The sequence below is a fragment of the Ipomoea triloba genome, chromosome 15 (assembly GCF_003576645.1).
Source record: "Ipomoea triloba cultivar NCNSP0323 chromosome 15, ASM357664v1".
In the NCBI taxonomy this organism is placed as follows: domain Eukaryota; kingdom Viridiplantae; phylum Streptophyta; class Magnoliopsida; order Solanales; family Convolvulaceae; genus Ipomoea; species Ipomoea triloba.
Window position 1 is genome coordinate 9,524,246 of NC_044930.1, and position 63,235 is coordinate 9,587,480.

The window sequence follows — 63,235 nt, forward strand, 5'->3', positions numbered from 1 at the left end:
CTCAAAGGTGAGAGGGAAATGTGTTAGGCTAGGCTAAGGAGTAACTCTACTCTCGTAGATGAGACTCCTTCTCCAAACACATCTCATATAGGTTGATCACCCCTACACAAGAGTCAAAGTGGATCACCACTCACACAATTAAACTCATAATCAAGCAATTGCAAAACCTAATTGATCAATTCAAAGCTCAAGAATATCCATACAACATTGCTCAATCCAAATCCACAAAGATCTACCTAATCATACTTGGAATTGAAATAGCAAAAGGCAAAAGTAATGACAAGAAATTAAAAGGAAGACTTAGCTAGGAATTGAACTTTGAACTTGAACTTGAATGTTGATCTCAATCTTGCAACAATGGAATCCTTCTCTAATTCTAATCTAAACCTAAGAATTGCAATGTGGAGTGAATTGGGAGAGATCTCTCTAGGCTAATCCTAGAGAGAGAAATATTCTAAACTGATCTAAAATTGAAATGTGATCGATCCCCTGCAAAAATGGCTCAATTCCCCTTTTAAACCTCGCCCAATCACTAAACTTTCCGCGATGGACGCACGGCTGGACGCGCTTCCACTGCGCGTCCAGCGTGCCTTCTGCTGCACAGACTCGAAAACTTCTGCGGGTTGAAATTTAGACGCGGGCGTTCGCTGCGCGTCCACAGCAGACCTCTATTCTGCTGTCAAACTTCTGCAAGCATAATTTCGGACGCAGGCCTGGACGCGCGTCCACTGCCTATTTTTGCTCCAACTTTGGTTCGTTCTTCACTTCTCTGAAATATTGTCATTTTCTACCCTTTTTGCACATCTTTTACCTACAAAACAATTAGCCAAGCGTGGAACGGGGTCCAATGGGGGCGTTCTTCACTTCTCTGAAATATTGTCATTTTCTACCCTTTTTGCACATCTTTTACCTACAAAACAATTAGCCAAGCGTGGAACGGGGTCCAATGACAATAACAAGCATTCTAACGCAATAAAGGGCCAAATCAATCATAAAAGCCTTCAATTGTGCGCAAGATGATCCTAAAACGACCTTATAAAGGTGGCGTCTTTTGCACTTATCAACCCTGTTACATGTAGTATCTGTCCATATACTTTCTCAACCTACTGAAACCCAACAAAGTCAACATTGCCCCCACTGAGGCTCGAACCCATGACCTCCTACTTGGGAGAATCACTTCATGCCGCTTGACCACAAGGCCTTTGGCCACTAAAAATACTATTAAGCACAAAAAATCAAATTTAAAAATAAGTAAAAAAATACTAAAGAATAAAGAGTTTGTTTGATCAATGAATAATAAGTAGGGCATATAAAATGGCTTCCTGTGCGGTTAACACAAAATTGCTCACCTTAAGCGTTAAAATGACGCACCTTAAGTACAAAAATCACGCACCTTTAGCATTAAAATGACGCACCTCAAGTACACAAACCACACATCTTAAGCATTAAAATGACGCACCTTAAGCACAAACTACGCACCTTAAGGTTTTAAAATGGCACACCTTACGTTTCAACAACTCACACACCTTAAGCACAAAAACCACGCACCTTAAGAAGAAAAACCACCCACCTTAAATTTGACCTAGATGCAAAAATAACCAAATTGTCACCGCATTTTTTTTTTAATTTTGTTAATCATGGACGTTGATTTAATTAAGATCAATGGCTCAAATTTAACCGCACAACCACACGAGACACACTCAACCGCATGGGAGGCAGAGCCCTTGGCTATCGCAGGGGAGGCGGAGCCCTCAGCTATTGCAGGGGAGGCAGAGCCCTCGTCGTCGGTCGTTGTCGGTAGTAGCTTCATCGCCTGTTGGATTCTTCAGCAGATAGACATAGCAAAAAATTAGAAAATAAGATAATAAGAAATACTACCGGCAGTAGGCGTACTGGTCGGCGGCTATCGCAAGGGAGGCAGAGCCCTCGTTGGATTTGTCAGAGTCGTCGACTTTGCTTTGGAATCGATTGGACTATGGAGTAAGCGAGAAGCAGACTTAAACTTGGAGACTTTAGGGTTTCATATTTCTTTCAGGAGCAGAATAGAATTAGGCGCCCAAAAATAAAGTTTTGGTGGAAATGAAATTTTAGTGAACTAATTTTTAGACATCAATAGTGAGAGTAACAACATCATTCCTATCAATAACGAGAGTATAGTTTTAAAATAAATATATAATTAAAATTCTGTCACTAAATCGTAAACCTTTAGTTAGAGTAATTTTTAACCGTCACAAAAACTATGCAAATAATACATTTAGTGATGTGTTTTTTCTACCCGTCACTAATTTTTTGTCACTAAAAGTTATTTTTCTTGTAGTGATTATTACTAAAATAAATATGGGAAAAATGAGAAATAATTTAATTATAATTATTATAAAAATAAATTCAACTACCAATGTTTAGCTTAATTACTATAATAATTATTAGGCAATTATTATTAGTCAATTACACTAATATATGTGCAATTATACTTTTATACCCTAAGTATATTCATTTTCACCATATCGCATTTAGTTTTTTTCTTCATGCTCCATATTTGAATGAATTAATTGTAATTATTATAAAAAATCTAACAACCCATGATTAATTAACTTTTTAAAGTTTAAATAATTTAAAGTTTTCAAAAGGAAAGTGTAATTAATTTTTTTAAAAAAAATTAAATAATTTTCAGTCAATAGTAATATCCTTTTCCTTTTCCAATTTGCCTAATTTCCGTTTCCTTTTCCATTAGGATCTTTTTATATTTTTAATCAATTAGTAATATCAATTTTTCGTTTCCATTTTATCTTTATTATCGTTTGGGCGGGAATTTCACAAAGGATGATTTTATTTTTATTAATAGTAGTATAGATAAGTCTTTGAATTATTATTATTGGTGTAAATAATAATTAATAAATTATTTTTTCTTATAAAATTACGCAGAATTTGTTTCCATTATTCTCACAATTATAATGGTTTAATTATTCTCATAATTTGGTGAATAAAATTTTGTTACCAATTAAACTTTATTAATTTTTTTATCAATTAATTTATTATATTAATTAGTTTGTGCGGGAAAGTTGAAGGGGGGAGGGGGGGATTTTACTTTTATTAATAGTATTGATAGGTGAATATATAAACTATACTACAATTAATATATATTTGTTAATTTTCATTTTATATTTTCTTACCAAATAAGCTTTATTAATTATTTGACCAATAAAATATTTAATTAATTGACTACAAAAATTTGTGCGGAAAAATGAAATAGGAGGATTTTCATTTTATATATAGTATAGATTTGAAATACAATTAGGAATAAATTAATTTAATTATGTAAATTTTCTCTATAAATTTATCTAAATATGTACATTATTAGAGATTATATTAATCATACAAAATTTTAATTGTAATTTTGTATCCTATCAAAATAGATACTTGACCAAATATATCATATATGAAAGTTCAACTATATTATATATTATGTTTTACATTTTAATACATTTTCATTTTTTCTAATTTTTTATTTAATTTAAATTCATAATAACAATAATTTTTTGTGCATCGCACGGGTTAAACAATAGTATTTCTATAAAAGTTAAGGTTTTAAAAATATTTGAATTTGTATTAGTTTTATTATTATCTAATTTCTTTCTGTTTTTGTAAGGTTATGATTCTTGATACTAAAAGGTACTTAAATGAAGAGAGACAAAATAATTTTATTTTTTTGAAATACTCATGATTTTTTAAATGTATTACATGTTCTATACTTTCACAAACATTTTAATCTAAGCCTCCACTACCGGAGTTTGAACATATGATCACTTATTTGAAATGATAATCGGGATGCCATCACACTACATGGTACTTGGCGGAGACAAAATAATTTATTTCCCTTTCTTATCATCTTCTATCATAAAACAAATTGATTGGATTATGTCTGAATTCTAATAATATAATTATGGTTTTATTTTGTTTAGATAAAACTAAGGCCATAGTTATTTGTTTTTCAAAATAAAAAATTAAAAAAAAAATGTTTACAAGAAGTCGAATTGAATTCTTGACTAATAAGACTTTAGAGATCCAGTAGATAGTATTTGACATGTGACATAATAATTGGTAAAAAAATGTCAGTGTCATAAATTGTTTAGAGTGATTGTATACTTTTCTGCGCTCTTGTTTGATTGCCTCATTTTTGGGAATTATATTTATGTTCGTGTTTTTATTTTTTTCATTTAAATGTTACAAATATTTACATAATATTTACAAATATTTACATAATATTTTTTTATTTCTTCCAAAAAGAATACATCAATTGTTTGTTGAGTAAACCCAATAGGGTAGCTCAAGTGGCAAGTAAACTTTCTTTGTAGGAAAGAATTTCGAAAAAATTCGAGTTCGATTCTCACAAGTGATTATTCCTTAAGAATAGTATAACGACATAAATAAAATGAAGATAAACAAAAATATTAATTTGAACCTAAACCGTTTGAATACTTAATGGTCCACAATGCATTGTGGACCATGGTCACGGCTGATACTGCAGTTGCGCGGAACAGAGGTTCATCCGTACACCGTTCAGACGGATGAAACGGTCTCTGTTGCTTGCAACTGCAGTATCAGCCATGACCATGGTTCATGGTATAACGACTGACAGTTTTATGCCATTGAATTATTTAATTAACGCTGTGTGCCGCGCTATAGCAGTATAACTACCGACCAAAGACTTAATTACTATAGAGACATTTCAGAGAGCTTTGATTGTGATTAGTCAGAAATCAGAATGCAGAAAAGAATCAAAAGATCCATGTGAAGGAAGACTTATGAAGGGTAGGCAGGCTCCAAGTCTCCAACAACCAGTCAACAAGGAAAACATTTTTTGTTGAAACCAACAAGGAAAACATTAAAAGAAGGAAAATTTGTAATTTATACCGTACCCTTCCATAATATGTTAATTATTAATGTGATTTCTAAATTATTAGATGTGTTAATATTGCCTTTCAATTTTTAAAATAGTATATGTATAATGTATTGTCATCACGTCACGGATCTGGGTTTTAAACGGTGTTGTATTAAAACCACTAATACGAGTAATATATGTACCGTTATGAAAATTGAGTAACAACATTTACACCACTAATAATTCAGAAGTCATATTGATAATTGACACATTATGAAGGATCATAAATTACAATTTTCCCATAGAAAAAAATGAGTTGCTAAAAATCAACTGTTTCTGTTTAAAGAATTGAAATAAACTTAGCTTATGAATAGGCATTTAAAAATATTATTTTGAATAAGATTCACTAATAATTTGAATTGTGTGAAAATAAATTTGTATTTTTTTTTGTTGAAAGAGATAGATTTGTATTCTTAAAAAATGGAAATTTTGAAAGACTTTGTAGGAGTCTTTATCTTTGGAAAAGAATGTAGATTAAGTTTTGTATATGTGTGTGTGTGTATATATATATATTCCATCCGTCCTATTTTATGTGTTTAGTTCGGTTAACGAGAGTTGACTGAAATTATTGTTAATTTATTTTTTTAATATATTAAGTTTAATATTAATATACAAAATTTATATATTTAAAAACTACAATAAAAGTACTATTAAATAAACAAAATAAATTTAAAAATATGTAAAAAATACTAAAGAAAATAAACAAAGAAGAAATTGTTAGTTTGACCAATAAATAATAAGTATGTCAGATAAAATAGGATAGAGAGTATATATATATATATATATATATATATATATATATATAACCGCACTCTTGTGAGAATTGCTTTCTAGAAGAGAACTAGGAACTAATCGGAACTGTCTATCTAGAAAGATCATTGGATCATAAACAATTTTTATAAACAAAAATGTGGTGGCATTTTTAAAAATAACTCAAATTTTGAAATGCAAATAACATATGTTAAAAGTGTAAGTAAATGGTGCAAGTAAAGTCACTTAAAAGTCTAACGTTTTACACTATATAGTGTAAATAATTTACATTTCACATTGGTGCAACTAATTATATTGTTAGGTGCACAAAATATTGTTAATTATTCGTGTGTACTTTATATTGTTGTACTATATGAAGCCGTTACTTGCACTTTTAACGCATTTTACTTGCATTATTGTTGCTTTTACATTGGTGCAACTAATGATAACATTATGTGCACTTAATATAGTTCATTGCATCCTATGAAATTGTTAATTACACTTTTAATACATTTTACTTACAACTAAGTACCTTATGGTTATTTAAAAAAAAAAAAAAGTACATTATTATGGTTTGATGGCATCACTCTTTTTACTTTCCAAGTCTCATCCCAATTAGGGAATTAGCATAATTGTTGAATAGACTCTATGAATAGGTTAGAGTGTGCTAAAAAAAACATTTCACTCATACTATTGCTATGAAGATGATACTTGCATTTTTCACTATTGGGCTATTGGCGAATATCCTATCCATTATAATGTTGGTGATGAAAAAAAAATAGAAGTTGTGTATATTTTTATTTGAAAAAATTAGAAAAGTGGATGTGTTTTTCAAATCCTTTCTTAAGTAGGGAAATGGTAAATGTACCATGATATGGTAAATGTACCATGATAAAAATACATGCTTTCCGATTTTCATTTTCTATTTTCTATTTTAAAAAAATAAAAATATAATTCAATATAATTACTAAATGCACCTATCGTTCTCTTATACACAATATTCAGCCGTGAAACATACTCTCCTTATGCACACTTAAATTTTCTTTGCTTTTGGTGTGTTGATTATTAGTCCTTGGCACCCTAAACTTATCATGGCTTTTTTTCTTTATTTTGTTAGAATTTTGGTGATATGGAAGAGAGTGTGGGAGGGAGAGGGTTAAGGAACGTAACTCATCATGCAAATTCAACTTTTTTCATACATTTTCGAGTTCTTTAAAAAAAAAAAAGTGTGTTGTGCTTGTGCATACCAGTGCTGCTCAGCTGGCGCATGCAGTACATGACTACATGTGCTAGCTGTTTTTTTTTGTTTTTTTGTTTTGTTTTTTTGTTTTTTTGTTTTTTGTTTTTGTTTTACTACTGCTGGGTTGCATGTGGCAATTTGAAAGTTTACCTTAGTTGTCATAATACATAATTGCAGTTGCAGAAAAAAGAGGTGTGAAGGAAGACTCAGGAAAGGTAGGCTCCATGCATGTCTCCAACAACCAAAACATTATTGTAGAACTTAAGCAACAAAGTACATACACCATAAAATTAGCTAAGTGATTCAATGAAAACTTTTAAAATAATGGATTTTAAATAATTTTCATGCATAGAATCTTTTTACATTTTTTTAAATTTTGTAGACTTTCATTAACTTTATAAGAGTCTATAAAAGTTGTAAGGCAAACATTTATAAAATTTTAAAAACTTTTTCATATTAAAAACTCTACAAAAGGCACTAATTAAAACTCTGAATTAAATATACTCTTAGAAACATTTCATAACTCTATTAATTAATACATTATTTATAATTTGTTACAAAAAATTTAATAATATATAATATATTTTTATGTATGTATGTATGCATGTATAACACTCAGAATTGTTAGCAACTATATATACACACAAGATAAAATATGTCTGTAGCAAATAGAAGAAAATTCTTCTCTTAATAGCATTGAATTAGATTTTTAGTTGACCTAAACTTTCTATATAGTCAAAAAAATTATTTATTCACCTCTTAAATTCCTAAGAAAATTTGATCTTGATTATCAAGCGCCCTCTCAAATCAAATTGTTAGGTTAGTGCAAGTGATCAAACTAGCACATATACCTATTCTAATTAAAAATATGAACTCAATAAAAATTAGATGAGTCTAATAAGTACGGCAAATCAACAAGTATAAGACCAAAAATGTGCCTACAAGAAATAGTAACAAACCTAGTTGTTGTTTGCAACAATAATAAAATATTTGCTTTGACTTTTATAGATATGTGTAAAAATAAAAAGATAAAAATCAAAAGTATATGAGTATTTATGAAAGGTTTCAAACGTACCCTAAAATATCACAAGAACAGATGAAAAGTTTATCTAATTTAAACAGAGAAAAAAAGTCAAAAGATTGAGGTTGGAGGGTTGAATTTTAACTATTTCTATTTGTAAATAAAAAGTCTACAAAAATCTTATTCTTATATACTCTATAAAAGTTAACGAATAGCGTATACACTAACTAAAAAATAAAATAATACCACCAGAAATAACCCACCACCTACCAGCCAAGACCCCAGACCCAAAATTGTAACAAACAACACATGCCCCAACCAAACCCACCCACAGGCCACAACACAGTACAATGCACATAGTGCAACACATAAATGCACACCAACCACCACTCCTCTTAAAAAATTACACAACCAGGAACCACCCGCCGCCCTCACCTCCATCTTCATCGACCAGGACCGGATTTTATGGCTTGCAAGATGTGCAACGGCACAGGGTTCTAAAATTTTAGGGGCCCCTAATCCAGTCCTGGCCTAATAGTTAGTATATGTATTTGTGATTATATTCAGTGACGAAGCTGCCCTGGGGCAGTGGGGGCACTCACCCCACCCCCATCCCATATATAGCTTTGTATGTATATATGTATATATATACCTGTTTTAGATATAAATATATAAAACAGATGCATTAAACAAAGTGTAAGCTAGATAAGATTGTAGAATCGTATTTTGCTTTAGCAAAGGTCGTGTGTATTCAAATCCTATGGGAAACACAATTGCTTATGCGAATCCTGTAGCTTCTATAGTGATTTTTTTATGGTGTATATATATATATATATATATATATATATATATATATATATATATATATATATATAATAGATTAATATACACAAGAGGTTAGGTTGACTAGTTGGTAGATGTATTCTTGTTCTAAGAAAGATTATGACCTTATGGGGTTCAAATCCCTAATTGCTTCAAAAAAGTTTTATGAATTTTTTAATATATATATATATATATATATATATATATATATATATATATATATATATATATATATAGAATCCTAATCATATGAGAACTATGCACCCAAGTGAGAACGTGAGCACAAATCTAAACCATTGATCTGTAAGATTTGATGGATGAGAAATCAAGTTAAAAATGAGCGGGGTCATTTTCATAAATATTATAAAATTTTAAAATGAGCGGGGTCATTTTCATAAATATTATAAAATTTTGTTTATTTCAACCGTTAGATCTACTAGATAGATGGCTTGGATTTGTCCTTACGTTCTCACCTGGGACATAGTTCTCACCTGATTAAGGACCTATATATATATATATATATAATGAGATATGTAATTTATAATTTGTTTTCTATTTGAAGTAATTTATCAAATTAATTATGTTTCATATTTTGTTATAAATATTTTTATAAAGTTTTGATATGTTTTATTTATCGCCTATATCCAACAATATTTATGATTATATTTCTTTAAGTATTTTTTTCTTTTTTTTTTTTTTAATATTTCGCCCCCGCTGGGGGAACAAATTCCTGGATACGTCCCTGATTATATTGGCTCAAAATTATGTTTTCATGACTGATCTAAATTCTACTACGCATTATTCAAAAAAAAAAAGTGCTACTCCGTAATATTCACGCGAATCACTTTTCTTCACTTCGCAGTTTATTTATACTTTGATAGGGTCTCACTTATTTACCAGCACAGGGCCACGCAAATAAAAAAAAAAAAAAAAAACAACCATGTCGTCGACCACATAACCCCGCAGCAAAACCTAAAAATAAAATTAAAAAAATCAGAGGCATATGTAGAAACAAACAAAGAAACAAGAGAACTATACCCCAAAAAAATGGTGAAAACTATACTCAGTATAGACGAAAAAAAAAAGAAGAGAGAAACTTACTAGCACCCGGAGACTCCATCTGAACAAAGAAGCTAGAGAATGAAGATCGCTGTGGGGAGAAGTCGACGCAGATGAACGCAAGATGGGTGAGATGAAACGAAAGAAAGAATCATGTTCTCATGTTTAGAAAAAATTAGGACCGTACAAAACACCAAGATTAGTCCTCATGTTCTCGTATAAATGGGTGTGTTCTCAAATTAGTTCTTTATCTCATGCGTGCATGTTCTCACCTATGTGGCCCCATATATATATATATATATATATAATCATGTTCTCATGTTTAGAAAAAATTAGGACCGTACGAAACACCAAGATTAGTCCTCATGTTCTCGTATAAATGGGTGTGTTCTCAAATTAGTTTTTTATCTCATACGTGCATGTTCTCACCTATGTGGCCCCATATATATATATATATATATATATAGCATAAAAGACATTTGAAGTGGTTATTTTGTGGTACAAATATATGTGGAGCCCACTTTCGATTTTGGTCGGGTCAAAGTGGATTCGGGTTCTTCGTAGTTAGACGAAGATATTGATATATTGTACGCTCAAAATGGTAATGGTGAATGAGAAATTTTTTCTCAAAGTAGACCCATTGAAGTTGGGAAATGGAGGGAAAAGCTTTAAAGTAAGCTTTTGTCCTACATTGGTTTGGGAAGTGGGTTTGCACCACTATTTATACAAGAGGCTTTCTAAAGCTTGTTGAATTGTATAGCATAGAGGCTCTCTCTTGTGCGCAGGGGTGCAAATGAAATCTCAAACTGAGCTTGAAAAGGCTTGACTCGTGTACGCAGCGCGAATTGCTCAAGGTACTAGTGTGGATCCTTCGTCTCTTCTTCTCCTTTCTTGGTATGTGGGATTATTTGTTAAAATTTAAATCCCTTATATATATGAGAAATAATTTCATTAGCTATATTGTCTTTATTATCAATAAATTAAATATGAGAAATAATTATTCATTATCAATAAATTTCTTTACATTCAAATTCATCCATTGATATTCATTGCATTGTCCATTATCTTCTTTTTACACTATATCTTGTAATTAAATATCAAAGTTATAATACAAAATAATGTTATATATTTATTTACCAAGTATTTTATTAATACCATGAAAAAAAATTTAGTTTCAATCCAATCATATTAACTACTTGAGGGATTTGTTGACAAAGAGAGTATTCAAATAACCCAACAAATTAGAGTAGGAAACTACCTCGTAATATCATTCGACTACGTCATATTTAAAATGTTTAAATTTTTACTAGGGAAAATTGTAATTTATGCCCCTCGATAATATGCCAATTATCAATGTCACCCCTGAATTATTAGTGGTGTAAATGTTACCCCTCAATTTTCAAAAATGGTACATATATTGCCCCTCTTGTGGTGTAAATATTGCCCCTCAGCTCCCATTGGTACGAGAGGGGCAATATATGTACCGGTTTTGAAAATTGAGGGGCAACATTTACACCACTAATAATTCAGGGGTGACGACATTAATAATTGACATATTATGGAGGGGCATAAATTATAATTTCCTTTTTTACTACTTTATCTAATTTTCATCTTACAATAATAACTCATTCAACAATAATGGTTGAACCAAATGAACCCTGAGCAGAACACATAAATGACTGGTATGCTTTTATGTTGATAATAATATGTAAATGTTAATTATATCATTATCTTACGTAGCTACATTTGAAACTAATTATTAAAACTGTCAATTTAGGACAATAGAACATTGTAACAAACTTGATGCATTGAAAAGATACCGAGACTACAACAATGCTGCAATCCATTTGGCAAACCTAGAAAATGAAGAAATTTCAAACTAACCATCGTTGATTCATTCATTTATTCTGTACATAAAATACTTATTGTGCATTCATTAAATATATATTAGAACTAATATAAATTTACAATTCATTTCATCTTCTAGACTCAACCTACTTAGATTACAGGCAAAATCAACATCAACCTTCACAACAAAAATACTTGGTGTATAGGATGTAGTTGTTAGGAACATTTTGTAATAGGTTTTGATGATACCAAATGTATAAGTACAAATCCCCTAAGTCTCGATGGATAGGAAATATGTAAGTTCGACAAGTAAACTAAGAGCGAAAATACAACCGGGTAACTTGAGCTCAACTCGGAAAATATTTAAGCTCAAAGTAAACTTGGATGAACACCTTAGTAGTTTCGTGTTGTAAGCTTTTAGTAGATATATCAGAAGAAGGCACGAAACATCACTGGAGGAATAAGGGTCTGCGAGACATCAACTAAGTCTCGAGACATCAGGAGCGTTCGAGACATGGAAGCTCTCGAGACATCGATCCAGTTCGAGACATGGGTTCGAGACATCAACGACAATCTCGATAGGTTAAATCTTCTCGGATCAGATGAAATATGATCAGAACTTAGATTGAAAGGAATAATCTAAGTTTGGAGAAGAAGAATATCATGGAGATAAAATATTAAGGTGGTACTGGACAAAATGGACAAGAGTGGATGACACGTCAGACTTCCACCTCTAACGGTCTAAAGGTGCATCGAAATAAGGCGTGGTCTTATTCCCTAAAACAAGGAATAGTGGGAATATAAAAAGAGAAGTTTTTGCCAAAAAGAGTAAGTGAAGTATGGACTCAAGATAGTGGAATATGGGATATTCACTACAGGACAAAAGGCACAAGTGACAAGACCACCACTCCATGAAACATGCTGCAAATATGCAAGTCCCATGATCGGCATGGGAACAAGTTTTCAAACGGAATAGTTTTCCCTCCAACGGAACTATTTCTCAACTCTCATATAAAAGGACGTGAAGACACAAGAAGAAAGGGGGTTCGAGAATTCTAAGCTATCATAAGAGGTGTCTGATAAAAACGTTCAAAGTGCAAGTACTAAATCTGGAATATCATTTTGATATTCACAAGTGCGAGAAAACACAACTTAGTGTTTGAGAGAGTCATATAGCTTCAATAATATTCATATCCAGAAGGTGATCAAAGCTGCTCAACAAAGATTATCATCCAACGATAGCTTCTGATCAGATTGGAGAGTGTTACACAACCGTGACAACTAAAGGTCCTTGCTTTGGATAAGGCAAGAAGAGGCGGAGTAACCTGGCAGCTGTCTTGCGAAAAACCTGAGGCTTGAGGCGGGCTTGGTGATCAAAGCTCAAGTGCTCGAGAGGTGGAGTAACTAGAAGCGGGGAGAAAAACCTGAGGAGGCGGAGTAACCTGGGAGCTGTCTTGTGAAGATCCTGAGGCTTGAGGCGGGCTTGGTGATCAAAGCTCAAGTGCTCGAGAGGTGGAGTAACAAGAAGCGGGGCGAAAAACCTGAGGCTTGAGGCGGGCTTCGTGATCAAAGCTCAAGCGCTCGATATTGTACTAAAAAGGGAAGTTTTAGTGCAATCCTTCTAGGGAGTTTCTAGAAGAAGAGTGGACGTAGGCGGGTTGGCCGAACCACTTAAAAATCTCTCTCGCATTTACTTTCTGCTTTATCTCTCGCATATCTATCTAACCTCTCGAACTGCACTGCATACAATTATATCTCTCGAACTAACCTTAAACTCGTGCTTATTTAAAAAGGGGATAACTTTTCCGCTGCGCATAAAACTTTGTCTTCATCTTGTGAGGTATTGAACTTAAACATCCTAAGTCTAATACACACGAGAGGTCGAAAAAGATTTGCAAAATCTTATACAAGTCTATTCCCCCCCCCCCCCTCTAGACTTGTACCCCATCCCCTCGGGACCAACAGTAGTCACTATTTAAAAAAAGTTTATGCACAAAGTGGAAAACAATTTAACTCGAAAAATTAATATCAATTCAATAAAAAATTAAAAAAAAAACACACACACACACACAAAATCAAGTACTCCACTAATTCATACTAATTCTAAAAATATGAACTTGAAAATGAACAGGTGCAAAATGAATGTGGAAATTATTGATGAAATTGGACACAATGCAACATCAGTATTCAGACTACCTGCGGAGTTATTGTTGTTACTATCAAGTAAACAAGTTTTGGAAATAGAACAAAAGGTACTACTCATGAACCTTATACAAATATAATAAATATTAATATTTTATTCAATACTTCCACATGAAACATGTAGGAGAACAAACTACCACTGCAAAATATCAACAGACGCTTGCAAGATCAAGAGTTCATAGTACAACTAAGATCCCAAGCTAGTCATATACAAAACAAGGAAAATTCACAGCTTTCTACACCATAATCTCATTGCATGACACTATCATCTATGCTACCAACAGTACAGTAATCCAATTGCAAATAACACACTACCAACAAAAAAGAAAAGGACAAATAGTGAATATGAAGACAATGTCAATGTTATTTAAAAGAGACTTAAGAATACTTAGAAAAATTTAAACCAAAAGTAGTATTTATTTATATAATCGTTTTTAGACCAAACTAGTATTTTCGCCCGTGCGTTGCACGGAATGGATTTACTATAATACGTTAAGAATATTTAGATTGATATACAATTATGTAAATTATAAAATCGAATATTATATAGTGCAAATGAAGAATTGAGTTTGATCGATTATACTTTCTGATGTTATCATTTGAATTTGAGCAAATAATTGCCCAATTAATAGTCAATGTGTAAATATATGCATCCGGTGCTGAAACTTTAGACATTTTATATATCAATATTTATGATTTGTATTAATTGGGCTAATTATCTCGTTGTCCAGCAACTCAGTTATAGGAATTATTTATACGGATGATATATTTTCTATGTAAATATATATCAATTTTGTCATCTTTGTATAAAAAGAAAACATAATAGTATATCAATGTAACTGTTTTGAATTACACATTATTGAAAACCTTTTTGTATACAACATTGGTAGTATATTATATATTGTTATTGTAAATTTTTATACTTATTTTACATCATTAATGAAGTAAATTATCTAGAATTACAGTTTTTAGTGCTTTATTTCAGAATTACTAGAGTAAAATATCCAGAATCTTAGTACTTCATGGATTATAAGATATTTTTAAAGTAGGTATGTATAGATTAGCTCTGTTTTTGTTAACTATATAAATTAACCTTAATTATTACATGAATGTTTGATTTGTGGGCATGTTTTATTTGTTGTGTATTTTTTCCTAACAGTTGTGCTGTATAATGTGTTAAGAGTTCTAATTCTACCTAAACATGTCAAATTTTGGCTCTTTAGGTTATACTTTATTTATCCTTAGCCTTAGGGTTTTATCTGTGTAATTAATTTGGTTAATTTTTTTAATGTGTTATAGTTAGACTTCTTAGAGTAAAATAATGATGTTTGCAAATAATATGGTAATCAGATGAAAACTGTATAGCTTGGAATAAAAAAAAATCTGACTCAATTAATTATAAGATTAATGCAAAGGTATCACTCAATTAATTGAACAATATATGACTCGTTTGTCTGCAATTATTTAGAAAAAATATATGTGTAATTATACTATTACTAAAATAAATATGGTTAAAAATAGAAATAATTTAATTGTAATTATTATAAAACTAAATACAACAACCATGTTCAACTTAATTACTATAATAATTATTAAGCAATTATTATTAGATAATTATACTTTTATACCGTAAGTAAATTTCTTTTCACCATATCACCTTTACTTTTTTACTCATCCTCCATATCTAAATGAATTAATTTTAATTATTATAAAAATAAATTCAACGATCCATGTTAAATTATAATAATACTAACATTCATTATTTATTAACTTAATTAGCATAATAATTATTAGTCAATTATACTAAAATATATGCAATTAATTCCTTAATTACCATAATAATTATCAAATAATTAAATTAATATTGTACAATTATACTTTTATACCTTAAGTATAAAAAAATATATATAGAGAGAGATTACCATAGTAATTACACAGAAGAATATTGAATGATTGTTTATTTCATTCTCCCTCTCTTTCTCTCTCTCTCTCTCATAAAAAATTAATTTTAATTATAAAATAAAATCCAACACCTCATGTTTAATTGTAATTATAGTAATATCTGTATAATTATTAGCCTAATTACTATAACAATTATTGGTCAATTATACTAATATATGTGCAATTAATATACACACACACACACACACTTATAAAATAAAAATCCAAAAACCCATGTTTAATTATAATTATATTAATATTTGTATAATTATTAGCTTAATTATTATAACAATTATTAGTCAATTATACTAATATATGTGTAATTAAATTTTTAGTTACCATAATAACTATTAGGTAATTATACTAATATTTTACAATTATAATTTTATACTTTAAGTATAAAATATATATAGAGAGATTATCATAGTAATTCGATAAAAGAATAAGAATGATAATTTATTTTTCTTCTCAAAGTATTATACCTTAAGTATAATATATATATATATATAGTTATACTTAAGCTATAATACTATAAGAGCATTCAAAATAAATTATTATTTCTAATTTTCTGTGTAATTACTATGCTAATTTAATACTACTCCAATCTCTATATTTATATACTTAAAGAATAAAAGTATAATTACACAATATTTTTTTGCAAACATAATTACACAAAATTAGTTTAATTATCTAATATTTATTATGGTAATTATATTAATAGTTACCATAATATATATATTATATTACAAAAAAAATTAATTTCTAATAATTGTTGAAATTAATGTACCTAAATATTAATTATCTATTAGTAAAATTGCCTAAAATACTTAAATTATATTTAAGGTATAATATTATTAATACAAAATAAATTATATTATTATTTTTTCATTTAATTATTATGATACTTTTATGGTTTTATATATATATATATATATATATATATATATATATATATATATATATATACACACACACACACACACGCGCGTTTAACTCTATATTTATTAGTATAATTTGTGTATATGTTTTAGGAAAATATTTATAATTAAAAAGATGATATAATTTAAAAAGTAAATTATTAATTAGATTGCCTAATATAATTGTCTTACTAATTGATTACCATGCTACTATAATTTATATATTTNACATTATTTATGATGATATTTATTGTGTCCCTTGTAATATTAAAATTATTATGTAAAATTTTTACAATTAAGATATTATTAAGATAGTACACATAAATTATATTTTCTTTAATAATTAATATAATTATCTAACATAAATTTATATTTATTAATAAGTATTTATGGTAATTATTATTAGGTATTAATAAAAGGGATAAAAAAAAGTTAAGAAGAAGAAGAAGAAAATGAGGAGGAAAGCATATATATATATATATATATATATATATACACATATATACACCATACAATATCGTAAGGTAAATTGATATAAAATTTAATAATTACCTCAAAATCAAATACATAAATGTTCTAAGGAAAAATTGAATTTTACAATTAAAAAGTGTGCTATTCTTTTATTGAATTCAATAAAACATCACCAGTCAAACCCCTCATTTCTTCTAAAAGTCATCGACTCCTTTGCATATCTTCTTCTCCGGCTCTAGATGACCTTCGTTTAGCAACTCCAGCAACACATGTGTTCATACTGCGACAAATATTTCATACACATACATAAATCGGAGTATAAACATTGAGACTAACGTCAAAGTATTAAAACAAAAACAATCTTGTGCTACAACAAATAATATTTATCATAAAATCGATATTATAATGGATGCAACACCAATCCATTCTATTTACAGGGCGGTGGAAGAAGAAAATAAGAGAGCCGCCAAGATATGATTTCACAGAGAACGGGAAGAAGAGACAGACAGGGCAAATTGAATAATTATGATTTTCAAAATCAACAATCCATTGTATTTATAGGTAGAAATTGTGAGAATTATAAATTTGTTAATTTTTCAAAAGGAAAGTATAATTAATTATTTAACATTTTAATAATTAATTCTAAATGAGATTTTTAATCCTCTGTGCATTCTAAATTATTAACCTCCATACTACTCCGTATTATTTAGAATTAATTATTAAAAATGTTAAACCTTTCCACCCGTGAACCTTTTCTTCTCTCAAAAGAGTACTGAATTTTTGAACATATTCTTTTGGAATTTGTAAATGGATGCAAATTCCCTATGAGAATCATTCAGTAATTAAAATTATTATGTAGATATTCAATAAAAGATTAAATTTTGATTATTAAATAATGTAGTAATTTTAATGTAGTACTCAAAAAAATGTATAATGCAATACATACCTTATAGTCATGAAATAAGCACTCTAGATCGAGTTTGGTGGTTCAGTGGTGTGCGTTGATATTCTTTAGAAAAATAATAACGCATTAAACGAAGGCATATGGATGTTTTTCTTGTCCTAAGAGAGAGTTGGGATGCAGAAAGAAGATTTGAATCCATACTTTATTGTTGAATAGAATGACAATACAATGAAAAAATAATATGTATGTAAAATGATCATGAGGTGTAGCATATATATATATGAATAAAATGGAGTAAGATTGACCACTTTAGTAGGATATTACCATTTGAAATTTAGTTATAAATGGTTATAAATTAAATGTGATAAATTATAAAGAAAATATATTAGGAAAGACAATTATGATGATAATAAGAAAACATTCTGTATAGCATAATATAAATATATATATATATATATATATATATATATATATATAAAGAAAATATATTAGGAAAGACAATTATGATGATAATAAGAAAAAATCATGTATAGCATATAATATATATAACTATGTATAAGATTAGGAAATTAACGTAGTTTTTTAGGTACATAAATATATATAAGATTAGGAAAATTATTAATGTACTGGATGAAGAATACATCTTGAAATTATGTATTAAATTTTATTTGATTGAAATAACTTAATCGAAATTACAAATATATCACCAAATCACCAATTATATCATCAATATTCAATCACCAATTAATATTACCATTTTTATATTACCTATTTAACATTTTAATTAATTAATAAATCCAATTATTCAATCACCAACATTTAACCATAATAAATTAATAATTAATAAATTAATTAATTAATTAATTAATTAATAAATAAAATAACTGAGTTTACCAAAATGACCCTAACTTTGTGCGAAAAACTTTAGAAGGAGGATAATGCTTTTATTAATAGATAGATATTTAGACTATCGATTTTATAAAGTTGCAAACAATTATTTTAATGACAATTATAATGAATTTCCTATTTTATCTTGCATTCGTATACTTTGAGTTACATAATTCAATAAACAAATTCCACATTCAATTACCTATGTATGAACTTCTCCTATATGATCTTGCATTGTATATTTTTTAAATATTTATTTAAATATGAACATTAGGCATTAACCCATGCGCGTGTAAAACTAGTATATATATATATATATATATATATATATATATATATATATATATATATATATATATAATCCAAATTCATATATATTTACTACTAAAAAACGATTTTTTTTTTTGCTTAAACACATTACAATGATTAAGTATTTGATTTAAATTACCAATCTCATTCCAACATTTGAACCAAGGGTCACACTTGTGTGAGACCGTCTCACGGATCTTTATTCGTAAGACGGGTCAGGTCGGGTCGAAACAACATGCAAATGTCATACTTATATGGTCAAAAGTAATACTAATCAGAAATACAATTTTTGTTACTTATAAGAGGAAAAGTAATACATTTTTCATAATAAGTAATGTTGACAAGTGCCCTTTACTTATAAGGGAAAATATTATACTTTTGAGAAAAAATGTAATACTTTTAAATCGAAATGTAAAAGTATTGTATTTTCCCTTAAAAGTATTACATTTACCCTTATAAGTAACAAAAATTTTATTCCTAATTAGTATTACATTTGAGCATATAAGTATGACATTTGTACGTATAAGTATTACGTTTGCAGCTTGACCCGACCCGACCCTTCTCACGGTGAGACAGTCTCACACAAGTTTTTGGCTTGAATGAAATGTCTAAAATGTGATGAAACTGTGAGTTGAGAATTAAATTTGAAAATGTTATCATAATTTAATACATTTGGCGTAAAACATGGATATAAATGTGGCCAGACGTCGGTCATGGATGAGGTCATACTGGTGACGCAATTAACTAAAGTTAGCCCGCAAATCTGTGCTATAAAGCAAAAAACTTCAACACCTTGAAATGCAACGATTTCTCATCTGTAATAAGCAACCAAATGCCAAATAAACCTTGGCGAAAAATACCCCACTAAACATCCAATTTTTTGCAGCGCGCGTCAAAGGCAGTGAGGTATGTATGCTTCGTTGCTCTTTTAGTTACATTCATACTCTCAAAGTTTCAAATTAAACACATAATTTCTTATTTGTGAAGTTCCCCTGCAACTGCTCCTCCTCCCCGCTCCCCCAAATTATTGGGGCATGTCTTCAGTGAGTTCATGTGTATTTCATATTGTTAAAATAATCACAACTCTCGAAAAGAGATCATATAAGTTATAGCAGTTACCCAAAGCGGATCTAGAAGGGGACAATGGGAGCAGTTGCTCCTCTCACCCACCCAGCACCATTATATATATACACACACACACTAGTAAAAATAAATAAAATATTTTTATGCATAAAAATTGCTAGTGGTTGAGATAGTTTAGTTTGTAGTTAGTGGTTATCTTTTTATGCAAGGTCTAGGGATCAAACCCTAGTTGAATACATTATTAGTTATACCTAAATTATAGACTCAATCTATGAATTATTATCCTATACAAATTTCCTCTTTAATTATGTTGAAAGTGGTCGTTTCATCCATTATTTATAGATTTTGTTAATATTAACAATTTATTTTGAATTTCTAAATTATTAAAGGACATATTAGTTATTTTGTAAAATTTTCTCCATGAATCTTCATATATACGCTACCTAAATTGTAGACTCAATTCATGAATTATTATTCTATACAAATTGATAACCTGAGCTACATGGTTTAACGGGTAAAAAATAAGCTTGATCTAAATACATAACACATGCTTTCAATTATTTTGCTTCTTAAAATTTAGCATGATGATGCAACTTTTTTGATAGGCTCCTGTTTTTATGTGGTTGACTAATAACAAATGTTAGAGACTGCACTGAATCTTCCTAAGTGTATTGGCTATTAATTGGTGGAGGTTAGATAATTATATGCTTTTATTTTTGAGCAAATACCAATTTTGGTCCCACGACTATTAGCAAAATGACAATTTTGGTACACATGTTTAATTTCTACTAATTTTGGTCTCATGACTATTGTTTTAGTACCAATTTTGGTCCACGACTACTGTTTTAGTGCCAAAATTCATTGCGACGGTCACCCATCCGTTTAAAACGTGTCGAAATCTAAAATTTTAAAGGTATTTTCGTCATTTTCAACTCAATTCTCAATTTGAGCATGAATAAAGAGATTTAAGCCCTAAGATCATATCGATCACAATTCACAATTCTCTTTCTCAAATTAAGGTAAAATGAGGAGGAAAACTGTGAATTTTGATCGATCTTGGGACTTAAATTCATTTATTCATGCTCAAATTGGGATATTAAGTTGAAAATGACAAAAATACCCTTAACAATTTTATATTTTTGCATGCTTTAAATGGATGGGTGACTGACGCGATAAACTTTAGCACTAAAACAATAGTCGTGGGACCAAAATTGGTAGAAATTAAACATGTGGACTAAAATTGTCATTTTGCTAATAGTCGTGTGACCAAAATTGGTATTTGCTCTTTTATTTTTTATTATTTGCTTCATCTAAAGACTAATAAAGATAATTATCCATCCACTCAACTTCCACTAAATCTAAAACCAACGTCATTATTTGGTAAAAAAGAGATTGCACCTCTAATGAAATACAATAACACAAAATAAAATATTGTGTTTAGATTAAAATAGCAATTCACTGCATTCACCTTTGTATAAACTTTTACACACAATCAATTAATATATTAAAATAACTAAATTGCATATATTACTCATTAATTAATAAGGTATGAACTCAATGAGATATAAAAATAGTAATAATTTATTATTTTTTTTATAAAAAAGAGTAATTTACATTCAACAAAAGGAAATATTTTAATAATAAACTAACATATTAAACTTACAATTCGGTGTATTTTCAATCCTAATTAATCTTTTGCTTGTCATTTTTGCTTCTCAAATTTCTCCTCAATCAAAACAAACAAGTATATATTTAGCAAGAGTTTTGTGGTAAGAGTAGTGAATATATGAAGATTCATGGAGGGAATTTGTGAAAATTTTACAAAAGACCAATGTGTCCTTTAATATTTTGGAAATTAAAAATAAATTGTTAATGTTAACAAAATTTGTAAGTAATAGATTGAAAATGCTAATTTCAACATAATTAAAGGGAAAATTTGTATAAGGTAATATTCTACGGACCGAGTCTACAATTTAGTTATAACTTATAAACTAAAACTGCCATTTTTCCTTTTATATTTATCTAACACACTTTGAATATATAATTATATTTTAATTTATCTTCTCATTAGAATTAAAATTGATGTTTTGTAATTCAATTATGAAAAATATTTTAAAAGAAAATTTTCTTTTTATGAACTATCTAGTTTCAAATGTGTGTTTTTTTTTGATAACCAGTTTCAAATGTGTGTTATTGTATGTATTTAAATTATTCTAGAAATACTTATAGTTGATCTAATTAAAATAAAAAGTATTTATGAATATTATATTAATAGAGATGATATAACATTTATTTCAATCATTTCATATTTTACCATAAATATCTTTTTTTTTTTGCCCCCACTAGACGCCATTTCTCAATCCACCCTTGAACAATTAGTTTGTGATTCTATGTTAATTAACATTTAGAGGTCCCTAATCAGGAAAGTCGTCCATACTTTCTTGACAACGTAACAAACTTAAAAGGTGGAAACCTTGCCTTTTACTATGTGAGAAAGTTTAAGTCATTTGAGAATATGATTCATTAAAACTAAGAAAACTCAGAAGGTGTTTCGATGGAATATTGGTATTTAAATTGGAATCAGAATCAACTATTTGTTTGATAGTCAACATGAATTGGAATTAGAATTAATATAAATAAACAGACATTTTGAATATAATGTACCCTAATTTTTTAAAATCTGCATGTCTGCCATGTCAACCATTTTTGTTTATCTAGACAAAGAAGCTAAGGTTAGGTCTCACTCTCACCTTTAGCTGTGTTTTATGTACAATAAACTGATAAATAAGATGGTGAAATTAAATCTGTAATAATATCAATCCAACCTCAATTGAAATAACATATTAGACACTTTTTATTTGTCACCTCTTTAAAGCCTTGTAGTCAAGAAACATGCGTTCATAATTATAAGTTAATGGTCATAAATTTCATTCCCACCCCATAGATGTACCTAAAAATTGAGAACTAAACAACTAAAAATAGCAAGACCAATACCACCTCATAGGATGTTCCATTGCTCATTCTCTTAGCTTCATATTAGTTTCATAGATATACTTGATGAGCAATGCCATGGCGTCTCATATTGGCGACAATCCACAGGAACAAAATTCAACAAATGAGAAGGTTTGTACTCATTCTCTTACTAATATTCAAGACGGTCAAGCAATACTAGCCTTTGATTTTATGTTAAAATGTCAAGATTCGACCTCCAACTCTCTTAATTTTATAGTAAATTTTCAATATAATAAAATCATTTATCATTTGGCAAGATAATAAAACATTTTTTATTCATTGAGTATTGCTGTGAATTGACTAATCTCACCCTACGTTAAAAAAAAATCATATATTATCATATGCTAGATGGTGAAAAAAATGTTGGTCATGAAGCATGATCCATTTTTTTTTTTTGAATACGACTAACTCTATTACAATGCAGTATCCTATTGAAGCACAATAATAAGCATTAACTCCACTGAGGCTCAAACCCACCACTTCCCGTATGAAGGGAAGGGTTTGATGCCACTAGACCACAAGGTCCTTGGCAAGCTTGATCCATATTAAAATGATTAGTTTAGTTTGTATGTAGGAATGCTAAATAAAAGCAATTATGTTTGTCAAGCACTTTGTGCTTAATTGTCACTTCAATTCAATTATTCACTATAGTGATTTTCTCTCAATTTAATCATTGATTCTAACAGCAAATGACTAAATTGGATATTAATAATCAAAAAAACACTTTGAACTCTAATACATACTGACTACAATTAGTACCAGGCAAAAGATACAATGATTGAAGACATGGAGGGAGCAAGGCATCTACAAGATTTAGCAAACTGCGAACCATTAAGAATCCTTTCGGAAAAGCTTAAAAATGTAAAACAATTATCTTCAGAAGCATGTATATTTAAAGTGCACGAGATGCTGCATAAAACAAAGCCAGAGGCTTATACACCTTTGACAATATCCATCGGGCCTTACCATCATGGGAAGCCGGAGTTTAGGAAGATGGAAAGGTTGAAGGAATTGTATACACAGTCCTTTATGGGAAGGTTGGAGCTGGAATTGTATACACATGTACAGTCCCTTTCAGAAGGAGTGGGTGTGGAGGAATTGTATACAGAGTCCCTTTTAAACAGAGCAGGAGCGGGTGTGGAGGAGTGTTGGAAGAAATTAAAGGAGTTAGAAGGCAGAGCTAAGAGGTATTATGGTGATGAGATAGAAGAAAAAGTTAGTGGGGATAAATTCGTGAAGATGTTATTGCTTGATGGTTGCTTTATAGTGGAATATGTTTTTAGATCATATCTTGGAATGAAAGGCAAGGGGCAACAATACGGAAATGATCCCATTTACATGCAAAATATTGTTCGTGACATGTTGCTCCTGGAAAACCAACTCCCCTTCTTTGTTCTGCAAGCACTCTATGACATGATTAGTAATCCTGGCAACCCAGAATTCTTAGAGATGGTGAAATTTGTATTTCGGAGTAAGATAAACACTATCACCCTACCCAATACTAAGGTCAAACCCCAAGAGATAAAGCATTTACTTCAGATAGTGCACATTCTCTGCCAACCCCAACCCCAACTCCAAAATAATAGGCAGATTCAGCAGAAGAAGGCCAAGGCCAAGGCATGTTCTTCTTCTTGCTACTTTTGGAAACAACCACAAGACCAAGGCCAAGGCGGCTCTGATATTGAATCCAATAGTCTTAGTAACGGGCAGGATAGGCGGCAATTCTTCAGATGTTTTCTTTCCAAGTTTTGGGGACGAGGAGTTATTATGCAGTTTTCTTCACAAAGTAAAGATGAGGACAAGGAGTTATTATACAGTATCCGTACTGCTAGTGAGCTTCATGAAGCTGGAGTTCATTTCAAAAAGGTTGGCAACATTATAGGCACCTCTTCTGATCAAACCATAAGTCTATTTGATATAAAGTTCAATCACGGCGTATTGGAGATCCCCTCTTTCGCTCTCTATGATACAACAGAAACATTATTCAGAAATCTCATAGCCTATGAGCAACATTTGCCGCCGGATGTGCATCCCATATATTTCACAGATTATGCTGTGTTCATGGATGATCTTATTAATACGGAGAAGAATGTCAACTTACTTCGTCTTAAGAATGTTTTTATAAATAAATTGGGAGATGACAAAGAAGTGACCTGTCTTTTTAACAACCTTAACAAAGAGGTTTGGTCTTTCCATGATGACTTCTATTACCGAGATGTGTGCAAAGAATTGAATCGGCATTGCAAAAAACCCTGGAATGTGTTGATGGCAAAACTAAGACGCGATTATTTTCACACTCCATGGGCAGGGATTTCTACCTTTGCTGCTATACTGCTTCTTTCGCTCGCTATTGCACAGACTGTCCTATCTGCGCTTCAACTGCATAACTAATTTCATCAATCCAATAAGCTATCTAGTGTGTACGTTGTTAGAATTGAATGTTAGAAGAATGTATGTATGTATGTATATTTTCAAGTGGTTTATGCAATGAATTATTATTATTATATTGCACTCTCGTTGATAGCAATCAAAACTAAGACATGCATGATTATTTTCACTTTACACTCCATAGATTATCACAGCTTTCTTGGCTTTGCTCGCATGACACCCATCTAATAACTGCCCGTGTAATTTTTCACATAATAATCTTATTATAATGATTGATGTGTATTATTTGTAGTTGTGTTTGTACTAGCAAAAGCAAGCAACTCACCATCTCACTTTTCTAACCTTTGGCTCATCATCAAATAAGTTGAGAGGTGCAAGCATTATGTTTAGCAATTCAAACAAATTCTTAATAATCACATCATTCAAGGGAGCTATCAACTAGCTATTTTAGTCGTCTAACAACCCTTATAGTCTATCTGTACGTATGAAAATACTTCGTTGAACCAGCAATTGTTATACTATGGAACATGATTTACCTTGTATTGTAGACTTTAATCCAAAATAGCATTAGATTATGTGCCTATAAATAAACTGCAGACACATAATATAGTAATTGTAATCACATAATATGTTAATTGTAGTAGGTACATAATTTATGTGTTTACAGTTAAAAAATTATGTACTTGCAATTAATATATGTATTTTTAATTTTTTTATAGACACATAATCATATGTTAACTCGTAGTATTTTGAGTTGGAGTCATCATCAATATAAAGTAGAGCCTAATTAAGTCCGTTGGATAATTTACCCGTGAACCCAAGCCACCTAAAGGTTAATCTGAATCCCGATAAAACCATCCAAGCTTCAGAGGACATGCAATAAAACCCATCAAAGGTGGGTTGGTATGCCAAACTGGGCCAACCCACCAACCTACTTTTAATTTTAATATTTAAAAAATGGGTCACACTTGTGTGAGACCGTCTCACGGATCCTTATTCTTGAGACGGGTCGGGTCGGGTCGGGTCAAATCACCAAGCAAATATCATACTTATATGTGCAAATGTCATACTTATATGCTCAAATATAACACTAATCAAGAATACAATTTGTGTTACTTATAAGAGCAAAAGTAATACATTTTTTCATAATAAGTAATGTTGACAAGTGCCCCTTACTTATAAGGGCACATATAATACTTTTGAGGAAAAATGTCCCTTACATATAAGGGCAAATATAATACTTTTGAGGAAAAATGTAATACTTTTAAATCGAAATGTAAAAGTATTGTATTTTCCCTTAAAAGTATTACATTTACCCTTATAAGCAACAAAAATTTTATTCCTGGTTAGTATTACATTTGAGCATAAAAGTATAACATTTGTGCATATAAGTGTTACGGTTACATATTGACCCGACCTGACACGACCCGTCTCATGATGAGACGGTCTCACACAAGTTTTTGCCTTAAAAAATAACTTATGCTTGACGCAAATTTTACTGTAGACCGCAGTCCACAATAGATTATGGACTATGCATGCATCAAAACGACGTCGTTTTGATTAATGAAAACAAACGGCTGAAACGGCATCCGTTCCGCGTCGTTCACTTTCAGTTTATATACATTGCAATTACATTTCAATACAACTGCAGTTACCTTTCAACACAACTGTAGTTCCTTTTCGATATAACTACAGTTTCATTTGACATTATACACTCAAATATGTAAAACTGTTATTCAGTTTCCTTTCAACACAACTATAGTTTCTTTTATAATACATTGCGGTTTCATTTCAACACAACTACAACATCATTTCGATATAACTACAGTTTCATTAGACAATATAAACTCAAAAATGTGAAACTGTTATTCAATATCAGTTTATATACACTGCAGTTTCCTTTCAACACAACAACAATTTCATTTCGATATAACTACAGTTTCATTTGATAATATAAAAACAAAATGTGAGACAGTATCTTTTGAGATGAACTGTAGTATTCTTTACAGAGCTCCGTTACGACTTACGATAACCGTATCATCTACTTAATGAAACGGGCGCGGCGTCGTTTTGTGACCATGGTCCAATATGCTTTGTGGACCATGGTCCACTGTATAACGACTGTATTTTTGAACCTTTAACCTCAAACTTAAGTGGTGGGAGTTTTGATTTTTTGTTTGATTTTTTAAGGTTTGATTAGGGTTCGGTTCTGAAAAAATGAAATCATTTGGTTTTTATTTTTAGTTTGGTTCACTTTGAAAGAGTTTGGTTTCAACTCGGATTTGGTTTGGTTCGGTTCGACTCGGGTAACAGTTTGGTTTAAGAACCCTAAACATTTTGATCTCTAGTTCTCTTGAACACCAAACTATTTATTTATTTTCAATAATTTTTTTTATGTAGCACAAGGTTTCCATCGCCGAACACAGTGACTAATCTCTTCGTTGAATTATATGCACCTCTAAAGCTGCTCCATACCCAAGGCCAAGGATCGAAGCATTGACATTTGGTTAAGGGTGAATGACTCCCTTCACTCAACTATACCCTACAGGTTACAACAAGTCAACAATGCATATTTTAAATTTCTCAATCTAATAACATAAGTCCAAACTAAGAACAAAGAACAATTGTGAAATTTTCCCATGAGCACAAATAGGTGCATGGTTGTGGTTTAAACCAAGGCTCGCCACAAAACTTACAATGTCTCTCATTCATATTAGACTTATAGTACAACATACAACTATTAACACAACAATTAATCCTTTTATGATCAAGCCCAAGCTTTGAATTGAAATCAACTTCTCTAAATCATAATACCTAAATGGTACACGATTATCTAGACCCATTATATGATTATTATGCTCAAATATTTGATCCATTGCTGGCTGCGGAATGTGATGTAGTGTGTAGGGTGATAGTGAAAATGGGTGTAATGTCGTTCCGCAAGGGATTGAGACTATGACGCGTACTTGAGTGGTTACCTATACTCTAGACACCAAGTTAAGGTATTGGAAACCATAAGGATCCAAGCAAATTATTTCGGTTTAAGGTATTGAACAACTAAGATATTTTTGGTGATTTTAGATACAAGGGAAAACAAGCTTAGATTAATTCTAGAGATATCAAAGGGAAAAGTTGGGTTAAATTTGGAGTACTATTGCTCTATTGATGCTTAAACACTTAAGGTTCGGGGAAAAATAATTTACCTAGGGTCTTAAGGCAAGCACAAATAAATTCTAGTCATAACAAAGATTATAATAAGGAATGCCCCACTTCCGTGGTGTATCAACCCAAGTTCTTGAAGAACAAAGCTATTTAAGCCCCAATCAACCCCTATTTCCATAGAAGGGAATATGGGTTTGAGATTGGGAAGGCTCAAGTCTTCCATCCAATTCCCATTGAGATGAAAAACTTTCCAAACACAAACAACAATTACTACGTATCAACTATTGCAAGATAGATTAAATGGCCAACTCAAACTCAAGAACCCTAAGTGGGTTTGTTGATCCCCTTTAAGCAATAATTACATTCTTAGCATCAATAGGAGCAATAACACCCTAATCTAACCCAAATAAGAAACTACTCACTCATTTAGAATATAAACATAGCAAATCTAAGTAAGGAAATCATAAAATGAGCAATAAATGTAAAGAAGAAAGAGATGAAAAATAAACCACTTTGCTATTGAATGAAAGGAAGAAGTTGGTGAAATCCACTTCAAATCTTCAATACAAAGCTCCAACGTATGTAAGTAATTAATGTAATTCTAAGCTAGACTAAGCTATTTTGATCTATGGAAATGAGAGAAAACTATAGTTTAAGCTATCTAGGGTTCGAACTTGGACAAACATTGCAGAAAAAATGCTTTAAATATTGTGCAGAGCATGTTGGCATACGGATATAATTTCATCATATTTCTCACTTAAGGCAATTGTTTCACATGATCCTTTATATATATATATATATATATATATATATATATATATATATATATATATATATATATATATATATATACCGCAATCTTGTGAGAAATGCTATTTGCCATGTGAAAGATGGGTTTAATCTCAGTCATTGATCGAGTCAAAATCAACAGCCCAGATTGAAGAAAACTTTAAAAAAAAAAACGCGGTGGTATTATGATAATTTTGCATAAGTTCAAAACTTAAGGTGCGTAGTTTTATAGTTTAAGGTGCGCATGTTTACTGCTTAAGGTGCGTCACTTTTTAAGTTTAAGATGCATCAGTTTAAACTTAAGGTGCATTATTTTATAGCTTAAGGTGCGTAATTTTATATCTTAAGATGCATCGGTCTGAGCTAGTTGATCATTTGCATGGATGTTGACTAATAGTATTTGACATGTGAAATAAGAATGCAAAAAAGAGGCATGTGTAGTATTTAACTATCATATATGATATATCCTTACTTCCAAATGTGCCGATCGAAGAAGACTTCTACAATTTAAGATATTATGCAAATTGAATAATTTAATTAATGCTATGCGCAGCTTACGCGCTATAGCACTATAACTACCGACTAAAGAAAATTACTATATAGACATTTCAGAGAGCTTCGATGCATGTGAAGGGTAAGCAGGCTCCAAGTCTCCAACAACCGGTTAACAAGGAAAACATTAAAAGAAAAAAAAATGAGTTGCCAAAAATCAATTATTTCTGTTTAAAGAATTGAAATAAAAATAGCTTATGAATAGGCATTTAAAAATATTATTTTGTATAAGATAAATTTGTATTCTTAGAAAATGGAAATTTTGAAAGACTTTGTACCCGTCTTTATCTAGAAAGATCAAAGGATCATAAGCAATTTTTATGTGTTAAAAGTGCAAGTTGCAAGTGCAATTGTGCAAGTAAAATCACTTAAAAGTCTAACATTTTACATTATAGAGTGCAAGTAATTAATTTAATTTACCTTTCATATTGGTGAGCCTAATGATATCGTTAGGTGTACTTAATATTATTATTCGGGTGTACTTTATATTGTTGTACTATGTAAAGTCGTTACTTGCACTTTTAATATATTTTACTTTCATTATTGTTGCTTTTAAATTGGTGCAACTAATGATAAACATTATGTGCACTTAATATAGTTACATCTTATGAAGTTGTTAATTACACTTTTAATATATTTTACTTACAACTGAGTATCTTGTGGTTTGATGGCATCGCTCTTCTTACTTTTCAAGGTTAGAACACTAGTGTGCTAAAAAAACATTGTGAATATCCTATCCATTATAATGGTGGTGATGAAAAAAATAAGTAAATAGAAGTTGTGTATACTTTTTTTTGAAAAATTAGAAAAGTGTGTTTTTCAAATCCTTTCTTAAGTATGGAAATTGTAAATGTACCATGGTAAAAATACAAGCTACTTTCTGATTTTTATTTTCTATTTTCTATTTTTAAGAAAAAAAATAAAATTCAATATAATTATTACTAAATTATGCACCTAACATTTTCTTATACACAACATTCTTTGTCTATTCAGCCTTAAAACATACTCTCCGTATGCACACTTAAATTTTCTTTGCTTTTGATGTGTTGATTAGTCCTTGGCATCCTAAACTTATCATGGGTTTTTTCTTTATTTTTGTTAGAATTTTGGTGATATGGAAGATAGAGTGTAGGAGATTAGGAGGGAGAGGGTTAAGGAACTCATACAAATTCAACTTTTTTCATACATTTTTGAGTTCTTACAAATAAAAAATAAAAATAAAAATAAAAAAATGCATCATGCGAGTTGTGCATACTAGCAATGCTCAGCTGGCGCACGTAGTACATGTGCTAGCTGGCTTTTTTTTTTTTTTTTTTTTGTGGCAATTTGAAAATTTACCTAAGTTGTCATAATACATTATATTATTGCAGTTGCCGAAAAAAGAGCTGTGAAGGAAGACTCATGAGGCATGGACCATGGTCCACATAGGTGTGTGGATCAAAAATAAAAGGTACATTATTTTTATACTGAAGGTACATTATTTTTGTACTGTAGGTACATTATTTGATAGTATGTATTAAATAATGTAACTTCAGTAAAAAAAAATAATATACCCTAAAATAATGTACCTACAGCACAAAAATAATTTACTTTCAGTACAAAAATAATGTACTTTTTATTTTTGGTCTACACAGCTGTGTGGACGATGGTCCATGCAATAATGATTGGACTCATGAAAGGTAGGCTTCATGCATGTCTCTAACAACCAAAATATTATTGTATATTAGCAACAAATTAAAGTACATACACCATAAAATTAGCTAAGTACAGTAGCTGCATGCCAAGGTAGGATGATTTAGGAAAACGTTAAAATGACCAGATAAAAAAATTGAGCAATTTCTATAACTTAAAAATGAATTATTTGAGCTACTACTCTACTGGCGTGTTTGATTCATGGAATAGGTCAGAAATGAAATACTATTCTCGGAAATAGGCTTATTTCATCGTTTGTCTTGTTCTTTAATTTTATTCATGGAAATAGCATTCTCGGGAATGAGCTATTCCCTTGCAAGGGGAAAAGCCATTCCTAAGGGTCCCTGATATTAGCTATTCCGAAATATTTGGGAATGGCTTTTGTACTATAATACCGAAAATACCATTTTAATTATAACCTTATGTATAATATTTATTTAAATATATTTATTTATATATAAAAATGTAATTAATTAAATATATGCATTTATATAATACATTATATTTGTAGAAGTATATGACAAAATGGATCTTGTTTTGGAATTTATTATACATTATTAATAATATTTGTATTGAAATTTATGTTATTCCTCTTTGGAATGTTAATAAATGTTCTTTAATTTTTTTTATTATTTATATGCATATTTTGTTTCATAATAATAATAATAATCTTATTATTATTATTATTATTATTATTATGTCTTTTAAATATATATTCCGTTTCTACTCCATAAATCAACCATACCAAATATGGAACAATATTTTTAAAGTCTATTCCTTCAACCCTGTGCAACTATAAATAGTTTGTGCGTACGTGTATGCCTTTGGTGTTCAAAATAGCAGTAAAGCCTGTACATATACATATTTATAGACAGCGTGTGCAACCATAATTCCTATAAAATTTAAACAAGGACAGCTTTCTCGACAGCATAACACAAGATCCAAATGTGCATTAAACAGAAAGGGACTAAAAGCACACAACCAATAAATTGTAAAAATTTAGTTTAAAAGCAACAACATTGAATAGTACTGAGCACTAAAATTCAACACACAAGAATGTAAGCCAAAAGATTACGAAACCAAAAGCACGATGTAATTAAACAACAGTGGATGCATATTGGGTCGCATCATTCAGAATCATCATGTGGTGGGAGTTAATATGTGTCAATAGAAACTCCATCATGAAATACATCCTAAATGCATGCAAAGACTTCAAATCCCCCTTTTGTATCCCATAATCCCACCTCGGTTGACCAACATACGTCTCCATGTGTCGCATCACAAAGACCTCACAATCAACTTTATTTTTTTGTGTCACACCAAGACATATGAAGCCGGCGTGAAACCATCGCCATTAACGTTAATGTCCAACCACTCACCCCTCACACTCATTGTCTTGCCTACTAGGACCTTCCCATGGGTACTCTCCATGGTTTTATGACTTTGGGGTAGTCAAATGTAGGGCAACTCTACCTGTTAGAATAGCGAGAATATAGGAAAAATGTAGGAAAGATATATGGAGAGAATATAGGTATTGTATTGCTCAGAATTGTTTTTCCCTTCTTCGTGTATGGGGGATCTATTTATACATATATATTTTGGGCTTAGAGCCCGACAAGGAATAAGAATCTTGGGCTGCCTCATATTGGGAGTACTTATCGAACTCTTTGGTAGCTCTATACTGGTCTCCTTCTTGATCCAGTACCTCTCTTGGACCGGTCCTTGTAGCCCAAACCTAATATATTATCCATCAATACAAAACACCAAGATCAAGGGCTAAGATTAGTCCTCATGTTCTCATATAAATGGTTGTGTTCTCAAATTAGTTCTTATTTTTCTCATGCGTGCGGTGCCCCGTCCCGCCTCTCTCTCTCTCATATATGATTCAAATTCATATTTACTAGTAACAAAAAAAAAATTTGCTTAAACACATTACAATAATTAAGTATTGAGTTAATTTCATTTTTTGTCCTATATTTATAGGTGATAGTCCACTTTAAGTCACTTTTTTTATCAGAATATTCACTTTTGGTCCTAGTATTATTGTGACATGATCATTTTTGGTCATTTACCAACAAAACAGTTTAAATATCGTCAAATATAAGGGTATTTCGGTCTTTAATTATGAATTTTTTCAAAAAAAATATACATAAAAAATTGTAGCGGTTCAACCTACTTTGTATAAAAAAAAAAGAAAAAAAAGAGAGATTGAAATGACTTTGTATTTAACTATATTTCAACGATTTTGTTGATGGGGGACTAAAAATTAAATGATCATGACATAATAATACTACGACCCAATAAGTATGTTATAATAAAAAAAAAAAATGAACTGTGACCTATAAATTTAGGAGAAAAAAAGGAATTAAATCTTAAGCATTTGATTTCAATTACCAATCTCATTCCAATATATGAACCAAATGCCCAAAATGTGATGAAACTGTTACTTGAGGATTAAATTTGAAAATGTTATCATAATTTAAAACAGTTGACGTAAAACATGGATGAGGTCATAGTGGTTAGGTCATACTGGTGACGCAATTAACTAAAGTTAGCCTCGCAAATCGGTGCTATAAAGTAAAAAACTTCAACGCCTTGAAATCCATCGATTTCTCATCTATAAATAGCAACCAAATGCCAAATAAACCTAGCTTGGCGAAAAATACCCCACTAAACATCTAATTTTTTGCAGCGTCAAAGGCAGTGAGGTATGTATGCTTCGTTGCTCTTTCAGTTACATTCATACTTTCAAAGTTTCAAATTAAACACATAATTTCTTATTTGTGAAGTTCCCCCGGCCCTGCTCCTCCTCCCCACTCCCCAGCACTCCCCCTAAATATTGTAGCATGTCTTGAGTGAGTTCATGTGTACTTCAAATTGTTAAAATAATCACAACTCTTGAAAAGAGATATTAAGTTATAATAGTTACCGGAAATAGTCTTGAACTCCCAACCCTACTTTGGCTTTACCACTTTTTATTTTCTCTATTATTGTGTTTTCCTCTCGTTACTTTCACGGACTTTTTCCTCTCGTTACTTTCACGAGCTTTTCATTATCATTAGCATAAATCGTTTAGTTTGGTTTCGGCAAGTGTTGATCTTATCATGGGCGAGCAAAAAAGAATGATGATGAAGACCCAGATCTTTGATGAAGCTTTAAGCTCCTTGAAGGAACATAGCTTCCTAAATATGAAACAGTCTGCGATTCAAGTTTTCTATATCATAGTTAGAAAAGTTGTTTCTATGTCTGACTGTAAGGAATGGTTTACCATTTCATTGATCGTTGATGTAAACGTTTTATGTTATGAATTAATGGAATAGTTACGTTTACCTTAAAAAAAAAAAAGTTATCGAAATGGATCTAGGCTCTGTTTGGCAGATCGAGTTTATTTAAGAGCTTATAGTTAAGCTACTAATAAACTATAAGCTCTGTTTGGTAATGTTCCTAAAATAAGCTAGTAGTTTAAAATAAGAACTTATTTTTGAACGTTACCTTAAGTAGCGTTTCAAAATAAGCTAGTAGCTTCGTTCCTAACTTTTTTTTCCATCTTTAACCTTATTATTTTAAAGAAATGACATCATTTACCCTTCCCAATTAAAACCTTTTTAGCTAAACCTTTTTTATTTTTTCTCTTCAATATGTTTGGTTGTAATTTCAATTTGACATTTGTGTTTGAACATTGATTTTTGTATGAACTAATCTTATGAATTATAAAGATTTTGTTTTACTTTATATGATTTCAAATATATGTTCTTACTTTATATTTTATTAAAATATATGAGTTTATTACCAATTTATATTTTAATATATAAACAAACCAATTTAAATTTAAAACTATTTAAATTGTATGAAGATGTTCATTTTAGTCTTTTTACATTTATCAGTTTATTATAAACCTAATTTTACCAAACATTTTTAACCATAACAGCTAGCTTAACAGCTCTTCAAATTTCAGCTTCGAGCTTATAGCTTTTCAGTTTTCAACTACTTTTCAGCTTTCAGCTACCTTTTCAGCTAGATTTGCCAAACATAGCCCTAGAAGGGGACAATGGGAGCAGTTGTCCCCTGTTGAGCATATAACTTGTTGAGCATATAATATATAAACATAAATGTGTAATTCAATTCTCAACTTAAATTAGATTTTTAGTTGAGATGGAGCACATGCTTCAATTTCCTCCTCACCCACCCGGGCACCTATATATATATATATATATATATATATATATATATGGTCATGTTCAGGTGTGGCCGTGCTCTCCCGTGCGGTTCACACCACTCAATGTTACGAAATACACCACTCAATGTTAAGAAACACACCGCACAAATATGCATTGTGGTGTGTTTCTTAACATTGTGGTGTGTTTCATTGTGGTGTGTTTCTTAACATTGAGTGGTGTATTTCGTAACATTGAGTGGTGTGTGACCGCACGGGAGAGCACGGCCGCATTTGAACCAAAATATATATATATATATATATATATATATATATATATATATATATATATATATATATATATATATATATATATATGCTCTAGTAAAAATAAATAAAATATTTTTATGCATAAAGATTGCTAGAGGTTGAGATAGTTTAGTTTATAGTTAGCGGATATCTTTTTATGCAAGTCTAGGGATCAAACCTAGTTCAATACATTATTTGTTGGACACCTTAAATATATGTTTTAACTTTATTTTAGGAAAAATAGCGATTTTAGGGTATTAGTTATACCTAAATTAAAGACTCAGTCTATGAATTATTATCCTTTACAAATTTTCTCTAGTTATATATGTTGAAAGCAATCGTTTCAATCCATTATTTATAGATTTTCTTAATATTAACAGTTTATTTTGAATTTCTAAATTATTAAAGGAAATATTGGTTATTTCATAAAATTTTCTCAAATTTCCTCCATTGATACATAAATTGTAGACTGAATCCATGAATTATTTTCCTATACAAATTGATAATCTAAGCTACATGGTTTAACGGATAAAAAATAACCTTTATCTAAATACATAACACATGATTTCAATTATTTTACTTCTTAAATTTAGCATGATGATGCAACTTTTTTGAAAGGCTCCTTTTTTCTTTTTTTTTTTTAATGTGGTTGACTAATAAAAAATTAAATGTATTGGCTATTAATTGGTGGAGGTTAGATAATTATATGTTTTTTTTTTTCATTATTTGCTTCATCTAGACACTAATAAAAATAATTATTCCATCCACTTAATTTCCACTAAACCTAAAACCAGCGTCATTAAAGAGTGCACCTCTAATGAAATACAATAATACAAAATAAAATATTATGTTTAGATTAAAATAGCAATTCCCTACATTCACCTTTTGTTTAAACTTTTGCACACATTCAATTAATATATTAAAATAACTAAATTGCAAATATATATTACTCATTAAGAAGATTTACTTTTTATGAACTATCTAGTCAATGTAATCTAGAAGTTTCAAATGTGTGTTATCGTATTTAAATTATTCTAGAAATGCTTATAGTTGATCTAATTAAAATAAAAAGTATCTTTCAAAAAAATAATTATGAATATTTATATTAATAGAGATGCTATAAAATTTATTTCAACAATTTTATATTTTACCATAAATATTTGTATTTTTTGCTCAACTAGATGACATTTCTGGATCCGCCCATGAACAGTTAGTTTGTGATTCTATGTATGTTAATTAAGATCTAGAGGTCACTAATTAGGAAAGTTCATAAGTTCATACTTTCTTGACAAACTTAAAAAGGTGGAAAACTTATTACTATATGAAAAAGTTTAGGCATTTGAGAATATGATTCATTAAAACTAAGAAAACTAAGAGAATGTTTTGTTGAAAATTTGGTATTTAAATTGGAATCAGATTCAACTACATACTTTGTTTGATAGTAGACATAAATCAGAATTAGAATCAATATAAATAAACAGACATTTTGAATGTACCTAATTTTTTAAAATCTCCATGGCTGCCATGTGCCCATGTCAACCATATTTGTTCATCTAGACAAAGAAGCTAAGGCAAGGTCTCACTCTCACCTTTAGCTGTGTATGTACAATAAATTGATAAAAGAAGTTGGTGAAATTAAATCTTTAATAATATCAATCCAACTCCAGAATTTTTAAGTAAATGGCCATAAGTTTCATTCCCAGCCCATAGATGTATCTAAAAAATGGAGAACTAAACAACTACAAATAGCCATCCAGACGACTAGGTAACACAAATCAAGGAAATGCATGCTTAAAGTGAAAGAACAAATCACCATTATTTGGCATCAATGTCAATTAACTCGACCAATATATACCTCGTCGGCTGTTTCATTGCTCATTCTCTCAGCTTCATATTTGTTTCATAGATATACTTGATGAGCAGTGCCATGGCGTCTCATATTGGCGACAATCCACAGGAACAAAGTTCAATAAATGAGAAGGTTTGTACGCATTCTCTTACCACAATACTCAAGACTTTGTGGTCAAGCGATAATGACCTTTAATTTTAGGAAAAAGTGTCAAATTAGCCCCCTAAGTATAGTGCATAGTGCAATTGAGCCCCCTAAGTAAAAAAAAAAGCTCCATTAAAGCCACCTAAACCGGTAAAAAAGTGCAATTGAGTCCTAAATGACTTGTTTAGCAGGTTACTACTCCTTGGGTTGAAATTAAATGCAAAATTTTATAATTTGTATCACATTTGGTCATGCTATCAAATTAATTTGTATTTTAAAAATGATTTTAATAATTTCTAAATAAAAAATTAGGAAAAAAAAAAAAGCAAAAGTCTGCAGTGGGGGACTTCCAGCTTTTTGTGTGTGTTTTTTTTTAATTATTTAAAATAATTGTTTTTATATTATTAAAATAGGTTCGTAAAATTATTTTAAATAATTTACAAATAATTATTTTAGTATAACTCAGAGACGAAAAGTGATCATGACCTTTTGTGCTCACTTTTCGTCATTAAGTTATCATTGGCGTTGCACTTTTCGTCTCTAAGTTATACTATAATTGTAAATTTTGTGTCTAATATTTTATTAGTAAATGTACGACGAAGTGCAACATCAATGATAACTTAAGGATGAAAAATGAGTATGACCAACACTTAGGGATGATTTCTACAATTACCCTATAACCTATAAACGAAAAATGCAATTTTTCTTTTTTGTTTTGTTTTTTTAATTATTTAAAATAATTATTTTTAAATTATTTAAAAGAACTTTACAAACCTATTTTAATAATATAAAAATAATTATTTTAAATAATTAAAAGAAAAAAAACACACACACAAAGCCGGCAGTCCCCAGGTTTTGGGTTTTTTTTTCTTAAATTTTTTATATAGAAATTATTAAAATCATTTTTTAAATATAAATTAATTTGATAGCAGGACCAAATGTGATAAAATTTCAACCCAATGAGTAGTAACCTGCTAAACAAGTCATTTAGAACTCAATTGCACTTTTTTACCGGTTTAGGGGCTTTAGTGGAGCTTTTTTTTTTTTTTTTTTTTTTTACTTACTTAAGGGGCTTAATTGCACTATTCACTATACTTAGAGGGTTAATTTGACACTTTTTTCTTAATTTTATGTTAAAATGTTAGAGATTTGACCAACAACTCTCTTTGTTTTATTTTAAATTCTAAATATAATAAAATCATTTACCATTTGACGAGATAATAAAACGTTTTTTATTCATTGAGTATTGTGCATGAATTGTCTAATCTCACCGTACTTTAAACAAAATCATATCATGATTGATGGTGAAAAAGATGTTAGTCATGTAGCCTGATCCATATTAAAATGATTAGTTTACTTGTTTGTATGTAGGAATGCTAAATACAAGCCATATATTATGTTTGCCAAGCACCTTGTGGTCAGTTGGCACTATGATTCTCTTTGAGGGAAGTCACTATAGTGATTTTTCTCAATTTTATCATTAATTTTGAAAGTCAATGACTAAATTGAGTATTAACAAAAAAAAAATACTTCGAACTCTAGTACTGACTACAATTAATCAATGTAACAGGCAAAAGATGCAATGATTATTGTAGACATGGAGGGGGCAATGCATCTACAAGATTCACCAATAAGAATCGTTTCGGAAAAGCTTAAAAATGTAAAACATTTATCTTCAGAAGCATGTATATTTAAAGTATACAAGAGGCTGCGTAGAACAAACCCAGATGCTTATACACCTTTGACAATATCCATCGGGCCTTACCATCATGGGAAGCCGGAGTTGAGGAAGATGGAAAGGTTTAAGGAATTGTATACACAGTCCCTTTTAGAAAGAGCAGAAGGAGTAAGTGTGGAGGAGTGTTGGAAGAAATTAAAGGAGTTGGAAGGCAGAGCTGAGAGCTATTATGGTGATGAGATAGAAGAAGAAGTTAGTGGGGATGAATTCGTGACGATGTTAATGCTTGATGGTTGCTTTATAGTGGAATTTGTTATTAGATCATTTCTTCGAGTGCTTGACGGAGGGCAAGAATACAAGGATGATCCCATTTACAAGATGATGATTAGCGGGATGGAAAGTAAAATTCTTCGTGACATTTTGCTCCTGGAAAACCAACTCCCCTTCTTTGTTTTGAAAGCAATCTATGACATGATTAATCCTGGCAACCTGGAATTCTCAGAGATGGTGAAAATTGCATTTCGGAGTAAGATACCAAAGATGAACATTATCTCCCTACTCAATACTCAGGTCAACCCCCATGAGGTAAAGCATTTACTTCAGATAGTGCACATTCTCTATCAACCCCCACCCAAAAATAATGGGCAGATTCAGCAGCAGAAGACATGTTCTTCTTCTTGCTGCTTTTGGAAACAACCGCAAGGCCAAGGCGGCTCTGATATTGAACCCCAACCCCATAATCTTAGAAACGGACAGGATAGGCGGATGAATTTCGCATGTTTTCTCTGCATGTTTGGGAAACAACCACAAGGCGGCGGCGCCTCTGATATTGAATCCAATAGTCTTAGTAAAGATGAGGACGAGGAGTTATTATGCAGTATCCGTACTGCAAGTGAGCTTCAAGAAGCTGGAGTTGACTTCAAAAAGGTTGGCAAGATTAGAAGCACCTCTTCTGATCAAACCATAAGTCTATTTGATATAAAGTTCAATCACGGCGTATTGGAGATCCCATCTTTCGCTCTCTATGATCCAACAGAAACATTCTTCAGAAATCTCATAGCCTACGAGCAACATTCACCGTATTTGCGTTCCAAGTATTTCACAGAGTATGCCGTGTTCATGGATGATCTTATTAATACGGAGAAGGATGTCAACTTACTTCGTCTTAAGGATGTTTTTATAAACAAATTGGGAAATGACAAAGAAGTGACCCAGCTTTTTAACAACTTAGGCAAAGAGGTTACGTATTCCACTTATGACTATTACTACAATGATGTGTGCAAAGAACTGAATCGACATTGCAAAAAACCCTGGAATGCAGCGATGGCAAAACTAAGACGCAATTATTTTAACAGTCCATGGGCAGGGATTTCTACCTTTGCAGCTATACTGCTTCTTTCGCTAGCTATTGCACAGACTGTCCTATCTGCGCTTCAACTGTGCCCATAAGTAGAGCCGTCAAAACGGGCTTAGCCCGCCGACCCGTCCCGCCCCGCCCCCTACTTAGGTAGGGGCCGGGTTTTGAAAATTGAAGCCCGCCAAAGGGCGGGCTTTTTTGGCATCCCGCCAAGGCCTGTTTATTTTTAATTTTATATATATATACCCGCCTGTTTTTTATATATATATATATACCCGCCTGTTTTTTTTTAATTATATATATATATATATATATATATATATATATATATATATATAGTTTATTGTTTGCAATGTTTTATTATTGTTATGTTACTAATATGATTATGTACTTATGTATAATCAATTATGTAATGTTTAATGTTTGATGAATTATGTTTTATGTGAGTTATGTATAAATTATTTTAATTATTTTTTATGTACAAATAACAAAATTTTTAAAAAGGAGTAATAAACTAAAAATTTACAAAAAAAAAAAAAAAGAAAAAAAAATTGGTGGGGGCCCGCCATGCCCGCGGGCCTTAGGCGGGGCGGGGCGGGCCAACAAAATTCAAGCCCGCCAAGGGCTTTTTTGGCCCACCCCGTTTAGGCCCGCGGCCCACAGGGCTTAGGCCTGCCCCGCGAGCCCGTATTGACAGCTCTATGCATAAGTAATTTCATCCATGTGGGAGTGTTAACTGGGACACCGGATGCCACTAGACCACAAGGTCATTGGCTTATTTATTTTGATTTAATCTTCCTACATTTTTAAAATAACCCGCTTTCCCTCTTTACTTTTTTTTTTATTTACAAACTTTAATAACATAATATTTCGGTTAATCATTTCTATTATTCTTAACTTACTAATTGTAAAATATTTTCTAACATTTTAATAATAATAATAAAATGTCACTTTTTCCCCTTAAGTATATGCTTATAGCACTTTTTTCTCCTGAGTTATTCATTAACCACATTTGTCTCCTCAATTATTTTGAAAATGGCGATTTTTCCCTCTTTTATGTTAAATGAATATTTTACCCTTAAAAATAAGTATTTCATTTATTTTTTTTTTCTCCAATAAATTATTGCTCATATATGAAATCAAAATAATGCAAAAAAGAAGCATAACCCATTTGCAAATATTATCACTATAATTTTAAGTTAATGGTAGTAACAAAATTAATACTTAAACATAAATAATTCATTAATACCAATTAATTATAATTATAATATTTACAAATGGTGTATGCTCTTTTTTGTATTTATTTTGATTTCACATATAAGTATATATGACTGCGGTTCGATTTTGATTCACGATTCTGGGAAATGATAAATCGAAACCAGAACCTTTTAGGGAGGTTCTTGTTCTGGTTCCCATGATTGCAGTAGGCGCTAGGCGCTAGTCGTGCGGTAGACTAGCGCCTAGCGCCTATGCGGTCTAGGCAATGCCTAGGCGGTACCTAGGCGGCGACCTATAAAAACACAAAAATAATGCAGGTGTGTGGGTGTATGTCATATGATATATATATATATATATATATATATATATATATATATCTTACTTCTTTTACTTATATAAATAAATAAATTTAAAATAAATACAATAAAAAAATTAACAAGGCCGACTCGCTCGAGTTAACTCGGCTAACTCTGCGGATGGAGCGTTTTACACTAGACAGCTTTCACTCCGGGCTATTCTAGGGTCTTTTTGAACCGTAGCAAACACCGGGTAGCCCTCTTCTAGGTAATCAAGAAAAGTGTACACCGGTAAGAATGTTAATGTGTTTGAGAGGATGGAGCAATCATATGATTCATACAAACTTCAACTGTAATATGTGTAGCAGGAATAGAGAATCAAGAACATAGAGTTATTGTGATGAGTAGGAAGTTAAGTGAGAAACGAGCAGCAAGCTTTTTAAATCAGTTCAAGAAAATTATCCACAAGCTATCAATAAAATGCTTTAGATGAACTACTTGCAAAAATCAACATTACTACTGAAAGCTAAATGTTACCAGTGAGCTGATCCTCAATAGAACATGGACTATTTGTAAAATCAACTGACTGTGCAAAATTTGAGGAAGTGGCAGCTTGACTTTTTGGATTCGGTTCATCGGGAATAACTTCAGAAACTCCTCGCAACTTGAGAGTCTTATCTTCTTTGATTGGCTCAATTTCTTCCTCAAATAAATTCATCATCATATTTCTAAAAACCCTGTATCGCTAACAAAAAATTTTTGATTCCTACTTTCTTTCCCATGCACCTTCAATCTTTTCTTGTCAATGAAGTTCTCTTCACCTGGCGTACAAGGTATGATTTCTTCTTCTTTTTGTTTTTGTTTTTTTTTTAAACAAGTGTTTAATTGAATCTGCAAAACAAACTAACATATATGATGAAAGTTAAATAATTAAAAAAAAAAAAGAAACAAAAATTAAGTTAAGCATTTTTTTTAATTTTTAATTTTTTTTATACCAGACAAAAAAAATCATTTTGTTGTTAAGTAAGTTTACTTGGTCGCCACACTTGTCGTGGTTTGTTTCGTCTACAACGCCTCCATCCATGTCCTTTCATATTACACCTAAAACATTCTTTGTTAAAAAAATAGTTCACATACCTTTTACCTTCAGTGTTTCTCCGTGATCTCTTTTCTGGCACCCATGAATTTTTCTTATTTCCTTCCCTACTTGTGAATCCTAGACCTCCTTTGTTATGGTTATTCACTCCTGGCTGAAGGATTTCATTTAGACTATTAGTGCCTGTGTTCAACATTCTCACACGTTTTTTGAAATTTTCCAATTCTTTTTGTAGTTTTGTTCATTTGAAACATTCGTGCCTAAATCAATCTTAAGTTCTTCTACGAAGGTTTTTAGGGCTGAATTTTCCAACTCTAAAGACTCAACATTCTTAATTAACATAAGGTTCAGCTTACTTATCTTACATCAGTTCTTGTACAAATCTTCATAAGCTTCTACGAGGTCAACGTCCTCATCGTCAGTCTGTATCTCTTCATTTGCCTCATGTGTAAGGTTAACATCATCACCATCAGTCTGTATCTCTTCAGCTACCTCATGTGCTCCTGTTGTGGTAGGTTGTATCTGATTGGAGTCCCTCATTACCTCACTATCTTCCATAACTTCTTCTGTAATTTTGAAGAACTTCTCATAGTTTGCACGTTTTTCCACATCATCAGGGTGGTGCATGTTGCAATGGAATGCAACAAAATTTCCTGTCTGTTGTTCTGCTTGTTCACCATTGTCTGAATCTTCCGAATCACTCCAGGTAAATGTGTACGATTTCTTATATTTGTTGTTTCCACAGTCCACTGCAATGTGTCCATAACCTCCACATTCATAGCATTGAATGCCTTTGAGCTTGAAATCTTGATTTTGACCTTTTGGCTTTTGAGTATTTTCCAGTTCCACCCCCTTTGCAATTTGTTTTCAGCCTTCCTTGTCCATTAGCTTTCTTTAGTATTTTGCCAAATTTTTTAGACAGCATGGCCATGACGTCGTTCATTTCTGTATCATAGTCAGCTCTTGCAGGTGCCATAGCGCCGAATGCAACTCCTTTGTTGTCCTTGGTCAGGTAGCTATCTTCTTCCTCAATTTCCAACTCAAAAGTCTACAAATTTCTCATTAACGCATCTAAAGTTAGAGTTTTTAGATTTGTTGATTGCTTTATAGCAACAGCTTGCATCTTAAACCTCAGGGGTAAGGATCTCAAAACTTTTCGAACCACTTTTTCTTCCTCAAATGGTTCGCCCAAGTTTTGTGCACCATTTACCAGGTTTTTTACCCTCGCACTGAACTCATATACTGTTTCAATTTCTTCCATTCTCAGACTTTCATACTTGGTCATGAGCAATTGTAATTTTGAGACTTTGACGGATCCTGTAGTATAATATAAAGTAATTTAAGAAGCGTCAAAATAAGTACACAGTTGAATTTGATAACGCAGTTGAAGAACACCTCCTAATCTGCGGGGCCACGCCCAAAAACGTTTTCACTCCTTAAGATCAACCCGCTGGTTTTACAATTACAAGGTTCAACGAATTACAAAACTAGATCTACCACATATTTAAACATTAACCTTATAAAACAACTTTATGAAAAAGTTTGCACGTACAATTTGAACTAATTCTACCAATTAAAAAACTATAAACCAACCTGAATTTTAACACAGCTTGTATTGAAATAATTTAGAGCTGATTTCTTCGGATAGTACACCAATCTTTCCTTGCATTGAAGTTTATTCACAGCACCTTCCTGACTATATATTTGTATATTGAAACTCTGAAACTTCAATTTTTCCATTGTTTGAATTGTCTATTTATAGGTTTAACTTTCCCTTTGATTCTTTCAATTTCGCATGTCCACGCTTCCACGTTTACCGCTTGCATTGTGTTTTAATTTCCCTAAAATGTTGCTTCCACGTTCGCGTGATCACACTATGCATATTCCATTTTCCAATTTGCTTTTTCCATTTTCTATTGCACACGTCCATCCTTTTTCACTTTTAATTTCATGCATTTCATTTCCACTACACACACTTTCACGTACCATTTTCATATTGCATGCATACACGTACTTGTGTATACATTAATACTATGCATTCGCTTTCCATTTCCATTTTCATTTTGTGTTTGATTTTTATGCCAATCCAAGTCTTTATCTCAAATATATATCTTAATCATACGTACTATATATATTAATTATGTAGTATATATATTATATATACTAACAATATATATATATATATATATGTGTGTGTTGTACGTTCCAATCAACCAAATGGCATCAGGCTCCACAAACTCAGTGCGCCAAGGTGGAACCGGTCCATACTGGCTCTTCCTGATGACAACCAAGATTCCATTATCAGCCAAGTCTAGCAACGTGGCCGCCCGAGAATCGCCTAGAATTTGGGTTCTGAAGTCGAAGTTGTTAGAAAAAATGCAAGCCACCAAAAGAATTTGTGGTTCTCATTTATTAAATAACTAGTTTTATATGCGCATTGCACTAATGAGTTAATGTCCAATGTTTATATTTAAATAAATATTTAAAAGTATATTAATGCAAGATTATATAGGAGAAGTTTATACATGGGTAATTGAATGTCGAATTTTTTTATTTAAATATCTAACTCAAAGTATATGAATCCAAGATAATATAGAAAATTCATTATAATTATTACTAAAATAAATGTTTGCAACCTTGTAAAATCGATAGTCTAAATATTTGTCTAAAAATGATAGTCTAAATAAATACTACTTTTTATTTGAATTTTTCTAAGTGTTCTTAATTCTCTTATGAGTAACATTGTCATTGTCTTCATCTTTACTATTTGTTCTCTTCCTTTTTGTTGGTAGTGCGATATTTGCAATTCGGTTATTGTTGGTAGCATAGATGACAACGTCATGCAATGAGATTATGATATAGGAGCTATGGACTTTCCTTTAGGTGTTCTGCTTGGGGTTCATTTGGTTCAACCATTATTGTTGAATGAGTTATTGTGGATAAAGAAATCCCTAGTTTAAGAAAAAAAGATTAAATAAATTAATAAAAATTTGAAAATTTAAAATATTATATATTCCAAAGATATTAAAAGGTAGTTTCTCGCTTCAATTTGCTGGGTAATGAGTTATTTGAGTACTTTCGTTGTCAACAAATCCTCCAAGTAGTTAATATGATTGGTTTCAAACTATTCTTTTTTATTTTTTTTCATGGTATTAAAGAAATACATATTTATCATTTTTTGGTGTAACTATTAATTTATTTAATTCAATAAAAGTAAAATAGAGCGATTCCGCTTCAATTAGTTGGGTTATTTGAGTACTCTCTTTGTCAATCAATCCACAAGTAGTTAATATAATTAGCTTCAAATTTTTTTAAAATTTTTTTTCATAGTATTAATAAAATACTTGGTAAATAAATATATAACATTATTTCGTACTATAACTTCGATATTTAATTACAAGATATTGTAAAAATAAGATAATTGACAATGTAATGAATATCAATTGATAAATTTGAATGTAAAGAATCTTTGCATGAGAGAAAATAAAGACAATATAACTAATGAAATTATTTCTCTTATTTAATATTTTTTGATAATGAATAATTTTTTCAAATAAAAGTATTGTAGACACATAATTCTAAATTAAAGAAATACATATGTATCATTTTTTGTTGTAGCTACTAATTTATTTAATTTAATAAGAGTAAATAGAGTGAGAAACTTAATTATGTCAAATTTGACTGAGATGAGGTTCGAACCTAAGACCTTTCTTATAGAAATTAATGGATAAGTTAAAAGTTAACAGAATATTAACGGAGAAGAGAATATTTAACGGAAAACTTAACGGATAATCATAAAAGTAAGGTTAAATTAGGTAATCTCTATTAATAATATTAATATGAATTATCTTAACCATCTATTTGATTGAATAATTCATCTGAACCATCCATTTGATTAAATAATTTGACCGCCATTTTTTCTACCCATTTTAGGCCTAACTCTCTTTGGCTCTTATTAGTATAGTAGATAATTCTTGGATTTATTTTAACCATAGTGAGCGACTAGGATTTATTGTTATAATCAGTGTTGCAAAAATCCCGCTTAGGCACCGATTAATCAGCGCGCTGACCGGCCGCCTAGCGTATCATCATAATCGGTGGTCTAGGTGGCTTGCTGGCTAGGCAGCCGACTAGGCCGCCTAAGCGCCGCTTAGGTGCTGACCGGCTAGGCCTTCTAGGCCGACTAGGCATCGATTAGGCTTCCTAGACACCGACTAGGTCACCTAGTCTACTGAATAGCTATTGTTCCCTTCTTTTTTAAATGGGTTATTTAACTCAAAAAGACATTGCTTTGAACGAAATAACCTTAAATTGTTCAAACTCTATGTGTTTTTTAGGTTAATATTTAATATTTTTAGTATTAACTATTAAATAGTTTATAATTATCACGTCTTAAGAATTTAAAAAATAAAAAAAATAAATAAATAATAGACGGGCGCCTAAGCGTGCATTCATATTCCGGGGACGTGCATTTATGCTCCAAGGCATATTGTTGTTAACGTCGGGCCATCGAGGCGGGTAGTCTCCACCTCCCCAAATAATTCTACGAGCTAGATCATACAATCTAAAGGTAAGAATTATATATTAACTCTTTAATGTGTGTGATTATTCATTTTGTATTAGTTGCACATTGTTAATGCTCAAAACCTTTCCTATGAATTTGCAGAATGCGATATGATTAATCTCCAGGATATAAATGATTAATCTTGATTTACAAAATCTCATGTTATTATTTTTATCGGTTTGCATGCATTTCTTAGGCTTAGAGCCTTTAAAAGAATGATGTGACTTTCTTTGCTATTTGAGGATAGAAATTGCTTATATATGTGATTAGCCTTTTAAGAGGTGTAAGATAAAATATACATGCATGAATATATTTTTGTGATTTCATAAAATCTATATAAATTTTTTGAGGTGTACTATAGAGGGACTACATGTATGAGTAATTTCCACACATAATAGTGATAGTCCATTAAAAAACCAAAAAAAAAAAACAAAAAAATAGATACTCAGAGATTATTAAGATATAGAAAAGAAAGTCAAAACTTTTTTTTTTGAAAAGAAGAAAGTCAAAACTTGATCTACTGAAATGGCTTGACGACTACAAGAATTGTGGTGGCCATATGACTCGTAATGGTAAGCACCATAGTCATCATGTGCGCCATGTACAATGTATCTACTAAATCACATATTAAAGTTTTATGTGTATCTAAATATTGTAAATTGTTAATAGAACTGAAAAAGTCATATCCTCAATGGAAAGTTTAAAATCATTCTTTAATACACTGTCTAGGAATGTGGTTTGTAAGTAACTTCGGTTTCACCACTTGACTTGGGAGTTTTTAAGATTACCATTTTATATTAAGTACATAATAATAGCAATGATTTAAATTACCATTTTATAAATAAATGGGGACTATTTATTTTTTTTTAGAATAAATTTAAAATTTGTATTATATCAATGCTATATATGAGTTTATGAATTTCCTCAAGTGGAAGGAAAAATAGTGAACTTGAAATAACTTTAAATGTTAAAGTTATACATGTTGAATTCACCTTGTTAAAATTTATGTAGATAAATCATTTTCTAATAAATGTCAGTGTGAATATATTCTTTGAATATGAGATTTATGTCTCTCAAAAAATTATGTGAAATTTGTGATTATGTTGTTCAACTTGAAGTATCATGCAAAAATAACATTATCTTTGTGGTTTACCGGCAATGGGCATTTATATATATGATTTAATTAAAATCTTAGTTGAGTCATTTTGAAGGACCTGTTGATAGGATATATATCCAAGAACTTGGTCGGATATATATCCTGGTCTATGGACCCTTTCATCCAAGAACCTGGTAGGATACGAATCTCCTCAAAGCCTGGGCCATTTCCCGACCTAATCCGAGCTCCTCTTGCGTCTAGAATAGCTTAAACCGAGCCCATTTGATTATTGGTTAGTCAGACATATCGTGACACATGGACGTTATTCCTTCGGTCCGAGCCCACTTCGTGCATGTGAGACATGTGGCAAGCATGCTAGCCCCTCGGCATGTGTCTCTTCCAAATCTCCTATAAATACTTCGCGAGGCACTTGTGTAAAGGACCTTTGGGCAATTCCCACACCATTGCTACTAGCTCGGGAACCTCTGGCCACAACCGTCTCTTTCTCGAGCCCAACATCATACAAAAAGATATATGAGCGTATTCCAATGTACTTACTGACTACATACTAGTACAAATATAGATACTTTGTAGAATTTACAACATCATTTTGGCGTCGTTCGTGGGGATCGGCAGAAGTTGCTGCAAGCTCGTCTCGAGTCCTCAACCATGCAACAATTCATCTATGATACAGAGCAGAATTCTGAGTAAGTGGGATTGGACCTCCGCTCCCAGCTATCGCTTCGGCAAGCGTCAACTACAACAGCGCAACCCGAAATGACCTCTACCGGTATAACCGGTCTCAGCACATTTATGACAGGTGTAATACATCCATTCACCCCGAGCTGGGTAGCGAATCCTTTAATGTGTGGCTATATCCCCGAATGGAATCCCGCCCCGCTCGAATGTAGGTATTCGCTTCCAGGTCCTTCCATGGCGGGTCTTTTTCCTCAACAATTCACATTTCAACCACCCTTGTACACGGTCGTTCCGACCTTTACCAATATGCCATTAGCACCAACAGCAGTAAGCAGCATCATATCGCTTAGCAACAGCTTGATCAACCGATTAAACAAATTAGTAGACCAATTGAAAAAATAACAGTCTCTAGACCGACAAGGAGAAGCGTCCTCGATTATGATCAGAAGATAAAAATAATAATGTTCTCTAGACCGGCGAGGAGAACTCTCATCGGTTACGATAAGAAGATCGGAAAAAACAATGGTCTCTAGACCGACAAGGAGAAGCGTCCTCGGTTACGATAAGAAGATCCAAAAAAATAACGTTCTCTAGGCTGACGAGGAGAAGTGTCATTGGTAACGATTAGAAGATCGAAAAACAACGGTCTCTAGATCGACAAGGAGAATCGTCCTCGGTTACGATCAGAAGATCAGAAAAAAACAGCACTCTCTAGACCGACAAGAAGAAGCATCCTCGGTTACGATCAGATGATCGAAAAAATAACGTTCTCTAGACCGACGAGGAGAAGTGTCATTGGTAACGATTAGAAGATCGAAAAACAACTGTCTCTAGACTGGCGAGGAGAAGTGTCATCGGTTACGATGAGAAGATCGAAAAAGAACGGTCACTAGACAGGAAAAACCCGGAGAGGGTAAAGAGGAGGAGCATCCTAATTCAATCAGAAGATTAACAAAGAACGGTCCCTTGACCAAAAAAAAAAGCCCCGAAGAAGGTAAAAGAGAAGAAGCGTGATCAATCCGATCGAAAGATTAATAAAATATGGTCTCTAGATCGAGAAGCCCGAACACGGGACTTGCAAGGTGAAAAGTCCTTGGTCGAGTATACATCTATGTCATTTCCAGTTTGTTTAAGTCTTGAAATCAGCAAAGATAACATGATGTACTTCGCTTCATACATAACCATGGAGGAAGATTGTAAGCTATTAAAAGAACTGACCAAGTGCTATGTGTAGGGGTGGGCGTCGGTTCGGTTCGGGTGATACCCGAATTTTATTTCGGATATCCGAAAATTTCGGGTGATGTTTTTGACACCCGATATCCGAACCAAATTTAATTCGGATATGTTCGGTTCGGGTGAAATTATTTCGGGTTTATTTCAGGTTAGTTTGGATATACCCAAAATTTTATTTTTATCAATTTTAATTTTTTTTATGTTTTGATTATTTTATTATTTATATTTTTTTCATATACTATCAAACTAAAAATAAGACAAATAGTAATAATTAACCAATAAACTTTTTAAAATTAATATATTATTAATTATGAAATACATTGATAACTAAATATATAATATATATTATTATATTTATAATAAAATTTCGGTTAGTTCGGGTTTCGGGTCGGGTGTGGGTAAATTTTTTAACACCCGATATCCGAACCAAATTTATATTCGGATATACCAAAATTTAAAATATCCGAACCGATAACTATTTGGGTTCACCCAAAATTTAAAATTCGGTTCGGATTTCGGGTGTTAGTTCGGGTAATCCAAATTACGCCCACCCCTAGCTATGTGGACTGCTCATATTGCCGTGAGAATTCATTCCATTTGTACATAGCCCAAGTCTAAGGTTAATTTCTATTTTCACAATCGAATTCAAGAAACATCCTATTAATGTTCCTCTATTGAGGAGAATCGGTTGGGCCGGGTGTCCCAATTTTCCAATCTTCTTTTCTCCCTTTAACATGCTAGTGCAAATTCTTTGCATCATATATGTATGTATAAGTATTTATATGTACATACACACACAGTCACACACACACACACATATATATATATATAATCTATTGCATAGAATTACTCAGAATTATTTAAATCAAAATGATCATATAAGTCCATAGGGTCCTCACCTAAGTATAGGTCCTAATTTGATCCTTAATATCATGGTTGAAAAAATCGCTAGGCGCTCCCTAGCTAGGCGCTCGGGGAGCGCCTAGCGCCTAGGACACCTAGCCGGGGATTAATCGGCGCTAGGCGCCCGTGTATTTTTTTATTTTATTTTTTATTTTTAAAAAATTTGTTTAAGTATTTTTAATTTTTTAAGACTAATAATTATAAAGTATATAATACTTTAATAGTTAATACTAAAATATTAAATATTAACCTAAAAAATATCTAAAGTTTGTACAAGTTAGGATTATTTCGCTCAAAACGATGTTGTTTTGAGTGAAATAACCCATTAAAAAAAAAAAAAGAACAATAGTTAATCGACCGACTAGAAAGCCTAGTCGGTCTAGTCGACGCCTAGGCGGTCAGCGCCTAAGCGGCCTAGGCGGTCGCCTAGCCGGCCAGCCGCCTAGACCACCATTTAATGTGATACGCTAGGCGGTCGACCAGCGCCTAGCGCCTAGGCGGGGGTTAATCGGCGCCTAGGCGGGATTTTTGCAACACTGCTTAATATGTGTGTGTGTGTGTGTGTGTGTGTGTGTGTGTGTGTGTGTGTGTGTGTGTGTGACGAATTGACAGGCAAGTTAAGGAAATTAAAAGATGGAAAACAGTGTATAGCTAGCTAACTAGCTTAATTAATTGCTTGCTCGTGCAGAGCTCCACAGCAACATTATATTGTCAGGTCTGACAAGACGAATAACCGTCTCAACATCAACCGCGGAATCTTGACAAGTATATATATATGTGTTGTTCCAATAAACCAAATGGCATCAGGTTCCACAAACTCAGTGCGCCAAGGTGGAACTGGTCCATACTGGCTCTTCGGCTCTTCCTGATGACAATATAATCAACTGAACCAAGATTCCATTATCACCCAAGTCTAGCAACTCAGGTTGAGTTTCCGCTATGGCGGCCCCAGAATTTGGGTTCTGAAGTCGAAGTCAATCGGTGGAGGGGAATTAACTAAAGCTAGCTTGGCGAATCTGTGCTATAAACCAAAAAAAAATAAAAAAATAAAAAAAAAATAAAATAAAATAAAATAAAATGGAGAAAGCAAAAAACTTCAACACCTTGAAATCCAACCATTTCTTATCTATAAAAAGCATTACTTACGATTTCTTATCTATAAAAAGCAACCAAATGCCAAATAAACCTTGGCAACAAATACTCCTGTGTCAAAGGCTGCAGTGAGGTATGTATGCTTGATGCTTCGTTGATTTTTCAGTTTCATTCATGCTTTCAATCAAAGTTTCAAATTACAGACATATAATTTCTTATTTGTGAAGTTGCTCGCCCCTAATTATTGTGGCATGTCTTGAGTGAGTTCATGTGTATTTCAGATAGTTAAAATAATCACAACTATGATTCCATGTTAATTAACATTCAGAGGTCACTAATTAGGAAAGTCCATACTTTCTTGGCAAACTTAAGAGGTGGAAAACTATAATATATATACTTTGTACCTGTATGCATAGACGTATGCATTCAAGGTATAAATGTATATATATATATAATTCTTACACAAATATTTGCATGCAGTACATAACCTACGGAGATACATTTTTATTACAAAATCTACATACATGGTTTATGTAAGTATATTTTCTCATGTCAGATTAAATTATCACCATGTAACATCCAAGTAACTTTTCCTTAGAGTTTGGATATATATATATATATATATATTGGCTCATATGTGGCCTAAAGCTCTCATGCAGCCGTGTGGCTGCATTTTTGTCGTCGGATGGAAGTAATCTAACGGTGGTAATATAATTTTAGCGTTTAGGAAATTGCAATTCGCATATGTTTAGTGGAGGGTGTTATAGTAATTTTAGTATCTATATTACGTGAATTGAAATTGTGCATTTTAGTACATGGTGTAGTGCGTTTTAATACATGTTGTGGTGCGTTTTATTACGTATGTTGGTACATTTAACTGTGTTGTGGAATGGTGTGTTTTAATCCGTCCTCTAGTGCATTTTAATATACGTAAAATGGTGTGTAATTTAACACATGTTTTCTAATAAGTGTAATAGTGCATGTTTATAATCTGCGATGGAATTTTCAATAAGTGGAATTGTGCATTTTAACACACGTTGTGGTGCATTTTAATACTAGAATGGTGCATATTTTAGGCACATGTTTTCTAATATGTGTAATAGTGCATGTTTATAATCTGACATGAGGCACGTTGTGGTGCATTTTAATACGTAGAATGATGCGTTTTAATTATTACGTATGTTGATACATTTTAAGTGAATAGGTGCATTTGGTTATAGTGTGTAATGGTATGTTTAATATGTCTTCTGGTGCATTTTAATACGTAGAATGGTGTGTATTTTAACACATACATATTGAGCGTGGATTTGCTGACTTGCTGTAATCTAATGGCTGCAAAATAGTATATATATATATATATATATATATATATATATAGATTTTTATTCAAATGTGGCCGTGCTCTTAGGTGTGGCCGTGCGGTTTACACCACTCAATGTTAAGAAATGCACCACTCAATGTTACGGAATGTACCACTCAATAACATTGAGTGGTGTATTTCATATTTAAGAAATACACCACTGAGTGGTGTATTCCGTAACATTGAGTGGTGCATTTCTTAACATTGAGTGGTGTAAACCGCACGGCCACACCTAAGAGCACGGCCACACCTGAACATGACCCTATATATATATATATATATATATAATCAAGTGAGAACCATGCCCTAGATGAGAAACGTGTAGATAAATCCAAACCATTGATCTAATAGATCTAACGGTTGAAAATAAACAAAACTTCATAATATTTATAAAAATGACCCCGTTCATTTTTTACTTGATGTCCCATCCATCAGATCTTGCAGATCAATGATTTGGATTTGTCCACAAGTTCTCACCTGATTATGGATATATATATGGAAGGGTTCAGGTGCGAGTATAGCTTCCCGTGCGGTTGTGCGGTTAACTCAAAAAGGCGCACCTTAAGCGTGAAAATGACGCAACTTAAGTACACAAATCACACACCTTAAGCACATAAACAAAGCACCTTAAGAACACAAATCACGCACCTAAAGTTTTAAAATGGCTCTTCTTAAGTTTCAACAACTGACGCACCTTAAGCATACAAATCACGCACCTTAAGAAAAAAAAAAAAAACAACGCACCTTATGAAGNGCACCTTAAGAAAAAAAAAAAAAACAACGCACCTTATGAAGGAAAATCACGCACATAAAGCTTTAGGCCAACACACCTTAATTTTTAACAACTCACGCATCTTAAGTAGACAAACCACGCCCCTTAAGAAGGAAAGCCACACACCTAAAGCTTTAGATCAATGCACTTAAGTTTTCAACACCTGACGCACCTTAAGCCACACAGTACAAAAATCACTAACCTTAAGCACAAAAACCACGCACCTTAAATTTGACCTAGATGCAAAAAGACCAAATTGTCACCGTGTATTTTTTTAATCACTGTTAATCCTAGACGTTGATTTAGGCAAGATCAATGGCTCAGATTTAACCACACAGCCGCACCTGGGAATGACAATCGCACCTGAACATATATATATATATATATATATATATATATATATATATATATATATATATATATATATATATATATATATATATATATATATATATATATATATATATATATATANATATATATATATATATATATATATATATATATATATATATATATATATATATATATACATCCTTGGAGAACACATGAGATGAGTCTTAGTAATCAGAAAGTGATCTAAGATTGATCTTGAAAAGATCTGAGAAGAGTCAGACAAATGCTCTAAAAGAGGTTTGAGATGAAAGATTTTACACTGATAAAAGTCTAAGAGATGAAAAGTTAATTTCATTGATGTCCTATTTTCTTATGTTATTTGGAGTAAATACTAGAGGATATATCTTTAGATAAAATTCTCAGTTACACAACTTAACAAGGGAATTCTTCGCAGAGCAACCCGAGATTTTCGTATATCTTCTTATATCTCATAGGTCTTAATAAACTTATAGAAAAGTTATTACACACCTGAAGATTTCATATGATCCAGTTTTTATTTCCTTATTTTCATGTATTTTTTGTTGCATCTCAAAATATTATTGAATACAAGCACGCTTTCCAACAAGCTTAGTTTCATAGACATACTTGATGAGCAATGCCATGGCGTCTCATATTGGCGACAATCCACAGGAACAAACTTCAACAAATGAGAAGGTTTGTGCTCATTCTTTTACAAATGTTCGAGACCTTATGGTCAAGCAAATACTAACCTTTGATTTTATGTTCAAATGTCAGAGATTTGACCTCACTCTCTGAATTTTATAGTAAATTTTCAATATAATAAAATCATTTATCATTTGACGAGAAAATAAAACTTTTATTAATTGAGTATTGTGAATTGACTAATCTCACCCTACGTTACAAAAATAAAATTAAAAAAAATCATATATTATCATATTAGATGGTGAAAAAAAATATTGGTCATGTAGCTTGATCCATATTAAAATCATTAGTTTAGTTTGTATGTAGGAGTGGTAAACAAAAGCAATTATGTTTGCTAAGCACCTTGTGCTCAGTCACAAGATTGAACCTCATACTCAATTCAATCATCGACTATAATAGTTATTGATTCTAACAACTAAATTGGGTATATCGACAACATATATATATATATATGAACGGGTTTAGGCGTGGAATAGGTATCAGGTGCGGTTGTGCAGTTAGATCTGAGTCGTTGATCAAATCTAGATCAACGGCTCAAATCAATGAAAATTAAAATAAAAAAAAAACACGCGTCTGGAAGGAATAAGCATAAGTTAAAAATGGCGCACCTTAAGAGATAAAACACACGCACCTTAAGTATTAAAACAATGCACCTTAAGTGTTAAAATAATGGCGCATCATAAGTATTAACATAGCGCACCTTCAGTTTATAACAATGACGCACCTTAAGGGATAGAAACACACACTTTAAGGGTTAGACCAATGCACCTTAAGTATACAAACTACGCACCTTAAGCACACAAATAAATAAGCACTTTAAGAACACAAATCACGCACCTAATGTTTTTAAATGATGCACTTTAAGTACATAAACCACACACCTTAAACATTAAAATCACGCACCTTAAGTACACAAACCACGCACCTTAATTATACAAATCACACAGCTTAAGCACACAAACCACGCACCTTAAGCACAAAACCAGGCGGAAAATCACCAACCTTAAATTTGACATAGATGCAAAATTTAGGAACAAAATTCTATATATATATATACACTTTGAACTCTAATACTGACTACAATTCATCAACGTAACAGGAAGACATGGAGGGAGCAAACTGCGAACCATTAAGAATCGTTTCGGAAAAGCTTAAAAATGTAAAAAAATTATCTCCAGAAGCATGTATATTTAAAGTGCACGAGAGGCTGCGTAAAACAAACCCAGAGGCTTATACACCTTTGACAATATCCATCGGGCCTTACCATCATGGGAAGCCGGAGTTGAGGAAGATGGAAATGTTGAAGGAATTGTATACAGAGTCCCTTTTAAACGAAGCAGAAGGAGTGGGTGTGGAGGAGTGTTGGAAGAAATTAAAGGAGTTGGAAGGCAGAGCTGAGAGGTATTATGGTGATGAGATAGAAAAAGAAGTTAGTGGGGATGAATTCGTAAAGATGTTATTGCTTGATGGTTGCTTTATAGTGGAATTTGTTAGTAGATCATTTCTTCGAGTGCTTGGCGGAGGACAAGAATACAAGGATGATCCCATTTTCATGATTAAAGGGATGGTAGGTAATATTGTTCGTGACATGTTGCTCCTGGAAAACCAACTCCCCTTCTTTGTTCTGCAAGCACTCTATGACATGCTGATTAAACCTGTCAACCTAGAATTCTCAGAGATGGTGAAAATTGCATTTCGGAGTCAGATAACAAAGGGGATGAAAATTATCTCCCTACTCAATACTGAGCTCAACCCCCAAGAGATAAAGCATTTACTTCAGATAGTGCACATTCTCTGCCAACCCCAACCACAACAAAGTACAGAAGATCATGAGGTTGAATTATGCAGTATACGTACTGCAAGTGAGCTTCAAGAAGCTGGAGTTCACTTCAAAAAGGTTGGCAAGATTAGTAACACCTCTTCTGATGAAACCATAAGTCTATTTGATATAAAGTTCAATCACGGAGGCGTATTAGAGATCCCCTCTTTCGCTCTCTATGATTCAACAGAAACATTCTTAAGAAATCTCATTGCTTACGAGCAACATTCGCAGGATGTGTATCCCATGTATTTCACAGATTATGCCAAGTTCATGGATGATCTTATTAATACAGAGAAGGATGTCAACTTACTTCGTCTTAAAGATGTTTTTATAAATGGACTGGGAGATGACAAAGAAGTGACTTGTCTTTTTAATAACCTTTGCAAAGAGGTTACGTATCACAGTGGAGACTTCTATTACAGTGATGTGTACAAAGAATTGGATCGACATTGCAAAAAATCCTGGAATGCGGCGATGGCAAAACTAAGACGCGATTATTTTAACAGTCCATGGGCAGGGATTTCTACCTTTGCTGCTATACTGCTTCTTTCGCTCGCTATTGCACAGACTGTCCTATCTGCGCTTCAACTGCATAAGTAATTTCATCAATCCAATAAGCTATCTAGTGTGTTACGTTGTTAGAATTGAATGTTAGAATAGAATGTATGTATGTATATTTTCAAGTGGTTTATGCAATGAATTATTATTATTATATTGCACTCGCGTTGATAGCAATCAAAACTAAGACATGATTATTTTCACTTCACACTCCATAGATTATCACAACTAACCATGTAATTTTTCACATAATCTTATTATAATGATTGATGTGTATTATTTGTAGTTGTGTTTGTACTAGCAAAAGCAAGCAACTCTCCATCTTACTTTTCTAACCCTGGGCTCATTATCAAATAAGTTGAGAGGTGCAAGCATTATATTTAGCAATTCAAACAAATTCTTAATAATCACTTCATTCAAGGGAGCTATCAACTAGCTATTTTAGTTGTCAAACGACCCTTATAGTCTATCTGCATGTATGCATGAAAATACTTTGTTGCACCAGCAATTGTTATACTATGGAACAGTATTCACCTTGTATTGTAGACTCTGGTTATGTGTCTATAGTTAATGAATTATGTGCAATGGAACAGGATTCACCTAGAAAATACTTTGTTGAACCAGCAATTCTTATACTATGGAACATGATTCACCTTGTGTTGTGGACTCTGGTTATGTGTCTACAGTTAATGAATTATGTGCAATGGAATAGGATTCATCTAGAAAATACTTTGTTGAACCAGCAATTGTTATACTATGGAACAAGATTCACATTGTATTATGGACTCTGGTTATGTGTCTACAATTAATGAATTATGTGCTTGCAATTAACATATGTATCTCCAATTTACTTATAGGTACATAATCTATTAATTAAATGCGCATAATATGTATGTTAACTCGTATTATTTTGCATTAGAGTCAACAAAATAAAATGCACCCCTCATCGAGTCGTCGATATGATAATTTGCCTGTGAACCCGGGCCACCTAAAGGTTAATCTGAATCCCCATAGAACCATCAAAGCTTCAAAGGACAATAGAACCCCATAAAAAATGGGTTGGTATGCCAAACTCGCCAACCCACCAACCTACTTTTAATTTTAATATTTCAAAAATAAACTTATTTTTGAACCTTTAACCTCAACTTAAGTGGGTGGGAAGTTTGATTTTTTCAGGTTGATTTGGGTTTGGTTTTGAGAAAAATGAAATTATTCGGTTTTCATTTTTAGTTTAGTTCAATTTGAAAGAGTTTAGTTTCAACCTAGATCTGGTTTGATTCGGGTTCGATTTTGAAAAAATGAAATCATTGCCGTTTGGTGAAGGGTGAATGAGTCCATTTCACTCAACCATACTCTCCAAGTTACAATAAGTCAACGAACAATGCATATTTTAAATTTCTCAATTTAAAATAAGTCCAAACTAATAACAAAGAACAATTGTGAAATTTTTCCATGAGCACAAGTAGGTTCATGGTTGATAAGTGCAAAAGATGCCATCTTTACAAGGTCATTCTTGGATCATCTAGTGCACATTTGATGGCTTTTATGTTTGATTTGACCCTTAATTGCGTTAGAATGCTTGTTATTGCCATCGGACCCCGTTCCACGCTTTGTTAATTGTTTTGTAGGTAAAAAGATGTGCAAAAAGGTGGAAAATGGCTTTGATTTCGGGGAAGAACTCACAAGCGGAGTTGGAGTGCAAAATAGGCCTTGGACGCGCCCATGGACGCGCGTCCAAGGTGGCGTCCAAAGTTGAGCTCTCTGAAGTTTCAAAGCAGGATGCAGGTCTGCCTTGGACGCGCGTCCAAGGTGGCGTCCATCAGACTCCTCTCTGAAGTTTCAAGTCTGGACGCGATTAACCGCTTGGACGCGCCCATGGACGCGCGTCCAGCCTGGCGTCCATCGCGATTTTTACTCCCTATTTAAGATATTTTGGCGGAAAAGAAAGGGGATATCTCAATTCATCCACCATTCCACACCATAGACTTTCTCTCTCTAGGATTAGCCTAGAGAGATCTCTCCCAATTCACTCCACATTGCAATTCATAGGTTTAGATTAGGATTAGAGAAGAATTCCATTGTTGCAAGATTGTGATCAACATTCAAGTTCAATTTCGAGCTAAGTCTTCATTTTAATTTCTTGTCATTACTTTTGTATTTTGCTATTTCAATTCCAAGTATGATTAGTTAGTTCATTGTGGATTTGGATTGAGCAATTTTGTATGGATATTCTTGAGCTTTGAATTGATCAATTAGGTTTTGCAATTGCTTGATTATGAGTTTGATTGTGTGAGTGGTGATCTACTTTGACTCTTGTGTAGGAGTGATCAACCTATATGAGAGGTGTTTGGAGAAGGAGTCTCACCTACGAGAGTAGGGTTACTCCTTAGCCTAGCCTAGCACGTTTCCTTCCCGCCTTCGAGAGAAGGGGGATTGGAAGGCAAATAGCACACCATGTGTTCGATAATTTGCCTCACCTAGCCTAGTTGCCATGAGAATGGGACTATGGACTAGATGATAGGCCAATGACCACGAGAGTGGCGTTGGCATAGTTGCCTTGCCTCATTTTCATTATCTAAGTGTTGCTAGCCTAATATCTTAGGAAATCAAGGATACCTATATGAGTTGCAATATCCAAATCCTCTTTTCCAATTGATTGTTTCCATTGTTTGCTCCTTATTTTCATTATGTTTAATGCACATTTCTTACTATGTTTGGGTTAGCTTTTAAACACTAAACACTCTTGTGCTTAATCCCTTTACCGCTCAAATTCCCTCCTTGCCATCCTTTGAGAACGATACTCGGGAACTTCTTCCCGTTTTAACATCTACTTCTTTCCATCCACCGCGAAAACTACATTCATCAATGGTCATGGTTTAAACAGTGGCTCGCTACAAAACTTACAATGTCTCTCATTGATATCTGACTTATAGTACAACATACAGCTATTAACACAACAATCAATCTTTTTATGATCGAGCTCAAGCTTTGAATTGAAATCAACTTCTCTGAATCATAATACCTAAATGGTACTCAATTATCTGGACCCATTATATGCTTATTGTACTCAAATATTTGATCCATTACTAACTATGGAATGTTAAAAGTTGCCTTTATATTCATCATCTTCCGTGCATATGTCAACTTTGTTTACCTACCAGTCAATTCGAATTTACCGACCAACATGCGACTGTTTGGCGGAATTTCCATCCAACATTGTGTGTTGGACGGAATTTTTGTCCAATAGTCGCGTGTTGGACGGGAATTCCATCCAACTTTCCATCCATTTAGATTTAGCGACCGAAAGTTGGGATTTTTAGCATACTAACATTTGTGTTGGACGAAAATTGCGAGATTTCTAACCGTGAAAATTAGGTTTAGGGAATTATGAGATTGTGTGTGTGTGTGTATAGGATTGCAACCAATCGCAGCGCGCCACGAGTCCATATGTAGTTGTACCTAAGGTTATAACTAGGTGCATTTAGGTGCATGAATGTTAACAAGGTAAATTACTTGCATTTGTAAGTGAAAATAGGTGCACAAGTGCATGTAAAATGTATTGTAAAATGTGCATTGAGCATCAATACTAAGTACACCTAATGCTATAAATAGTTGCACCTAATGGTATAATTAGTTGCACCTAGGTGCACGAATGTTAATAAGGTAAATTACTTGCACTTGTAAGTGAAAATATGTGCACTTTCGTTATGTTTTTTAAATAGGATTTCCTCCGCTTAATGGATAACCATATGCTACCAATGGAGAATTTATTCTCATCTTCAATTGAGGTAATTGGATTTGCACCAATGGAAACCATAAACTTTATACACAATAGAGGGATATGATAGAGTTTAATAATGAGTGGAGTTCCTTCTTCCATTCTATCCCATTCACTCAGATACTGACCATTTATACTGGAAAAGTTCTTTTTTTTTTTCTTTTGTTATGTGCCAGCTGATAATCTAAACGAGTCGCACATACACCCTAG

General features: G+C 31.9%; 3 protein-coding genes across 3 annotated transcripts; all 3 read left to right on the top strand.

Moving 5' to 3' along the window:
• Positions 1-20,162: 20,162 nt before the first annotated feature.
• Positions 20,163-25,892, top strand: LOC116007451. The gene is made up of 3 exons (XM_031248124.1): positions 20,163-20,217; positions 23,443-23,517; positions 24,169-25,892. Exons 2-3 carry the CDS (start codon positions 23,452-23,454, stop codon positions 25,795-25,797), a joined length of 1,695 nt encoding a protein of 564 aa, XP_031103984.1. The 5' UTR covers positions 20,163-20,217; positions 23,443-23,451; the 3' UTR covers positions 25,798-25,892.
• Positions 25,893-40,041: 14,149 nt separating this feature from the next.
• LOC116005660 (UPF0481 protein At3g47200-like) lies at positions 40,042-41,571 on the top strand. The gene has a single exon (XM_031245905.1). The coding sequence runs from the start codon at positions 40,042-40,044 to the stop codon at positions 41,569-41,571; it is 1,530 nt and encodes a 509-aa protein (XP_031101765.1).
• A 15,205-nt stretch (positions 41,572-56,776) lies between these two features.
• LOC116007670 (UPF0481 protein At3g47200-like) lies at positions 56,777-59,378 on the top strand. The gene is made up of 2 exons (XM_031248408.1): positions 56,777-56,858; positions 57,967-59,378. The coding sequence occupies exons 1-2, from the start codon at positions 56,793-56,795 to the stop codon at positions 59,287-59,289; spliced, it is 1,389 nt and encodes a 462-aa protein (XP_031104268.1). The 5' UTR covers positions 56,777-56,792; the 3' UTR covers positions 59,290-59,378.
• The last annotated feature ends 3,857 nt before the right edge of the window (positions 59,379-63,235 follow it).

Bases quoted from the DNA above. Each gene is read 5' to 3' on its own strand.
- LOC116007451 (XM_031248124.1), top strand. From the start codon at position 23,452: ATGAGCAATGCCATGGCGTCTCATATTGGCGACAATCCACAGGAACAA. The intron at 23,518-24,168 runs GTTTGTACTCAT...AATTAGTACCAG, and splicing joins AAAATTCAACAAATGAGAAG to GCAAAAGATACAATGATTGA.
- LOC116005660 (XM_031245905.1), top strand. From the start codon at position 40,042: ATGGAGGGGGCAATGCATCTACAAGATTCACCAATAAGAATCGTTTCG.
- LOC116007670 (XM_031248408.1), top strand. From the start codon at position 56,793: ATGAGCAATGCCATGGCGTCTCATATTGGCGACAATCCACAGGAACAA. The intron at 56,859-57,966 runs GTTTGTGCTCAT...TCAACGTAACAG, and splicing joins AAACTTCAACAAATGAGAAG to GAAGACATGGAGGGAGCAAA.